This window comes from Thermobia domestica, chromosome 3, assembly GCF_964235325.1.
Source record: "Thermobia domestica chromosome 3, izTheDome1.hap1.1, whole genome shotgun sequence".
NCBI lineage: Eukaryota > Metazoa > Arthropoda > Insecta > Zygentoma > Lepismatidae > Thermobia > Thermobia domestica.
Window position 1 is genome coordinate 124,663,396 of NC_137456.1, and position 72,089 is coordinate 124,735,484.

General features: G+C 34.6%; 1 protein-coding gene across 2 annotated transcripts; it reads left to right on the forward strand.

The window, feature by feature from the left end:
• Positions 1 to 222: 222 nt before the first annotated feature.
• LOC145680706 (transmembrane protein 272-like) lies at positions 223 to 60,215 on the forward strand. 2 transcript variants are annotated; one of them, XM_081751624.1, is made up of 7 exons: positions 271 to 372; positions 15,615 to 15,767; positions 23,367 to 23,541; positions 26,125 to 26,235; positions 39,336 to 39,458; positions 43,625 to 43,765; positions 50,240 to 60,215. In XM_081751624.1, the coding sequence occupies exons 2-7, from the start codon at positions 15,744 to 15,746 to the stop codon at positions 50,422 to 50,424; spliced, it is 759 nt and encodes a 252-aa protein (XP_081607750.1). In that variant the 5' UTR covers positions 271 to 372; positions 15,615 to 15,743; the 3' UTR covers positions 50,425 to 60,215. The 2 variants fall into 2 exon arrangements, with proteins under 2 accessions (XP_081607749.1, XP_081607750.1); XM_081751623.1 differs by lacking the exon at positions 15,615 to 15,767 and having other exon boundaries at positions 223 to 372.
• Positions 60,216 to 72,089: the final 11,874 nt, after the last annotated feature.

Genomic DNA, 72,089 nt, shown 5'->3' on the forward strand with positions numbered 1-72,089 from the left:
CATTATTTACCAAATTGCTTGCTTTTCCTATCTTTTTTGTAGTTTCATTCATTGGATTTTTTTTTATAAATATAGGCCTACATATGTTTCTTTTAATCTAATGTTTGTAATCCAAAAATTAATACGTCACTGTTTTCGCTTTGTACTTAGGTTCTTAGGCCATGACGTTTAGAAAATAAAACTGCGATCACCATGCCGACGAGAAGGATGTGACGTCACACTATTTCAGTCTATTGGAATGGCGGGAAGCGATGTGTTTCTGTTTCTTGAAATGTCTGCCCTCTAGCAGAAGAATGTGATGTTTACCACAACCCAATAACAATGAAAATGGCAGCAGAAGAAACGGCGTATGAGAACCTATATAGCCAACAGGTATGTTTTGTTATTGCAAAATTTTGAATGTTTCTATTGTATATTAAATGAAAGTGAAATTTTAGTGGTCTGACATGCATTATTAGCTGTTTTATAACAAAGAAAGAATAAACTATTTAGGCCACAATTATTGAGTTTTATTAATTCTGAAGGAAAATGTCATACAATTATAAAAATCTAGTTACGCCCATTTACGAATATAAAGCTTTTCTCGCTTTTTGATACTCATAATCACAGTTTGTATCAAATGACATGGGTTTCTATAAACTGTAGCTTTAAGGAATGACAATGTTAGTAGTATTTACACGATTATTGTGTTCACATTACCATGAAAGTAAAAACAGGTAATGCACGGTGTTGCTGCAATAATCATTCGTCATTTCTGAATTAGGATATGTGTGATTAAATAAATTTTGATCCATATTGTGTTGTAATGAAAACAAAATGGATATCCTTTGGTAATTGATACGGCTGATATTTAATATCCCCCAATCTTGCACATATAAGATTTACAGTGTGTTATTTACTTTACAAAATATAGCTGAGCTAGGGACAACTAGCGAAGGGAGTTAGAAGCCTCCAGGGCCATTGTACTTGTACCTTTATCATAATTTAGACAAAAATAAGGTACTCGGTTCTGGAACAATGAAACGAGTTAGGGGAGATTCTAACTGCCATCCATTAATACTACTTTATTATTATTATTATTATTATTATTATTTTTTTTTTTTTTTTTTGTTGAAAAGATGATGTTCCTTTTTTTCATCATGGTTATTTCGTAGGTCAGGTTTAGGGACACCACTCGAAATGATTGATGAAATATAATTCTTTTCCTGATTTCATTCTTAATGCGTCCGAAAGGTTTACCGTACTCTGGGCGACATAACAATACTCCACATTGCATAGATGAAATTCAAGGAACCCACGAGAAGCAATTATTGTGCTATCCTATTTTATAGAGGCATATACTTATAGGATTAAGTTCCAAAGTTGGGCGTCCGTTTCCAGCAAAATTTTTAAAATTTACAGTAAAGATATGGATAGTTTGATCATTTGTGTGCTTGATAATATATAAGAGTCTCGAAAAATCTATTTATTTGTTATATATAAGCGACTATAAACATGGGACTATTCGGCGAGCGGAGGAAACTACTTGGCGGAAGGTAACCGAACAGTTGCATTGTGGGAAAGAAACGAGCATTTATGTTATCAACATAGCGAATGTACAAGGGCAATGATCCTTCAGTTTTAACATTTGTGAAGCAATACGTTGATAACGAGCAAAATCTTTTAAAAGTTTGTGAAGAGCACGGATTAATGAACCTAATAACAAATTGCAGAAAGTGTGCAAAGGAGATAACAGCGAAATAACGTGGCGAAAGCGGACGCCCAACTTCGGAATAAATGCCTACTTATATTATTGAAATGTGGATTCCTGTAGCAGTAAATTCATATTTATTGTCTTAGTGGGTGCAGATTCATGCAAATTCATATTAATGGGTGCAGATTCACTTAAGGGGGCTGAGTATAAAACCTGAAAAACTTAAATACACTAACTTGTGCTAATGATAACTAAAAAGCGCCAACCGAGGCAGGGCAGGCGCGTGAGGGATCGTGGATATGCTCGTAAACTATATATGGCAACTCAACTAACGTACCTTCTGCTGTAATTTTAACTCCCCCATAAAATAGGATAGCACCTTAATTGCTGATGAATTCTAATTCTTTCACGATTTTCGTGCAAGTAGTGTGTCCACACATATGTCATAAAAACTAGAGCAAAAAATAAATAATTAAATAAAAAAAAAAGATGGGTGACGACTAAATAGCTCAAATGCTATCTAATCGAGTTAGGGTAGAGCAAAGCTGGTGGGTCATACGCGGTGGTGCATCCGTAGGGAGCAAACACGTGAGTTACGAGTGGGTATGTATGTAAGCGAGGGCAGTAAAAACACTTTTTTTTTTCGCAGTGATACGAGTTCCTTTATCACTACTGGTGGTTTCACATTATTAACCTTACAGTTTGAAATAAAATACAACTCTTGTATACCGCGCAGAGATACTACGCCATTAGAAAATAATATATAATATAATTCTTTTTCGTGTTGAAACAAATTTTCCGGCTTGTTGAGTGCTAGTAGGCAAGAAGATAAAAGTAAAGAAAAAGTCTCAAACCCAAGACGTTAGCTAGAGGACCCCAGTGCGAAAATTCATCAGAAAGATACCGTATATATATTTCTCGGGGTCATTATAGCTATCAGAAATCATATTCAAACAACATTTAAGAAAATGAAATTCTCAGAACAAAGCAAGTTTTATTTTAATTGTGTAACAGTTTCGCCACAATTATTGTTTTCAATTAAAACTTGCCTTGTTCAGGGATTTGTACTTCTTTTGTTAAGTTATTAAGTAAAGCAAAGCTAACATCAACCAGCTAGGTATCATTTTAAGAGTGTGACTAATGTCCTTATTACAGAAAAGAGAGAGAGAAAGAAAAATGATAATTGACGATAAATTATTTTTGTCTTTTGTTTTATATCTACTGCAGTTGACAACATGGAAGAGGGCAAATTGTTAGTATAATGTACTAAACGTTTGAATATTACGCTAAATGTCTTTTACTTAATAATACTCTAAATGTTTATGGGACAATAATTTAGAAGTACACTATTTTATGCGATTATTAAATTAGCGATTCTGTTCTAGTTTTGTAATGTAAAATTTTGCAGCCCATGCTGATTTGCTGAATCTTGCTGACTTTTTTAATTTTGGCTAGGGATAGGAAAATTAAGTCTCGAGCAATTGTGACGAAAATAATTGTCATATATACGTGATATAGCGACGAGTTTCTTGAACACAAAAAGGGTTGCAGATGGCTCTTTTTCCCAATCTTTTATATTAAAAAACCAAGCCATAGTCAAACGTTACATCCGAACAATGCCAGAATAGACGTGATAGCAAGAAAGTGAGTCGAACTGTACGGAAAAGTGCGGAGTATAGTGATTTTTTTCACTTGTTTAATCTAGATTAGTGATGGGCAAGAATTTTAGATCGTAGGTAGGATGGCTTGGAGAAGTTAATTCTGAATATAAAACGTATATCCGCTTTCCCGATCCTGTTGTGGTTTTCGTTCTTTCGTTTTTTTTTTTTTTTTTTTTATTTATTTTCTTTCTTTTTCTGCTTGTTTTCAATTTTTGGTTTTATCGATGATGGCAAAATCCTTGTTGCTTACCAGAATTGAAGTAAGGTTACCTTTAAGTAAGTTTTAAGTAATCCAGAGTTCAACGCACTTCTATGATAATATTTGGCATCCTGTTATATATATATATATATATATATATATATATATATATATATATATATATATATATATAATGCCCAAAACCAACCAATTGCTGTAATGATGGTGTGGGAGGTAATAAGAGTATCCCTGGAAAACGAACGGACACGATGTTGTCCACCACAAATTTACTTGGCCGGGAGTCGAACCAGGGATCCCACACATCAGAGGCAAACGCTGTACCACTAAGCCACCATGACCCAGAACTCACAGTCGTCTTACTAGATACAGGAGAATTCTGGCAAAGTAACTTTAGAAGTGTAACTACGGTACAGAGCATGTGATCAAGCTATGATCTATATGCTATGCTGAATTAGCAGTATTTTTTCCTGAGTTACGTGTCTGTCAGAAGAAATGGAAAACTACTGAGCGAATGGTTTATTCGATGTAGATACGAAGCAAAATTATTCCACGAAAAAGAAAATGGTCGTAAGAATAAACTTCGTGTTGGTGGTGGTTTGAGCGGAAACTAATGAGACGCCTTTTGGAAATTAATTCATAATTAGGTATACGAGCTTTGGAGATAGTCTTCCGTAATATACAGGGTGATTTTTTAAAACTCGCGGATTTCATTTGGGTCTAGAATTTCTAACTGAATTCCGAATTTCATGCGGTTTGTGGCAAATTATGAAAGAAGGATGGGAGATATATGGAACTATGTTCACTGGTTTAAATTCATTCGAAGTAATATCAACCACACTTCAAGAAAAACAGCAAATATTCGCCAGTGTACTTTATAATTGGAATGAGGTTTTGAATGTTTGAAGCGAAATTGCAGAATACAAATTAAGTGTTAGTGGTAACACCCATAAATCATATGTTCAATAGCTATAGCCGGTTTCTTGCGACAAACGACAGGGAGATTTCTTGAGCGACCTAATGAGTCGATAACTGACATCTTCCACAACACTCGCCTGTGGGATCCGACGCTTCCCTGTGTCACTCAGAAGCGATAGTGTTTCTTCCAGTTTATTCACTAGCAACCATATTGTGTTCCTGTCTGGGGCAAAACATGATTCAAATTTGTTTCTAAATGCCCTTTGCATAGCAACAACTGATATCGTTCTGCAAAAACTTTTAACGATAAACTCATGTTGCTTCAAAGAGCACACTATTCTCACTCACACGGTAGCACAGAACTTTACAGCGCAATTGCTAATACAATGGCCCGGTTTTATTTTATTTTATTTATTTATTTATTTTTTTATTTTTATTTTTTTTTTTTTTTTTTTTTTGATGAGGTTGCCATCCACAAAGAGAACTCAAATCTCCATATCGCACCGCACTTCATTCCAATTGTAAGGTACACTGGTGAATATTTGCTGTTTTTCTTGAGGCGTGGCCGATATTACTCCGAATGAATTGAAACCGGTAAACATAGTTCCATAAATCTCCCATCCTTCCTTGATCATTTGCCAGAAACCGCATGAAAATCGGACTTCAGTTAGAAATTCTAGACCCAAGTGAAATCCGTGAGCTTTAAAAAAGATCAACTTTTTTTTTTTTTATTTATTTTCAAAAGAAAATATGTGATTTACTTAAATTTAGCGTATTTCTGTGGAATAATAGTCCTGAATAGGGGTTCGGTTCACTGTACATTTTTAACTTTTAAGATGTTCAAAGTAAATAATTGTGATATTTATTTTTTTAACAAATGGGTTAGATATCGAGGACTATCATCCGACAAATCATTTTAATAGCATCAAGCTGAAGAGACGAATATTCAACATCTCTTGTAACGAATTTTATTTCGCTTTCTTCCTTTCCTCAGAATTTGGCCTAGGTTGAATATTCTCCTGGGTACTGAAGGTACTCCAGGCCATCCAACCGTAACTTAAATTGTATTTGCACTACAAAAAAAAAAAAAAAAAAAAAAAAAAAAAAACTTAAGTTAAAATATAAAAGGGAAATAAAATAACATCTGCAATAATGAAGAAAGGAAGATTTTTAAAAAAAATAAATAAATAAAATTAAACTATACTTCGAATCAGGATCTTTTCTCCTGTTGAGACCACTGCGAGAAGCACAGTAACTGTTGATAATATCCATAACGTTTAATTCTTTCGTTCTGAAGACCACTTGCCAATATTGTTAATCCAACTTATAACTAAGGGATATTCAGATCTCATAACACAATGACGACTACTTCGGACAATACAAACTAAATTTATTGTTAGAACAGAAAGAAAAAAAAAATAAAACTACAATGACAGAGCTCTCCTTCCCGCACGGAGAGGAAAAAGACTGAAATACATTGCAAGTGGAAAGAAAAAAAAAGTATAATTAGGTTGAAAGTTTAGTTCCAGATTATGTTCTTAATTCCAAATTTTGTCTTCACCAAACCTGCCTTTACAACCATATCTACGCGAACAGAACATTTATTTTAATGCACCTCTTAAGTTTCCAAATAAAATTTAGTTCAGGTTATAGTTAGTTTCATACAATATAAACTCTGTTTCGTCAATCCGATTCTTAGTGCAAGTACATTTTTGCATTTTGGAGATTTAGAATTACATAGTACAAAATTACAAGTTCTGTTTATATCGGGTTGACCAAAAAAAGAATAAATTGTTATGTTGCCTGAATTCAATTTCGTCACAATTTAGTATTAAATTTTACAATTGTTCTTAAGCACTATTACATCATTCGAAAGGAAGGGGGGGGGGGTAACATTTCTTTCGCCTGCTGACATACATCAGGAATACAAAATAACTATTACAAAGGTTTACGGCATACTTATTAACTCGGTTCACAAACTGAATACAATTTTCACCCAACAGCTTTCCTAATGGCTGAACACCCTATGAAAGTGGCAGCGGTGGAGATAGAGAATGGCCGGGCCTACATAAACACACTGAAGAAATAAAATATTATCTGTCTTCGAGCGGGCAACCTGTCTATCTCAGGCGCAACACGTCTCTAAATACACACTTTCTTCATATATTTAACTATTTCTTTGCCCATGGCTCATTAAATCGCAACTTCTCTAGTGTCACTTTTGTGTAGCACAAATTTTTAACTACTGATCGTATCTGCCAAATATTTCTTTAAGTTACAGGGTGAGCGGACAAGCTTCAGGTAATTCCATTATCACAAGCATTTATGTTAACAACATGCCAGCAGGATAGAGAGAGAAAGCAGTGAACGTTCTAAACATCACCCCCGGTTTATCATTCCATACTTAAAGTTTACTAGAAGGGTCCTATTAACCACAAACAACAGAGCCAATTTCAGATTTTGGTACACAATAGTTAACAATACTAAAACTAACCTAACCAACTAACGAACAAGGAAATCAATTCACACAAAACGAAAGAGATTTGAACGAAGATTTGATATGGAGAGGTGCTAAGCTAAGCGTAGATTTTTGATATTTGAAGTTCCAACCGAGACAAGTGGAAGTGGAAGTGAAGGGAGAGCAAGGACGAATTCTATCACCCAGGCGACTGGGGACCCATGCTTGACCGGAAAGATTTACTTTAAACAATCATGTTTCTAGATTCCATTACTCTAAAGAAACTCATATAATGTTATTTTTATCATTGTAGAAACAATTTACAATAAGCAGGCGTATATATTAATTTATCTTTGCTCCCCCCTTTTTATCTGATATATAAAAAATAAATTTTCGAAAACCGAGAATTTAGTTCATAGTTCCAATTTTTAAGGTTTGTCACGGTTTATAAAACATCAGGCAATTCGTCCGAAACTAAATTTAGACGGCAGCAGTCACTTCCCCTACGCCTGGAATCTTCCGAGTCGCATGACCCTTCCGGATTTACAATTTATCTTCTAGATTTACTCCAGCCGCATTATAAATAAAAAAAAAAAAACATTGATGTTACCTTGTAATCCTGGAAACTAACGTTCAAACCTTATCCACTGCGAACTAATCCATTATGGGTGAAGCACGTGCATCATCATCAGGGAAGAAGAATTCTGTCGTAGTTCGGATTATGACGGTCTCACTTCATAGTTGTCCTTTAGTCCTTCACCCCACCTTCCTAACTGTATTTTTCACTAATAACTCACATATTAAACGCAGTGGGTTTCTTCTATTTTCAAGGTTTCAGTCCACCGTAGCTACCTGGGATGTTAACACGCCATAATCAACCCGAAAAAGGACGCTATCCCCTCCTGGCGAGGATAGCTTCACTTCGCCCCCCTTATTTTTCAATTGGTAGGTTTAAATACCGGAAGATGTTGGAAATTTTAACATACTTATCCACCTATTAAATGTGGTAAAATAATTACGATTATAATAAAAATATCTACATTATAACTACTTACTTGAAATAGTTTAAAATTAAATTTTACAAAAAAAAGCTTGATATCCTTTGTTTTTCATTTTGGTTTTTCTCACTTGGTGGCAGCACATTCACGCACAGCGAGGACTATAAACGAACACTTGATGTGGCTTTGGATCGAACTCGAAGGGCGCCATTTTGGGTCCTCAGATCCCAACGATCTCATACTAATATAAACAATTATACATGAGCGGAAAAGGGACCGTCTCACTCTAATTTAGTTTCACATCCATGAGTGCTTTGAAACTAGGCCTATTTATCTTACATGAAATCTTTAATGTCCTTGCATATGCCCTTTTGTATGAAGTAGACAAGTCATCATGAATTGTGGAATGAGAATGTGCGAGAAGATGTAAGAACCACAAGGAAACCCACAATTACGATTCAGCATTATTGCATGTTCCTTTTTAATAATTGTTTCAGAAAAGTGAACAGTATGGAAGCAAGTCACAGTACAGATTGTGGTTGTTCATATGACATATTACCTGTTGTTCAAATATATGTTCGTACAAATTGACAATAGATCGTCATTCGTATTGTCCTTACAGTTTTTCTACTAGGTATGTTTGCACAAAGAGATATCGTGGAAATGTTAGTTCCTGATAGACCGGAGGCAGGTGAATAGCACAGTTTAGTGTGTCGAAAGTGCACAAGGTGATGCTATTAGAAATCATTGTGACATATAGTAGAGTACAGTGATGCAGGTGCCTTGTTTGAGGAAATTCCAACTAAGTTCTAGTTTCTAATTTGTAATTTGGTTTTAAAATGGATCGCACCGTTTCTTTATACGAGTATTTTGTTTTAATGTTTCCTTCCTGACTAGGGATTCTGAGGCAAATTATAAATGTAAATTGGCCCTTATACACTGATCTATTCTTTGAAGTATTGATTTTTGTCCTCAAATTTCCGTTTTCGTATCAGAATGATAGTTGTGTTTGTCCAAAATGCAAAATATCATCATTCTAATTCGGATCACTGTTCTAAAATTGTACGTATATAATATTTATTTAGATCATCTCTCAACATATCTTGATGTTTCAGCCATCACAAACGTGATACCGGTACTTCATTTTATTTCAATTCAAATACGGTGTCAGTCTTAGAGTTTATAGGGCCGAATAGTGTTTTCATAAAATAATCTTTTGGTATTTTAAATTGTCTTCGGGTCAGGTTTTGACGTTCAATTAGTGCACAAAGTTCCAGATACAGCACTTGATGATTTTTCATATTGGAGTATAAAAAGGTTTTAAAAAATGAACTATGGCAAATTACGCATAAAGGAGTAAATTTGTGCGTAAATTACGAATGAAGATATGTTCCAGAAATGAGAAAAGGACCCAGTTCAAATTATTAGAAACCCTAGCTAAATTGGAAGACTAAGTTTTCTGATCTAAGTTTAGGATTTACTATGGAATATTTGCAAATTACTTTCTCAATCACTTTTGTAGAATTACTTTTAACGAATATAAGCATAATGTTGGCCATATGTAAGCATTTTAATAATAATAATAGTAATAATGAATCATACTGAATGATAAATCAACATAAATACCTAAGATAATTGCAACAAATAAGGCTAAATTATATAGTAAATTGAGGAAAACTTGTTCTTTTCCTTCTTAGCAATTTATCAGTAGGCGCGAATTAAATTACGTTCAAAGGATGAAAAATTACATGACTGGAACGGGTATCGAACACGAGTCTCTGGCTTACCGTATTGGAACGTTAACCAGTAAACCACCGCATCACCTATGCACCCTTTCATTGCTGAGAGCGGTGCTGTGCCACAACTTCCATTGTGTTTGGAGAATGAAGTGTCAACAGCGTTTGTTCCCAAAAGGTCCAGGAATTATGTTTTGTAGTTGGCAAACCTGGCGGACAAGACGGAGCTTCGGGCGAAGAAGTTGGTGGGGGATTTAAGCTTGAAAACGAGACCGGTTCAGTCGCTTGCGGGCAGTTGTTGACGCGGGGTCATGCTCCGTGCAGAGTACCTGCTGCACTCTTGTCGAGCAAAAAACGGACCAGTTTTTGGAGCAGCGTTATGCAATCAAATTTTGTTTGTAACTGGGGCGGAGACGCTCGAAATTCTTCGGAAAGCCTACGGTGACGGGCCGATGAAAAGATGTCAAACTTTCATGTGGCACAAGCGGTTTCGGAAAGGTCGGGAATCCGTCAACGACGACGACCGCTCGAGATACCCGTCGACGTCGATAATTAGATCTTGCACCATGACAACGCGTCAACCCACACCGCGTTCATTATATCCAAGTTGCTGACCAGAATGAGTGTGGCAAAGCTGTCCCAGCCGCCGTACAGCCCCGATTTGACACCAGCGGATTTCTTTTTGTTCCCAAGGATCAAATGAACCCTCAAAGGAACTCGGCATGGGACGATGGAGGCGGTAAAAGCAGCCGCGACGACCTCACTGAAGGAGATTCACGTTGACGACTTTCAGTACCATTCAGTGAGTGGGTGAAGCGTTGGAACGGTGCATCGAAGCAGGGGGAGAATACTTTGAAAAGTCCTGAAAAGATTGTAAACTGATATTGAATAAATTATTTAAAAAAAAATCATTCCGGAAACTTTTGGGACAAACCCTGTATATTACCGAATATCTGTGACGATTGACGTATACATTATGACATAAAATGATAGAAATATTGAATTCTAATGTGTAGAGGAATTGGTGAGACAAAAACAACTTATTTCTTCCATGTTTAGGATTATCACTATCCAGTTTGAAATAATTAAATTGGAATTATGCTGTAGGTTGCAATTAAATCGTCACAATTTGTTAATACAGAAATACACAAACATTAATGCTCAAATCTAAATATGATTACGGCCCTTGTCCTATTGTGAAATAAATAAATTGAAACAATACACTTGGAATTAAATCTTCACAATAATTTTAAACGCAAATTGTTTGCACGGTAGCGACCTCTATTAGCGTGAGTGTTAACTATTAGGAATTATCGTGACGTATTGAGATGTTTTTCGTTTATAAATAGGAAATAGTATCTAAATGAAATGTTAAAAGTGGGTTGTCCAAGCTCAACAAGAGATGAAAAAGACAGACACCTCATTCTCCAGACCATTTCTCTTTCTGAATCATCTGTACGTCATATAGTTATTCAGGAACACTAGCAAATAAATTAAGTTGATATAGTGCCTGAGAAATACATAGGTAACAGTTCGCAGCCAGAACTTTTAATATTTATCAGGCTCATCCGCACCGTATCAACATTACCGTGAGCAGGGACACTACCCCTTCTGTTGACCACTGCAGTCTGTCTTTGCCGCAATATATACATAATTCGCTGTAGTTGAACACAGTTCACAGCTACGGTGATAGTGTGAGCATTAGATACTAGCTCTAGTGCACAACGTCGCTATCTGTCCACCAAACGCAGATTATTGACTTGTTTAGGGTTTTGATGTGTATGACGCCAATACTAGCGTAAGTCAGTGATCTGACTCCTTGGGATATTTTGTACATCGTCTGTTTCTCAAAGCACATTAAAAATGTGCACAAAAGGATTTGTGTTGTGACGGTACGTTTACGAGGAACATATGCTGAGATGTTAAAGTTCATGACATACCCGTTCAGGTAGTTTCTATACTGTAAAGATAAGATAAAATGCAACCAAATAGTTTCCTCGCTCATCATAAATCTTCAACTTGTGGAACCGCTTACAAGTTCCTAGCAACTCTATCTGAATCTATTTCAGACACTGCTTTCAGCCCATTATCTTTGGTCGTTAGAGGTCGTCTTGCGTGAGATTCATCTTCAAGAAACTCCTGCTTGGATAGAAATTTTCCGGATCACTTCTGGATTGTTCATACACTCATTGAATTCACTCCAAAATCCTTCATATGTTCAACTGCTATAGCTTTTATTGTGCCCAAGAGGCTCGAATAACAACTTTCCACATTCATGTTACAAGAGAATTTGACTGCTACAAATACAATACATTCGTTAGGCAAGTAGCATAGTCAGCAAATTCGTTAAGAGGTGGGCTTTTGATGGGGATGTAAGTTGACACCTCAAACCACTCACCTGGTAATATTCCATATCAATCCATCCTCCTGTATTTCGAATGAAACACTAGGTCACTCATAAGTCAAGTTTATTTAGGTTTTAACCCAAAATTGTATAATAACAAGCTAAAAGTTGGTTGAGATGTTCAGAATATTGTCCCAAAACAACATACTGAAAATCAAACATAATCCGGTCTGGAGAAACCGAGATATGCATCATTAAGATGGCTCCCCACAGAGTTTATCTCTTTTCTTAAAACGTCGTGACTTTTTGACATTTCAAAATAGAAACTTCGTTCTTGCTTCATTTGACAAAGAATACATTAAAAATTGATATTTATAACGACTACTTGTCATATTTTGTCACAGTCTTCAAATATGGCGATTTCAAGTCAAGCTAGTGTGTTTTCAATGTATGTTTTAAGATTTAACTATGCATAACTTTGAAACGAAATATTATACTGGAAAACTTTCAGAAGTAATCGTTATTTGCCGCTTCAAAAGCTTCCCAAGGAGCCCAAAATACTTTTATATGTATCTGAAATTTAATGAAGCTAGTTAATTTTAAGTATAGCTGGCCATGATCGATTACTTTTAAATATGAGCGTGTTACAATCACTGATGATGCTGTAAATGGTAGTTGTGTTGCTAGCAATAGCTATTATATTCGGGATATTTTCTGCTATATGTGTACCACAAATTGATGTGAAACATATGGCTTAGGAAATTTCATTAAGACGCAGATGTATGCCATCATCTTTAGCAGGGTTGGCAAAAACCATGGTTTTTATTGAAAAAACCAAAAAACCAGTTTTTTTTTTTTTAATTTAAATAATTTACTCTATGTATTTAAATTAGAAATTAGTTTGCTTCGCCTTGGTGTTATTATGCAACAACAAAGTTATGCTGGAAGGGGTCACATAAGCGTAAAGCGGAATCCAAACCGCTTCTCGGCTTACATCCAAGAGAAATTGTCCATTTGGACACGAAACCGGGGCTAATTGGTCACAAATGTGATTGCCAACTCACTCACGAAGGACTCTTGATAAAAATACGTTGTACTGATCTTTACATAGGCCTGTTTGTTAATATAATTGTCAAGAGTAATTTCAGAAGGACTAAAAGACAAACAGTTACACAAGTAAAAACATTATACAGAATTATATATATATATATAAATCGGGAAACTCCCGCCTTAGCCATTGGGAAAGTCCTGATATTTAAATGTATTTGTGTGTAAAATTTGAAGGTCAACGTATCATAACCACTACGCTAAAACTGAGGTGTTAAATTAAAAATTGGGTATGTAGATATTCAATAAAATTAAAACAAATTGAAATCCAAGCTGATGTTGGAAGCTACGTAGGCAGTTGATAAATTTTGCCAATTTCTATCAATATGTTTAAGCAACCTTGGCTTCTTTATAAAACAACAGGCATTAATTCAAGTAGAAATATATAATTTGGTTTCATTTCGTATGTTTAGGCTTAAATTCCTTATGAAATACCAACGTTATCACGGAGAAGACTTTCGCTTAAAGAGACACCTCGAATTGCTACTTGGTTTACACTTGAAAGATGGGTTCGACCGAGAATTGAACACGGGACCCCTTGATTAAAAGGTGAAAAGTAGATAAACGTAATGCGGATGGTTTGATAGGTGGAAACGTCACCATGAAGTTCACACGATTTAAACATTTTTCGTTTTTTTTTTTTGTTTTGTTTTGTTTTGTTTTGTTTGTTTGTTTGTTTAAACCAGTTGGGTTTTTTTTTTGGAAAAACCAGCTGGTTTAAACCAGCCAACCCTGATCTTTAGAAAACTTGATATTTCAATACTGGAAATATTTCTCTATTTAAAAATTCTGTTAATTTCACTGGACTAAATATTGCATTTTCTTTTTGTTGTGAAAGCAATATGTATATGATTGTCTTGTTTATCTGATTACAAAGTATTGAGTAAAACAAGTTAATATTCAGTCTTGAAAATTACCTCACGAGGACTACAAATAATAATTGTAAAATGAAATGTAATTAACTTAATGAACAACGTATATCAGAAGATGTAACTCATTTTACTGAAACAGTTGAGGCTGCGGAGAAAAGTGTAGATTAATCAAATTTTCTCCCCCCCCCCTCTCTCTCTCTCGCTCTCTCTCATATCATTGCCTATAGTTTAAGCTCCTCCATATCATCATCCTGACTAGAATGCGCGAACAGTTTCCACAACCATGACCTCACAAAAACTTAACATGCTTCACTTCTTTAGCACTTGGAATTTCGTTCGCAGCTAGACACACTATCACAAAAAATAATGTGCGAGATATTTTTAGTTGTAGGATCATTGTCTTTCGGAACAGACCAGCAATCCATCAGCATCCATCCCTAATCCGTTGGTAATAAATTCATAGTGTTTCACTGCTGAGACCGGTGAAAAACTCGATTAAAATGTTCCTATTCTATGGTTCATGTTTGTGCAAATGAAGATAAGTCAATTAAAATGAATTGAAAATGATAACACCCCATATTATGCCTTTTGGGCTAAAAGAGACGGAAGATGCTCGAGTATTTGCTATTTTTTCGTGAGAGAGCTACATTTTTTTTCCCTTCTAAACGATGAAGAAATTGTATCGCACGAAGTTATAATAGAAGAGAAGTTATTGATATAGATTAGAAAGTACTTCGAGGTCAGCTTGAAGTTCTTAATGCTGTAAACTTTGAGAAAATTTTCTTTTCTCAGGTATTAGGACCCAAACTTAGATATTTGCGTCAGCTTGCGAAGCCAAGAGGATTAACAAATCAGTATCCTCTCCCACAAGAACAGATGATTGTACTCTTGTTCCCGTTGCTGTTACTGATGTTGAAACTGTCAAGAAATATGAACCTGAAACTGGAAGTAGAATGATACCTATTGATTGAAGATGATCAGTTAAAAGTTCTATAAATATTCTTTTGTTGGAGACGTTTTCTAAAAGCAGTTCTCGGGATACAGTCAATGGTCTGAGATCGTCGATTATTGGCTCTCTCGCTGATTCCTTATTCGTTCGCCTTTCGTACCTGGTCCTGAGTAGCCATCAAAAACTATATTGTCCGATGTTACTGAAATTTACATACTGGAAATATATATCTGATGAAAGTTAAGCGGGCGCACCCACATTACACGACACAACAGAAAACACTTTGATTATATATGTGGGATCTGATGGTAATGTGTTCTTGCAAGAGGCATTCTCCTCCAAAACTGCAACCAATGATGATGTCTTGCCTTTCCATATTGAAATGAAATCTTTAAGTTTTACGTCTCACGTTTATGCTGGCTAGGCTAAAGGAGCGGTGATGATGAGAAATGAAGGAAATGGTGGAATGAAGAAAGTGAGAGGAAACGGAAGAACCCGATAAAACCCATGCACATGGTGTTCGTCCTTGCACATTGAAACACCAATTTGTACTTCAAGTATTTCATCAGTTCCTCCTCGTTTCGCACGACACAACAGGAGATACGATGAAAAACTTGATTTGGGTTAACTCTTTCTTTAAATTTTATAATTTCCGTTACAGTTTCAAGTGACAGAACCTTGTCTCTTGGCTTAAGATGGACATCACTGAAGTGTCGGCCAACAGTTGATTTGTTCGCAGCTACAAGTTGATCTTGGGCTTTTTCGCAGTTTACAGTCATCACCCGTAGCAATGGACATCAGAAGATTTGACAAGGTATTAAATGGATTGTGCTAGTGTAATCAGATTATCCTTTCCCGAAGTTCCTTATTGTCCGTTGCTTTCTGAGATTCTCTCAGTAATACGTATTGTTTGGACGTTATAATGAAAACACCGCTAAAGTTTTCGACGGCGTCTATAACATGTGATGACACAGACGTTACACACTCAGAGCGAATACATTTTTGGTGTTTCCTTGTTGGCATGCTAATCCATCTTCAGTCTTAATTTACACATTAGCACTTGCTCGATTGTCATGACCATATTTCTGACCAAAATTTCTTGGTTCTTCTAATTGAAAATAATTATGATTACGAATGTGTCAAATTCTTCAGACGTCATGCTTGTTCCTAGTTTCAGTTTTTGTTGTAAGTAAATTTGGACAGAATTCGCATAATTGAAGTGGCCCGAAGCATGCAAGAAAGAGGTCATATAATAAATGTTATAACGGTAAAAATTGTAATCACCTGCACGTTCTGCTCTAATGAAGGCACGCGCTAACCATTTCATAGTATTGCGCACATAGTTTGCCGGTTCGATTTGAGGCAGATACATTGTGTAATATTTCGTGTTATGGAATGAAATCGTCCAGGTTTACGTCCCACGACAGCTGTGTAAGGGAAGTAGGCGGTCATAAGTATCGATGAAAGCTACACAATATTCATAATTACCACAGTTGACACACGCACACACACACAAAAAAAACAATATAAAGGTCGTGTTGTAAAAAGGACTTGAACCATTATATGTCCCTGGGGATGAATGACCGAGTGCTTAACTGGGGAAAAAAATAATAAATGAAGAACTAGAGTAATTTGTGGTATTGCAACGTGTTTCATATTCTCGATAAGTAAATTAAGTTGACATGTATATTTTTTTAAGGTGGTAGTTACGTGCTTGCGTTGTAGTGAAAAGTCACCCACATATGTACCTGGACCCCTGGCTGTTATAATTCCATTACTTGGGGTCCAGGTATTTATGTGGGTAGTATAATGTGTATGATATTGTCTATGTTGTACGTAATATTTTCAGTGTTCCATTGATTCCTTGAACGCACAGTGCTATAAGTTTAGTACATCGAGTGCCCATGAATTCCTAAGTAAGGTTGTATCATTTTTTCTTTCTTTCTTCATGTAGACAGCATGATGTTAATTTTAATTTTTATTTTTTATTGTTGTTTGTTCTGTTTTAGAAGACAGTAAAACCTAATGGGCCTTATGCAGAGTAGTTCTGACGCTTGATTAGTGCCATACTAAAGAGTTCCCCCAACATATGTTTCCAGCAGTAGTCAGGCCTTTAGTATGACGCTAGTCATACGTCAAAACAACTCTGCATAAGGCGGAGTATGTGCAGAAATGATTACATGCAAGAAAGAGTACAATGTGTAAGTCGGGTTATCGAAACCAAAGTAGATATTTAATCACAAAGAAACTAGAGAACGATATGTGGCAAGTTCCTTCTGCATTAAATCGACTTGTAAGTGCTATAGTAATTTATGGAAACAGGAGCCTTTCTACATAAACCAAGGAGTGGAAGACCTAGAACAGCTGATGAAGCCGTTGAGTATGTTCGTCAGAGCTATTGTTGTAACCCAACTTAGTTCTTCAGTACTGCGTCTGTTTAACTACATCTTTGAGATCAATAATTCACGAAGTTCTGAAGAAAAATCCACAGAATTTTGCACATAAAACACAATTAATATATGTAATTTATTCAGATGATAAAGCTGCAATGAAAACTATTTTTTGTTAAAATTTTTCAAATAAATTAATAAACAAATAAATATAAAATGAATGTAGTTGATTGATTACTTTCCTACCCGCATTTGCTTTACTGCAAGATTGTGGAAATCGAATAACTTCCACATGATTAGCGAAATAAAACGTTACAGGTCAACAGTCAATATGTGGTTTGGAATTTTGAATAATAAAGTTGTTTACGAAAAAAAAAAAAAAAAAAAAAAGGAATTGCTGATATGAATATCTCATGGAATACATGGTCCCGCAACTCGGAAGAACTCCAGCAACTGGTCATCTTGAAGCACAAAGGGGCAATGCGTCATTGGGGGTTGCATGATCGCTAATTTTTAAATTTCCAGAAATTTGAATAAGGCGAGGTAGCGTGATTCATTCCACTCATCCTTCAAATCCATTGACTTATTGGTGGGTGGGTGTCGAAACTTATCACGTATCCCACTAAAGCAAGGAAAATAAATAACACTAAGCAAAATATGATAGGAACTATTGAGACTAAGGATTTCTATATTTATAGGAGAAAACTACATTATTAAGGGTTAAAATTAAATAAAATTGATGGCTATTTTAAGAAGGGCATGAACAGGAATTGAATATCGGCTAAATGTATTTTGCACAGAGAAATCAGATAACGAGTAGGCAAGAATTGCTAAATTTCTTTATTTTATACAAATTTTTCAACATTTTTTGCTTCATTATCGTTAAAAAGAGGAAAGACTTTACTCACCTGATGCATCCAGTTCTTATGTTAATCTGATATTTTTTTCAATTACCTTTAATCTTAATTAAAAAATCTTCGAACTTGAGACTGTCACTGTAAATTCAAAAAGGACCATAAAATGGAATTATATATCAACTTCTGTTCATAAGACATAGTTATTGTTACAACTAACTACAGTACCATGTTCTGTATGCTGTTTTCTTGTATCCTAGTTGTCATATCACATGCTCGAGTGATAATTTGTTGGTAGAATCCTATGTACAATTTCAATGCAATATCATTGGTGCAAAGTATTTTTAATTTCATTAATAAAGATCTTGATTTCTCTTATTAACTTTAGTATCTATATTCAGATTTGCAAAACTTTTCCACAAACCAAAGTTCTATCATAACTAGATACGGTGTTTATTCTAAATGTTACATTTTTGTTCATGGGCACAAATGTGTCAGTCTCCAGAAACACATGCATCGGTGTTGATAAAAATTTGACTACTGGAAACATATCTTTGTTAATAAAGTTATTACCATTGTTCAAATTCAGCCCAGAATTATTTGTTCTTATAAAATAGATTCATATACGTTTCTTTCCACAATCGGAGAGGTTTTATCTTTAATCTTACATTGTGATGTTTTTAAGTGTTTAAATAATCTTGAGACAGTTGAGTTACCATCCTATGCATCCTTAACATTGTTCCTTGATCCTGATCCCTATATTCCTTTTGGTCACACCAATATAGAACTTACCACAATCACTTCTAACTCGTAGACACCAGAGTGGACCACATTAACCATAAAATAATTCCTATAACGAGTAAGTAACTTTTCAATACTTTTGAATGTTTCGAATGAAACCTTAAAACTATATTTGTTAGATGGGTTCTTGACAGGGTTTGCCCAAGTGGGCCCAGTCCTGGTTTTTTCGGGTTGGACCCACCTGAAAAAACCCACTTTAAAACCCACCTGGGTTTTTGACCCTTTTGTTAGTATATTATTGGTACAACTAAGGTGATCACATTGAAAGTGATTTTTTTTATCAGATCTTGGACTTTTCTTGGACGAATTAGATGCTTTCATGTTAAAGTATACAACAACATTCAGCGGTAGACCTATATAAAGTTCTGAATGCACTGAAAGAATAAAAAGCTTACCTTACCTTGAGATAATTATAGAACAAATTAATGTATGGATTGTGTTTACGGCCTATTTGAAGTAAAATATGCAATTTTATATTTTAGAAAATACTTTCCGTGAATAGTGTGCTCGCGACTCGGCGACGCCGGCGGACGTTATGCCTCATACATTTGACGAGTTTAAGGCCATAGGTCTGTACCAGCAGTAAATATGTAAATACATTTGTATTATTTCATATATTTGATGGCAACACAAGTATTCTGACGTAAAATTTTGTTTTCCAACAACGGTAGTGTAGTCCCGTCATTAGTTGCTACACTTCAAATAAGCATTCTGTAGAATCAACACCAGCAATAGCGTAAAAATTCTTGTCAAATTTAAGAAGATTAATGCTCCGAGTTCCGAAGACTATGTAACGCTACTATTTCAAGTGTTAATTGAAACTTCCGTACTAGTGGAAGTGTCGATGTACAGTAAAGAAAGCTGCATTTTCGGGGAAAACTCGTCGTGATAGAAGTGCTCGGGAAATTCAGGCAATTGAATGCACAAAGCATCGGAAATAGACACTTCAACAATAAAACTATTTATTTTAAGCTGAAAGATACTTAATTTCATTTAAGACATTTTGAAACATTTACTTTATAAATATTAGCTGTCTCTGTTAATTGTTTTAAAGGGTCTTTCCTAGTAAGATAGTGAAATCAGCCCTTAATCCAAATTGGGTTGCTATTGACCCAAAAGGTTACCCTTGACCTAAAACTATCTCAAAAAAATTTTTGATCCCCTACCCCCTCCCCTTACCGAAATATCGTATCATACATGCTCAAAATTGAATATTTTTTAATTTTGGTGGGGGTGGTCCAAAAATTTTGAAAATCTCACAGATTGTAGATACTAACTAGATGCAAATGTGCATTTTTTTTTCAAAACTATCGATTCGTATTTTCTTTATTTTTTGCGTGTTGAAAATTTCAAAAAATTGTAGAAAAATTTGGCGGGGGGGGGGGCACGTTCCTAATTTTTTGGTTAAAAAATTGTTATAAGCTTAGGTACAACATATATTTTTTTCGGGGCCTGAAAGTGATGGCAACATTGTCAAAAAAAAAAAAAAAATAAAATAAAAAATAATAATAATAATTATAAAACTTAAAACAAACGTGTTTTTCGCACGGATTTTACACCATTTTAGGGCCCTTCAAACAATCCTTTGCCAAAGTTCACAATTTTCATTTCTCTTGCGTCCCTTCCGCTTCTGTCGTTTTTCGGCTGTTTCGATTGTGCCGATCTTACCAGGAAAGACCCTTTATTTTCGGGAACAAGAAACGTCTTGCTAGTGCTAGGAAAATTCCCGTAATTGGACGCGCAAAGTATCGGAAGTGAACTTCAAAAACAAAAGCATTTATTTTACTCTGTGAAATATTTGCCATGAATGATATCTTTGTTTTAAATTAATATATTTGGTATTCATATTTGGCGAACGTTACTAAGGCTCCTGGGATGACTTGATCTACACTTGTTCGTTTGTCTGCCTGTACCACACACACATTACAGGGTACAACTTTCGGTCTTTTAAGTTTAAATTTTCAGGGTACAAGCACGAGACACACTAAATTTTCTGTACAGATTTTGACGGCATACCAACGTGAAATTTCAAAATGGCGGTTTTTTTTTGTTTTTTTTTTCAAAATAACAGGTATCCACACTACAAGGCGCAATTTTGGGTCTTTTGAATAGAAATTTTCAGAGTAGAAGCACGAGACGCTCTAAATTAGCTGTATATATATTTTGGCGGCGATCCAACGTAAAATTTCAAAATGGCAACCATTTTTCAACTAGTGGGTATCCACGCTACAGGGTGCAATTTTCGGACTTTTAAGTTTAAATTTTGAGGATAGAAGCAAGACGTTCTATGCAGTTTCTTCTTAGCCAATGTTCCAACCAGTTTCTCATCCTCTTCTCAATAATATCTAAAATTGTTCTTTTCTCTTCCACCATTTCTAAGACCCTTTCATTCGTTTTCCTTTCGGCCAGGTTAATACTCTCCATTCTTCTCCACATCCACATTTCGAAAGCTTTCAGTCGATCCAAACCTCAGATTTCATAAAAATTATCTGATCTATTATGGATGTAGTAATCCCAAGCATTTGGTTTCTTGTGTAACTTCAAAATAGATAATGTAAATTTAATACTAGTGTTGGTGAAGAATTATAACTTAGTATTCTACAGGATGTTTATAATATAACGGACGATAACACATTAAAAATATATCAGAAGCGCCACATTTCTTAACTCGAAGAGGTTTTGATCAAAATAAAAGCAACAGCAGTTGTCGAAACATTATCAACTAACATAAGAATTGGATGCATTAGTTAAGTTTTTATGTTACAAAAGTCTTTAAATGCACACTTTCACTAATTGTTTCTGATTTCAATTGTTTTATAATTATTTAAAATTACATAATGACTGTTTAGATATCCTGTATATTCTCCAAATGTACTAGATCGCACTACTTATATAGGGTGTTCGGTTAAATTTGATAGGCCTACCTTGTATGGTGCACATAAATATGTATTTTCGGGATGTGTTTGCAAAACTCGAAGTATGTTTATACTCTGTCGTTTGAGATACACCAGTGATGTCAAAAGGAACTGCAATAGACGAGTGGAAGACACCGGAATATTAGAAGAAAGTTACCTACATCATGATAATTCGTGCTGGATATCCTAACTTTAATCAAGACAGCTGCTCCTTGCTAAAAGGGGCACGAGAGATGCAACGAAGGCTACGAAGCCGTAGCTGGTAGAAACACATAGACAACATTCCTATTGTCACCGAACACCAGAATTCATCCAGCAGTTGCAGAAGAAAGTGATGAAAGCCTCAGGCAATAAAATGCGAGCTCTAGCGGGGGAAATAGGTGTTGCAGCGTCAACTATGAAGCTGGCTGTAAATGAGGATCTGTAAAAGGCGTAAACGCCAACTCAGACAGAAAAGGCTCGAGCAAACCGGGTGACAAGGCAAAGAAACTTCGTAACAAAGTGAAATATCCAGTTGGACCAGACCACAATCCCCAGAACAATAGATGGCTTCCTACAATCCATCAAACATTCCTCGTGTCATGTACACTAAATTTGTCCAAAATGTGATAGTGTTTGATGTATCTCAGTGACAGTGATGTGAAGCCGAACACCGTGATCAAGCCTATGGTGGAGAGGATGGCTGCAGGAATATCTTACGATGGCAGCAAGATTCAACTCTCTGCCTAAACTTTTACGTTTTCACTGGTCTCAACTTGTGGCCCCTTAACTCCACTGATTGAAGTCCTTTGAATTATGAGTGAGACGTGGTTAAGCAAGTAACCAACCACACTACCTGTAACACCAAGGCTCAACTGGTATACGAGATTCGGGCGGCCTTTAAGGCTCTTCCTCGGGAAACTGTGCATGCTCCATGTGCCAGATTCCAGAATCGTCAAATTTATCTCTAATACCCTGTACATTAATTCTTCACCAATAGGTAGGCTTGCTGGGCATATAATACGCTGTGCTGCCACATAACGATGAAAAACAAACAAACAAACAAACAAAAAAAAAAGGCAATTTAGGCGTTAAGCGTTAAATAGCTGAAGTTATGATATTTTTTTCGCGGGTTCTGTTCGTCCGGAAATGATGAAAAGTATGGAATGTACTTGATGCTTTATTTTTATACATTATATGTAAAGTTCATTCATGTCTTTAAACATGTAATCCTTTCATTGGCTGGCTGTACCATTTCCAGGGTACTCATTGACTTTTGAGCCACGTACTACGTGAATTATCTTGTCTATTGAAACGGAAATCACCGTGTGTGACTGTGAATCACTGCTCATATTGTGAAATGAATTAAATATAATGGTGATTCTGTTTGTGCTATTTTAGAATTCATTGTAGTATTTACTTAATTATTCATTTCGATTTTTAACATTTCCTTTTAAATGCTCTTCTATTAAAGGATTCCGATGAAAGCTCAGATACTGCACAACCTCCATCACAAACACCGTCACAGATACCATTTGAACCAAGTTTTCCACCGCCGTCGTATCAGGATATTCCAGGTACTGTTCCTGTAAGTGCTGGAACTGATAGAGGTCCTCCGCCATCGTATGAGGAAGCCATTGATCCAAATGGTAAGCTGAATATTGGTGATGCTGTTGTTATTCGGATATGTATGTCTTTTTAGTACAATATTTATATGTACTAATGAAATCTTTAGTTGCACATGTTACTACCGTAAAAATACAAACTGCAAAAATTCGTACTATTGTCTTGATGATATAGACTGCAGTTGTAAATAATTATGGTAAACATTTGGATGTTTTACTCTTTTTCCGACATGTGTGCAGAATAATTAGCAGTCTCAGAAGATTGATGACAACATTTACTTGTATTAATAATCGTGTGTGAGAGAAAGAAAGAGTTTAGAAGAGTAATATACTCGCCGTTTTTTAAATTTTTACGAGACCAAGATGAATGTCACAGTTTTTACTTTATAGCTGTCTGGAACGTTAAAACTACTGTTCAATTATCTTTTCATCTGTTTACACTTAATACCGAAACTCTCTTCACTGTCAACCACTTCTTCCAACTCTAACACGTCGCGTCAGATTAGACACCTAGTATCTGAAATATGAACCTCATAGTGACACAAGTCGATACGGCAACTGAACACAGCTGTGTTCTTAGTCAGTATTATATCTTAATGTCTCTGGTGTCGATACTTTGGATAAGCGAAACGATTTAACCTTTGATTGAATGGGACATGTTTGACGGAATCCGGATGGTAGGTATGGATATTTCCAAAAATGAGATTGCAACAGTATTTTCAAGGGTAACATTTTCTTACGTGCATCACCAATGGGTGAAACAGCAGAAATTTTCCAGCAGTAAGGTGCTTTCTGGACGTGCAAAGAAGGTGGAAGCTCTTTAGATGTTTAGCTCTTTAGCTCTTTAGAGAGAAGGTAGAATTCTGCAGGCAAACAAGAGAGCTACAAAAGTGCAATGCTGGCAACCTGACATCCATCTCAGAAGAGACGATTCGTTGGAATTTAGTACTAATGGGTTATTCTAGCTGACGTCCTTTTGAACACCCATGTTAAAACAAAGAAGCAAGAAACATCACCACACTTTTCCAAGGACCACTGAGACTGGATTATCGAGCAGTGAAAGAGAGTAGTATGATTCGATGAATTTCGTTTCACTTTGCTTCATCCGGATAGAAGGATCAGTGTGTGGCGTGAACAGCACGAGTTCATTAATCTCCAAGGTCACAAGTGCCAGGGAATTGAAATTTGTTAATGATGCATACCAAGCATAAGGAATATACTTCCTATTTATTTGTGTAGTCAGTCATCCCATCAAATGATGTAGATTCATCGCCACTTTTTTCTTTGTCCTGTGAAGCACGAACTTGAACACTTTTTAAACTCACGAACAACACATTCTCTCGAATCTCTACAAATCCACTGGAAATAGAAGAAAATCCACTGGCGTGGCAGCACCGAGTCTACACGATGAGGAAAATTTACTTGATGATTCTACTGATTTTCTGGAGCTTTTTAATATTGCAGGACTCTATTTGACTGACCGTGTTAAGATCACCGATTCTAAGCCGAGAGCCAACTTTTGAAGCATGAAAAAAGTTTGAAAAAGATCTACTTATAATCGGGTAAGTACATTAATTAATCAGCCACCTATGAGTGAATAGTACGGTTCTAGTGGGCACATTTTTCTGTTATTCCATCATTATTTTGAACCTACTACTATTCACGTAAATGTAATTTCGTTATTATTCATAGATTATATATGAAGAGAACTTGTTTAATTCAAAAGTGAATTACCTTGTTCCTCCATATTTGTTCCTTTAGTTCCACATTTCCTTCCTTGCGGGGAACATCGACAGGAAGTTTTTTTTCTGCGTTGCTTTATTCTCACCTTTACTTCTCCTATTAATAGTTTTAGTTTTCTTGTAAAGAACAATTTACACAGCGTATTCTGTAACTTAATTTTGGTTTTCGATTACCCTATTTATTGTCACTATTTAAAAGTTCACTCACTATTTTTATGAAAAGGCTGTTGTTCAAATTTACAGTTTATATGGAATTCCACATGTATACTTAAGTGTTGAGTAATTTAATGATATCACAATGTGTTCCGTGCGCTCGATAATAATTATAATATTTCCTCTAGTTGCTCTTCTTTGTTTACATATTCATCCGCGAAGGGGATTTTGGTAAGTATTTGAAGAACACAGGATCATCCGAAAGCACTATTAAATTTATGGAATAACACATTTTTTTCACCCATGTGTCAAAAATAGTTTTCTGAACGCTGTCAGTGACATTAATAACGTAATATTTGCTAACACATTTCTGTAAATAAGGAAGTGCAAGGATTAACAAGTAATACTACAAATTCAATAATGTTTTCAGATGGTCCTGCGTTCTTCAAATATTTCAACGAAACCCTCTTTGAGGATGAATATGGAACGGAAGAAAAGCAGCTGGAGGGAATGTTGCTTAAGAAAGCTCCAGAGAGAGCCGAAATGATACAATAAACTATAGTTATTCATTTATTGGTACAAGGAGAGTGCCTGCTTTTTACTTAAGAAGAGAAGTACTTTAGTAAGAATTTAATCTTAAAAATTCTTTGGTTACACTTTTATTAATCTTTGAGATTAGTGAGTATTATTTCCCTTTCTTTCTGTATTGCAGCTCCTCCCCCTTCGTACGATTCTCTATTCGGACGTGTTAGAGAAGCACATAAAGCATCGAAAGGTGTATTTGACTTTGTTAAGAATGTCGTGATATTATTTCTTGGCACAAGTAAGTATTATTCTTGTAACTCATTTGATTTTGTTGGTTAATTATATTAAATAACAATTGTGTAGAATAAACTACTATCTATTTCGTAAAGATAGGCCCCTGACTTCGCGGTGCTGCCCAGGCGTTCACTCAAAACTTATATTGCAGTGTCGTACCTCGTTAGAATTTTTGGAATGTTGTCTTTTCAATACTGAAAACAAAAATTTCCTTTGTACTGTGTAGTGAGAAAAAAATAGGAATTAGTGAAAAAGTGCGTATTTTATCGTACTTTTTTTTTTGGTAGACTGATATTTATACGACTATATCTCGGAAAGGAGATCACGTGAAATAATTTCCTGGGTAGGTGCATCTATTACCTGTAACTTCTGAAAATTTCATTACTCAACACAGTAAAAAGTGAGACTTCATTATCTCTGAATTGCTGCGGTGTATTATCAATCTGAAAAAAACTTTTAGAAAGATCTAAAAGTACCTTTTTCAACCAAACTGTTTCGATTTGTTTTAAATGATAAACAATGGAAAATATGACATTATGATTTTCTCTGCACTGCGCCCATCGATATCGCAGTTTATTCGGAGTACTACGTTGCCACATTTTCCTCGCGCGTATACACTCGTAGCTCGACGGGTATTTAAACTTGCCACGTACATTGTTCGGCACTTTTTAGAGATATTCTTAAAATTTCATATCTCCATAGATTTTTAACCAATTTCTTAGAAATTAACAGGATACACAGTAAACTTACCAATTGTTAAAAATTAGAAAAACGAACTGTTTACCTTGTTTGGATTTGCATGTGACGGTCCTCGAAAATTTGTTGCTTTTTGTCAGTTTTTTCACTTACTGCACGCAGTACAAAATACACTTGCACAGAAACAAATACACTCAGAAATTTATGATATGATATAATCTTAGTTGATATATAATATTGAGTTTACACTTCATAGAAAATCTGTTTGCAGATCTAAAAGTCTCAGTGCTTCTCTCTTTAGTGTCGTACATTTCGAAGCACTTTCCCACGCAAAGTCCAACTTCATGTATCAGACAATAAACGCTAATATTTTATTAAGAACTTCCTTTCACTTTGCGGGTGCTACACACTTTGCACCTCCTTTGTCCTACTCTATTAGGATTTGCGGATATTGGGCCCTTGCTACCAGCATTCCATGGTGAATACTGGGATAGTCCCTGTAGTTCAGTGCTTGCTGAGTGCAGCAGTTTTTCTGCTACGTTCACATAAAAAGTTCGAAGTGCCATTTGTTTTCCTGCTTTCTTCCTGTACAGTATGTGAGTATTGACATGTGATAAGTCAAACAGCAGAAAAAAACAGCTTCTTCCACGATTTGACAGACATACTAATAGCTCTTACGTAGTTGATTTGTAAAAATTGCGTAAAGCTGGCTTCCGTACAAAGCACATGTGAATAATCTGTGTAAAAGAATTCTTGTTTTCAGTTGAAGTAACACGCTTTCACTTACAAAACAAGGATTTTTGTTTCAGTAATTTTTCTACTTCTCAATCTGCTGTTTTGCGTATTGATTCATTTCTTTTTCTACTATTCCCGGCGGGAGCTCATGTGGTTTGAATTCCACGTTAATTAGTAGGTCCACGTCTCATATAGCCTCGCTGCTGAACGGGACGTTAAATTCGAAATCAACTCAACTTTTTTTTTTTTTTTTTTTTTTTACTATAAAACTTCATTGGTAAAAATAGCTGAAACACTTTATATGGAGAATATTCTGTAGATAGCTTAGCATTTTGATTAATTCCCGATACACCACTAAACAAGGGTTTTTCATTTACTTGAAAATATCGATCCAAGCTACATCAGAATCTATCTTCTAATAGGAACGGCGCGTTTCTTTTTCTTCTTTCCCGGCGAAGCCTTAGGTTCACTTGAAACAGAGTTACTATCTTGTTCACTCCCGGATACACCACTGAGCACAGAATAATCCATGGCATTACTATTCGTTACTATCTAACTCATAACCATCCGAGTCAGAATCATTCATCAGTTCTGCAACTTCATTATCGCTCAAAATTTTGTCACTCCTTTCTGTAATACTGCCGCTCGTAGAAGAAATATCCATATTTTTTTTCCAATAAAAAAGCACGAGAAATACTCAGGAAAATATATGCACGTTCGCCCGTCTGACTCCAATGAATACATATGATGTGAGTGCATGTGGAAGTTTTTGACGCCTACGAACTGAAGGAAAGTGCTGAAAACGTAATCAGTGCGACGTGATTAGACGCAAAAACAGCTTTCGTCACCTACACATTGCTTTTTTGAAAGAAACAAAGGACCCATGTTTCTCTATTACATTCAGCAAGGGAATTGATCACAGAACAACTTGGGTGAACCCGTGATTGCCAAGGCTACATTTCTTTTCTTTCCTTTAACATGTTCGTAAGTGTGTATATTGATAGATCATGAGGTAGAAATAGAGCCATTGTTGATGTGTCCAGGAAGATAAAAGGAGCAGCAATGAGTCAACAAGTGACGAAAGTGAATGAAGTAAGTAGATTAAGAGATGAGTTTTTGGATGTGTTACTTCAACGTTTTATTTCGATTACATTGAAATACTTACATTCATTATTATTTTTAAGATATGAAAGGTTATGAGATCTTAAATACTTTTTTCCTATCACATTCTTACGAAGTAGGCTCTGCGCTGCAAGCTTCCTGAACGCGACAACACAGCACAACAGTGTTACCGCACTTCCAGTTACTGTATGCTTTTTCTTCATATAAGCGCGGGGAACTTAAAGGCTGGGCTGCAACATGGCTCTCCGCTTAACGCACAGGATGTGTTCGAATAAACATTCATTTTTAAGAAATAAATACTCTGCCAACAAAACCCTTTTTCGTTAGAAGTTTCAAATATTTGGAACACTAGTTTCAAATTTTCGAACTGTGTTTTGTATGTTTCTCTACATATCACGGTAAAGGAGATCAGAGCGTCATACATTTATTTTAATTACACAAAACAGGGTTGGCATAAACCATGGTTTTTATTGAAAAAACAAAAAAAAAAAACTTTTTTTTTGATTAAACCAGTTTTTTTTTTTTTTTGGTTTAAACTTTTTTTTTTGTTTAAATAATTTGCTTTATGTATTTGTATCACATATGGAGAGAAATAAGTTTGTTTCGCCTTGGTGTTATTATGCAACAATCGGGTTATGCAGCACATAAGCTTAAAGTGGAATCCAAACCGCTTCTCGGCTTACATTCGAGAGGAATTGTCCTCTATTTGAACTCGAAACAGGGACCAATTGGCCATAAATGAGATACGTCTGCCGACTCACTCACGAAGGACTCCTGATAAAAAATACGTTTTACCGATCTTTACATACTTGTTAATATAACTGTCAAGAGTCATTTCAAAAGGACAAAAAGATAAACAGTTGCACAAGTGAAACCATTCTACAGAATTATATGGACATTTTCAAAATAGTGCAGAGTACAGAACTATTTCAGTCCAAGTTAGTTCATTACGGCTTTTAGTAGTACAAGTTAAAGAAATACAACAACTTAATTTTCATATCAGTAAGAAAAGTGAATAAAGATAAGAATTGTTTGTGCCCACTTTGGCTCTGACCCATTTGTACACAAATAGATACCGGTACCAAAAATACTTCCGATTTTAATAAATGCCTCTCGAGGGGTTTGTATGACCCCCCCTCCAAAGTACGGCATTTCGATGTATTTTATCAATAGTAAACATTAAAATGAAACAATATTTAGAGTTTTTCTTTGATTGCAATTGCATAACAATAATAATAAACTATAAAAAATCACAAAAGAAACATTCATAAACTTATAAAAGAAAATGCTTTTGTAGTATAATCTCTTCGAGTAATGAATGGGGAATTTAGATCTGAATATAATACGAATAATATACGGGAATGAATCGTGATAGCCCACAAGTGTGTGTTCATCAAGATTTTACGGACACTTACACTTTTCCAAACATTTTTCGTTTTTTGGTTTAAACCAGTTTTTTTTTTTTTTTTTTTTTTTTTTTTTAACCAGCTGGTTTAAACCACCTTGGCCTACGAAAATGATTTACATATTTTCTGTGTGAGTGAACATTGGAGTACAGGCATTGTACTCCAATACAACAATATAGATGGTTTTTCTATGGCAAATAGTTACAGTAGGAGTATATACATACATGGTGGGGTCGCTATCTATGTTAATAGCCAAATAGAATATCGTCAATTAGATATAACTTTTCTTAATACTGAACGTGAATTTGAATCAACTGCAATTTTTCTGGATCAATACAAGTTAATAATTGTATCTGTTTATAGAACTCCTGATAGTAATCCATATATTTTTTTTAGAAAAATTGGAGAAGTTGTTGGCATTTCTCAGCAACTGGCATAATTATGAGATAGTAATAGGGGGCGATGTAAATGCACATTTTGATGTGACTACTGACAAACGAACTGTCCATGAGTTACTTAATCTACTCAGACAACATAATCTTCAAGTGGTTAACCGTAAACCGACTAGAGGCACAGCATGCTTAGATAATGCATTTACCAATGTAAAAACGGAATATTTAACCAGTAATGTATGACAATTTCCGTTCTCAGATCAGGATGCCCTGCTAGTCAATCTAAGTACAACAAAAGTAGAATCCTGCAATTTTAGTTTTCCCACCACCAAACTTATAGCAACTAGGCCCATCACAGAAACTAATTTGCAAAGTTTCATTCAACTCTTATCGTGTATAAACTGGGAAGTAAACATTAAGTATGATAATTTAAATGCCAACGATACATTTGATCTTTTTTAACTAAGTTTCTAAATATTTTTGAAAAGTGTGTGCCTAAAAGGATGGTCCAATATAATTCATCAAAGAAAACCAAGTTAGGTAAAAGAACGTGGTATACCCCAGAACTCTCTGCTATAAAAACTAAAGTAATGCAGTATTATAATATATATAAGAATAAAATGACTAGTGAATCCAGTGATATTTATGTCTCAAAGGAGTAAATATAAATCTGCAATAAAGGTAGCGAAAGCAACATACAATGAAAATTACATTGAATTATCATCAAATAAATGCAAAACTGCATGGAAGATAATCAACAAGGTAAGCAATAGTAATAATAATAACAACCATAATGTTACGCTGTCGCCTGATACTCTTAACACGTATTTTGTTACTTCCGTAGAGGAAATCAAGAAAAACAATGCAGATACTAATGTAAATATGTATCAGTATTTAAGTCAACATAGTCCATTTAATAGCTCTTTTGTTATTAACCATGTTAGCCCTGATGATGTCATAAAAGTAGTAAAAAAAAAAAAGAAAAAAGAAAGAAAACTTCTGACAGTAAGGATATATTTGACATATCGAACAACCTTATAAAAGCTATCATTAATCACATTGCGCAACCCCTTGCAATATGCTTCAATAAATGCTTCTCTCAAGGTATTTTTCCTAAATCGCTTATAATAGCAAAAGTTATTTCTATATACAAAACGGGAGATCGATCGTGTTCGTCTAATTACCGTCCAATATCTCTTATTCCAGTTTTTTCTAAAATTATGGAAACTATTGTTAAAAATCAGCTATATAAATATATGACTGAGCAAAACATAATTCTAGAAGCTCAATTTGGATTCAGAGCTGGGAAATCCACAATTGATGCAGTAGAATCACTAACGAAAAAAATATATGAAGTTTTTGAAAATAAGGGTTTTGCTCTAGCTACATTCTGCGATTTAAGTAAAGCATTTGATTGTGTAGATCATAAAATTCTATGTGATAAGTTAGCGTATTACGGATTCCATAGTAGCAGTTTAAACTTTGTAAAATCCTATTTAAATGAACGTAAACAGATAGTCAGTGTTAACAACATGCATTCAAACATCTTAGAAGTGAAATATGGAGTACCGCAGGGTTCTGTTCTGGATCCGGTACTATTTTTAATAATGATAAATGATTTGCCTCTAAATACTAATACGAAATCAATTCTATACGCGGATGACACTACCCTACTTAACATAAATACAAGCTTTGAAGAAGTGCATATAGAAGCTCAAGCTGCATTAAGAGAGGCAGCGACCTGGTTTAAAAGAAATGGTTTTGTGCTAAATCAAGATAAAACAAAAAAAAAAAAAAAGTAACCTTTAGTTTCAATCACTGCAATGATAGAGGTAACTATGATGTATCTGAGGTTAAATTTCTTGGTATACATATAGACAGCCAACTAACCTGGGAACAACATGTCAAATATGTATGTACAAAGCTCTCCCGAGTGCTCTTTCTGTTAAGAAAATTGAAAGATTCAGTTTCCTATGAGTATCTGAGGAATTCATATTTTGCATTTTTTCACAGCATAATTGGATATGGGATTTTGCTTTGGGGTAACAGTAGCCAAGCACATGATGTTCTAGTTTTGCAAAAGAAAGCTATCAGGATTATTGTTGGAACACATGATAAAGAACACTGTAAACCACTATTTATCAGGCTTAAGATAATGACAGTAGTTAATGTATATATTTATCAAGTCTACTTTACACTAAGCAAAACCTCGCAAATATGACACTCAGAGATGAAGTACATACATATAATACTAGATTGTGTAAGAAAATTGATATACTCTTCACTAGATTATCGAAGATCAAAAATAGTTATTTAGTTATAGGACCAAAGCCGTTTAATAAACTAACATCCTCCGTACAACAGCTGCCATTTAAGGTCTATAAGAAAAAGTTATATGATTGGTTAGTAACGAATCCATTTTACTCGATTCAAGAGTTTAGTGAATGTCAAGACATTGTGTCCTAATTTGCAGTGGCACTTTATTTTAAATATTATTAGGTTGTTCATTATAAAATTAACCAATAACTAATTGTCTGTATGCAATGATTATTTTTTTATATATCTGTATCTATATGTATATCGCATACGGACGTTGTCTATTGCTTGTAAAGCTCAATGACAATAAAATATTCTATTCTATTCTATTCTATATTTCGTCAACTATAAATCACATATAAGATTACATATACACACGGGACCCTACGCAACTTACTATTTGGTTCAATATTCGTGAAGTGCTTCATATTTAACATGCAATACCTTGCAAACGGTGCAAACTACGGTAAAACTCACTACACCAATGAATTTCCGAGAAAAATGTACATGAATTTGATGTATCATTTCCATCTATTTCCATTCGAAAAACCAAAAGTTGAATCCAATATGGCGGATCCAAGATGGCGTATGGAGTGGGCAACACATGTCAGAGAGGCAGTACTTCATCCAATTTGTTTTGCATATGTCCACATTCATTCCAGTTATATCTCAAGAAACTAAAAGCAATTTGGTGTCCGTGCGTTATAGTAGTGTATGATTGAATTCCGGATATGTGAAGGCTCATAAATATGCAAATTACCGGTATGAGCCACTAAAATTAGTACAATACACATTGGGCCGAGGAGAACTTTGCATTTGAATCAATTTTACACGAATCCCGAGGGAACACTTCGCGAATGTATCTTGTAAGCTTAATTGTCGATGTTGTTAGACTTTCGTTCATAACTTACTTTGATGTCTACTTGTCTTGCCTTTAAATTCTGAAGGTAACTAACAACTAAGCATACTTAAAACGGAGGAATCTTGAGGTTAAATATCAGTTTCTAGAGCCCTAAATGGCTTGTGTCCTTGTGTTTGTTGCGGTGAACCGAGGTTCTGTTTATGTGAGGGTACAAGTACATGTGTGATTCAGATTACATGTTACACTATAGGTCCACTTCTTTTATACTCTCTGTCTGAAAAGAACATTAAGCCCAAACAAACAATTGTTTTTGGAGAATACTACGTTATTTGAAAAGCATGTTTGTGCAGATGTGTTACGTCATTTCTAGGTTCTTTGCCAGCCCCTTGAAATAAATCAAGCCTCTCTAAATTCTCAACAAGCAACGTTCATTTATTGTATTTATTAAAATACTCTTATGATAATCAGAATTCATTAGAGATGCAAGGGCTCGGAAAGAAACGGCTTTTTTTTTAAAAAAACTGTTTTTTGCTTCACTTTTTTGCTTGGGAAATTTTGGTCTTTTTTCAAAATTCTGCTTTAAATTCATAAAGCAGATTTTGTTTCGCTTCTCTATAAAACAAAAAGTCATTTAATTAGTGGTTGATGTCGATAATAATATAAAATCTCGAAAATAAACCATGAATTTCGAAAAGATATTTCAAACAATTTTACTTCTCAACATATTTACATTATGAATTCCAAAGGATTAACCAATGCATATAATAAGATTTTTTTTTAACTTCCTACATACAAAAGTAAGCAGGGTTGGCAAGAACCATGGTTGTTTTTGAAAATGCCAAAAAACCCGTTGTTTGGGGGGAGTTTAAACTTGGGTTTTTTGGTTTAAACCAGGTTTATTGGATTTAGTTATTTTGCTTTATGTATTTATATTACATATTGACAGAAATAAGTTTGTTTCGCCATGGTGTTATTGTGCAACAACGGAGTTATGCTGGAAGAGGTCACATAAGCTTAAAGAAGTCCGGTCAGTAAATTTCTTAAATTGGGAAACTCCCGCCCTAGCCATCGGGAAAATCCCGTCATTACTCTAAATGTAGAACAATAACGGAAAAATCTTGTTATTGCTTTGCATGTAAAATTTAAAGGTCAACGTATCATAATCAGTACGCTAAAACTGAGGTATTAAATTACAAATTTAGTATGTAGATATCATTGAAAGTCCAATCCAAGCTAATGTTGGAAGCTACGTAGGCAATCGATAAATTTTGCCAATTTCTGTCAATATATTTAAGCAACCTTGGCTTCTTTATAAAAACAATAGCCATTCAGGCATGCAGAAATATACAATTTGGTTTCGTTTCGTATGTTCAGGCTTAACATCCTTATGTAATGCCTAGGTTATCAAGGAGAAGACTTTCGCTTAAAGTGACATCCGAACCGCTACTTTGTTTACGCATAAAAGAAGGGTTGTGGTTCGACTGAGAATTGAACACGGGACACCTTGATTAAAAGGTGAAAAGGAAATAAAACTAATGCAGATGGTTTGATGTGTGAAAACGTCACTATGAAGTTCACACGATTCGCATTTATCGTTCTTTTTATTTATTTATTTATTTATTTATTTTTTTTTAGTTTAAACCAGTTGTTTATTAAAAAGGAAAAAGAAGAAAACAGCTGATGTAAACCAGCCAAACCTAAAAGTAAATACTTCTTTTAAAAAATACAGAAATAACTAGCAAAATTCTATGTAGTATTTTTACTTCAAAATATTCCATACCCTCTTTTTGGAACAAAATAAAATTAAACTAAAACATAAGAGAAATAAGATTTATATGATACACTTAAAGGCTGCATATCTAGAGCTTTTGGTTCTGTATATTCTTGAAATTCTACAGTTTTATATAACCACCAACACGGTTTACTCAGTCAAGTTCTCTGAATTTTTAACAAAAGGGATTCAACATATGAAAGGTGTGAGTCAAGAACATGGTAACCCACAATATTACTATTTTAAGAAATTAGAGATTTTCTGCTGCACAATCCATTTTGAAAGTTGGAAAGCTGATTTTTCACATAAGACTATACATGAAGGATTAAACGAAGCGGTATGCGTTGCTGTCTATCTGGTGCTGCAAAACTCAGCAATTGAAAATTTCTTGGTTACCATGTTCTTGGCTCACACCCTTCATATCATTACGGAACTCTCCTTCCTCCCCGCCCCACCACCACCACCACCAAAAAAAGAAAAAAGGACTACGGAATACATTTAAGTTAAGATAAATACAACTGCACAACAAACATGACTGAGTGGAGTATTTGCGCTTCTATCGGGAAGTCGGGATTCAACCCAGCATTCGGCCATTCTGACAAAGCTTTTCTTAATTCCATCTGTGAAGTAGAAATAGTGCGTGTACTGTGAGTTCGCGGATTTCCTTGCTTCTTGTTTTTAAATCGATATTATTACTAATTACCAGCAGTGACGGTTTTGCGAAGGTTAGGGGCGGTCTTTCGGACTGAAGCCTGTTCCCCCAAATTACGGAATGTCTAAAACAAATGAAATATCTATTAGTTATGCCTTTACTCATAAACTTTAAGCTCCCGTCAAATAAAAATTACGAATGTTTAGAAAAACTAAACGTTAGTAAGAAAAAACCCTCTCAAAATACTTTTCTAAATCCGCCACTGATTCTCAGTATAAAATGATCTTCAAGGTTGTATCTGGAAGATTATCGCTAAATATATAAACGAAACGAAATATTTAATATGCCTGTACTCATAAACTTCAAGCTCCTCCCAAATAAAATTAGGACATTTTAGAAAACGAAACAATCAGAGAAAACCCTCCCAAAGTACTTTTCTAAATCCACTACTGATTATTTATATAAATTAGTATTCAAGGTGGTATCCGGAAAATTACTGCTAAATCGTTCCACAGCTACAGTATAACAGAAATGTGGAATTACGGTTTGACGGATATCTTGAAAAACGTACGCTTTGACGGATATATAGAAAAACATAAGTTTAACTTTTGCGCTAGAAGCTAGAGTACTAAGCTCTTAGAAATGAAACACGGATGACAAACTAAAATGATCTAGTGAAGAAAAAAATGTCGATAACTCAAAAGTTAAAATAAAGTTAAATAGCCTCTAAAATTGCCCTCAAATACTACATTCTTCATGTTAGCTTTAATTCGTAAAACATGTGCTCCATCCATCTTGATGGTGAATTTCAGAGCGAAATATGGCATTTAGGTCATGGAATTCTTATCTACTATAGAATACACTATAAGAAAGTTATTTAGATAGAAAAATCATGAAAATGAAGAAAGCCAAAATTTCCAAAATTCTCGTTTTTTTCCCTTTTTATGTGAAAAAAACCATCGATTCAAAAAAGCCGGCTTTTTTGCATCTCTAGAATTCATTATTTATAGAATGAATACTGAATACCTATTGTTAGAATTACCACTGTATAGCACCAAGTTTTCTGTCACTATTTCTGAATTGCGAGTCATGAAAACATTATAGTTTCTCAAATGCATTTCAATGATCTAAGAAAAGCTTTACATGTCAGAATCTCGAAGTACATTGTTTGACTAAGATTATTTTCATATGACTTCTGAGATCTTTTGTAGTGAATCAAATAAAAATTTACCGATCTTGAACACAGACATAGATACTTTACCAAAGTTCTTTGTCACTCATCTTTGTGATACTAATAATAATATACCTATTACGTTTGGGTGAATATTGTTTCATATTGCATATATCTTCAACGATCGGTATTCTTTCAGGAGGTAAGAAGTGAATCGTAGAGCAAATTATTGCTATGCTGAGGACGCTGAATATCAGATGCAGTTTAATGTTCACATGCAAAGATGAAAGTGCATTTTACACATACAATGCAGCAATTAATAATAAAATGAATATCGGATTATGTAACTGTGTGTGGATCGGTGGCTAAGTTGTAGACCGTTCGGTCGGACCTCTGGTGCGTGGGGTCCTTGATTCGATTGCACCTCGCGCCAAGTGAACTTTGTTGTGGAGAACACTGTGTACTGGTTTATTCTCAGGGTTGTTAGATTTCCTCCCACTCCCACCATTTCAGTCATTCTCATCATCACCGTCTCCTTTAGCCTACACGGTATAACCGTGGGAACTAAACTTGAAATGTTTTATTTTATTTTCTATCAGATTGTTTAAGAAATTATTGAGGCTTCGGAGATCAAAATTGAGAGTTAATTTATTGTGATTTGAAAATAACATTAGGAAACCACATAATGTGCCATTTTGTTCGATTACCTTCTGTCATTTTTCCAGCGGCACCATAATTCTATTTTTATAAAACTGTTGTTGCTGGTCAAAATTTTGTGATATGTGGTTTTTAAAGGCCTTTTTTCAAACTAATTTACCACTATTTAAGTAGTTCTGCAAAGACCGAAACAAATGATAATTTGACGATGCCAGGTCCGAGCTGTATTGAGGATTCATTAAAACTCCTTGCCAAGTTCTGTCAATTTCTGACGGGTCGTCAAGATGTATGTGGTCTGACATTGTCAGCTTGATATACGACAATCTTTTTGTTGACAAGTTCCGACCAGTTTCTTCTGAATTGCTAGGGGCACTTCCGCTAATTGTCGACAGGATAGACCCGAGTCTATGATTCTGCCCAGCGGCAGCAGTTCGTGATACACGATTCCCTTCCAGTCGCATAGCCATAAACTGTCGAACTTCTTGCTTCGATCAGAATTTCACACATTTTTATTGTATCCACTTTTTATCACTCAAGATCAACCGCTTCAGAAATGACTCGAGTAAATATTTTTGAATCAGACTATATGGCGCACAGACGTCAAACTTCATTTTGTAGCCAGCTTTTTCAAAATGGTTTAACACTGTTTGGTGATGAATGTTTAGGTTATTGGCAATGTGATGACTACTTATATGCTGAACTTGCTCGATATGCTTACCACAATATCATCGATTTTTTCTGTGATTGATCCCCCACTGCGAGAAACATGTTGAATATCGAGATTACCAGAACAAAAGTGACTAAACCATTTTTTGTCTGTTGCTTTTGACAATGTACCTTGCACATAAACAACACAAATTCCTTCACGGGCCTGCATAGCATTTGCACTTTTATCAAAATAAAATTGTAAATGTAGCGAGCGCTGTTTCGATAGTTCATTCAACTTATGGTACAATACCAGGCGTCTGATTAAAACGATCACAACACTTTTTTGCATATCTACTAGTTTCAACCCTGAAATTTGGCCCACTAAGCCATCTTGTGCACAAAAGGCTAACTACTTTTTAGGTTATCTGACATAACTTTGGATTTATAATCTAGAAAATCAATAACAGGTAAAGTTCATCACATAGTAGTTATGAAATTTATAGTGAAAGTTAAATTTATATTAGTTACTGTAAACGAAATTCAGAAGTGCATGGTGATTCGCGCGGTGTAGGATATGTTTTTCTCTTATTCATTTGTACTACTTACACATTTTTAAAGACCTGCGTAGGTACTTTCTAAGAACTTCATTAAATTTCCATTTACTTACCTTTTTCAGTTGGTTGTACAGTTATACTTGGAGTTACCATAGTTATACCAGTGTGTATGGTAGTCATCGGATCAGTGTACTTTAATGACTGTAGGGGAGGCGAATATATTCCTGTTTACCTTGTTGTTGGAGGTAAGATACTTTTACATGTAGAACATAATTTCATGTATTTGTTGTTTGTCATGAATAGGTCAAGCATGACATGCTTCCAGTGAATCTATATTATAAAATTGAATGAGACTACGTTTGTGACTCCTAATCTCTTGAACCACCCGATCGATCTCGATCAAATTTTTGACGTAGATGTGGTTCTGGCCTGGGAGTGATTTTAGCTATTCACTTTGACGGTAGAACTTAAGGGTGGGGGAGGAGGGGAAGATAGAAAAAATAAATAAAACTTAATAATTATTGAACCAAACGACCAATCTCGATCAAATTTTCGACATGGGTGAGGTTTGGAATTGGGATGGATTTTATCATTTCACTTTGAAGGAACAACGTAGGGTAGGGGGATATATATATATATATATATATATATATATATATATATATATATATATATATATATATATATATATAAATAAATCAATAAAAATAAAAGTGACTAAGTTTGTCACTTAATAAGTCTTGAACCACCCGACCTATCTCAACCAAATTTTCCACATAGATGAGGTTTGGGACTGGAAAGTTTTTTATAATTTCCCTTAACGATAGATCCCACAAGAGGGGGAGGGGAGGGATATATGAACTGTACCGACAAACTGTTAGAGCTGATTCCTCACAACAAAATAAGAGGAAAAGTTCATATAGACCTATGGCGAAAAGTTCATTGTTTCAGAGCTAGGGCTGTCCAAAGTGGCGAAAACGCCAAATTTCAACAGGTCCTATTTCGAATTCGAGAAACTGTGGATGGTGGTCCTTATCAGTGTAAAGGAAGCTACGTTTTGTGACACTCAAAATTATTTAGTTGAGTGTTGAAGATACTGTTTATTTCAATTTGTGAATGTCCATAGCATATTTTCTTATTTTTCAAAATATTGTTATACCATGACAGTGTTAAAATTTTACAAATGCTTGGTAGCACTTACAAGATTCAATTTATAAAGTTAGCCATTGTTTTCGACACAATGTTTGTTTTTATTTATTTATTTAAAGTTTAACGTATCTTTTGCTGTACATGAGGTGTAGACCTACAGTTTAATTAGAACCTCATTTTAGCACACTGCTCTACAGCCCTATGTGGGCTTCGGTCTCTCCAACTGTAACCTACATTCGTCTCATTCCTTCAATTTGTTACTCCATCCTTTTATCTTCATTCGCTTCAGATCTTCCATTACATCGTCAGTCAATCGTAACTTGGGTCTTCCTCTTCCTCATCAGCATACATCCTTTCATGCAGGACTTCCTTCGGCAGTCTTTTATCCGACATTCTCTCTACAGGATTGAAACAATTTAAATGCTGACCTTACTAAATTTACTGTATCTTTGTTTCTCAATATATCATTTGTTTCCTCTTTAGCTTTGCTTCTCCATTTATCATCATTTTTCACGGGTCCATAGATTTCTCTTATAATTATTCTTTCGAATATTCAGAACACATCCTCATTTCGCTTAGTAATGGTCCATATTTTCACATCATACGTTATACGTCTTAATTTTTGTAATTACTAATTAATTTGCTCTTCAGGAACTGCGTTGTTACGATGTTATTCCTTATTTCCTGCTTGTACTTTCTTATTTTGTATTATTCATTTTGTTTTGATTATTCAGTGTAAAGCCTAGATGTCTGAAGCTGTTCACACCCTCGAGGATCTGACTTTCTATTTCCAATTTCATTACACTTCTTTTCTTCTCATTTGCAGATATTACAATTTACGAGGAACGTTTTTAAAGTAAGATCTGGTTGGCAATAAGTAACTTAAGTGCAAGCGTTCGTAATTTTTTACATGCACAGTGTCTCCCGGCATTTTTTGAGAATAAATAGACATTAGAGAATAAATAGATACGGCAGAAATTCATCGCCACATCTGTGAGGCGTATGGTTCAAATGCAATGAGTGATGGCAAAGTTCGTGAGTGGGTGAGACTGGTTAAGGAAGGGCGGGAGATTGTTCATGATAAACCATGATCGGGCCAGCCCTTTATAATCACTAACGATCTTGTGCGTGTGGCAGAGATCAAGATTCATAGAAACAGACGATTCACCATTTCCACGCTGTCAGAGAATTTTTCGCAAGCTTCACGATCTGTTCTCTACAAATTTGTGTAGGATGAATTGGTCTCTCAGGAGGAAAACTTTCATGGCATGAGTCTACAGAAACTTGTCTCCTGATACGACAAATGTTTTATCATCAGCGGAAGTTAAGTTGAAGCGTAACTGATATATATATATATATATATATATATATATATAACCTCCTAAGAATGTAATACACTTGAAATGTTTATTATTATTATTATTAAACAGACCTTACTTTAAAAATGTTCCTCGCATTTAGTTCTACCGTATTAACTTTTAATTTCATTTACTCCATCTTTTGTTCCAATCCGGCATAGATCTGTTTTAGTTCTCTTCCAGTTTTGGCTATAGTTGTAATGTCTTTTACGTAAGCTAATAACTGGCTTTACTCGTGTGTCTTATTTTATTTATGGTTCTGTGTAAAACTATATTGGAAAGTGTTTTTGAGAGCTTATCGCCTTGCTCCACTATTACATGAAATGGGTCAGTTATATTATCTCCTATTTTCACCCTATCCTTTTTCCATTGTCTTTCCATTTTCTATTAGTCTCCCTAATTTCCTAGGTATACCAAATTCCTTCAATGTATCGTTTAGTGACATTGTATTGACACTAGTCGATTGACACATCAAAAATAGTCTTGAAATCGATAAGTAGCATAAGTAAGGTAACATTATGCTCATAGTGTTTCTCTGTTATTTATCTTATTGTAAATAATTATCCGTTGTGCTTCTGTTAGCTCTAAATCCAGCTTGATGTTCACCGATAATCTTAGACTATCTCTTGATTTTCGTATATTACTGTAGACAAAACTTTGTATGTTATATTCAGAAGCTTGGTTCCCGTGGTGTTTGTGCAATCTAACTTGTAATCTCTCTTATGATGTGGAAATATCAGGTGTGGCTAGAAACCTAACACACGCACACACACACAAACACACACCAAAAAAAACGAAATAAGTAAATAATGGGGATGGAAAGGGTGGCTGTGAGAGATGGAGAGAGGCCATTAAATAGTCTTAAATTACAAATAAATAAACTGGTTACCTTGCACGTTTGCAATGTAGTGCATAACTATATAAAAAATGGTGAAAACTTACAATACACTTCAAATAAAAGTTATTTTTCATGAGTCATACTAAGAAAAATGAAGCGATAGAGTCAAGGAAAAGAACCAGGAAATTTATTTATATAAGTTTGGTAGATACGCGCATTCAAATTTCATTGCTCTCCAGATATCGAACTCTGAACCAAGTGCGCCAAAGGCGCGTCTGGTAATCACTAGACTAGCGAGGAGGGTTTTTGGTGCTTTGAATAATCCAAAGGAAATAACTATCAATTAAGAAGATTTATAGTGAAGTCATTAAAGCTTTGGGAACTAGGAAAACGACTATGAGAAGTCTGATACTCTTAAGAAGTCTAACTGAGGATCTCAAAGACGTGTCCTTCCCTTTCCAGAATGATCTCTCCAAGCTATCTTGGATCATTACCCGTATATTACCACCCTAGAAATGGATCTTAATCGTTTAATATCATCTTGATGGTCCACGATTGGATGGTTTATATGTTTAGGATATACATGTATCATAAAATTATTCTATCCAAAAGTGATGAACGTTCCAGAAGATAGTCACCAAGATAAGAAGAATTGGTAACTTATCCTTTCATCTTTATCTAATTATTCAAGGTTTTTACTCGAGACATGGAACTACAATTTAACGTGAAAATTAGTTCAAATTTTAATGCTTTCCCACTGAGAGTCGAACCCAGAGCAACGAGCACGCGCTAGCCACTAGACCAGTGGAAAGGACTTCAAACTTCTTGTAGCGCAACGTCTTTCTTTCGTTTCTCTTTTTGTAAAAGTACTATGTATTAAGGTAAATAAATAGCTTTGAATATAAAACGGATAACCTCCAAAGACGTTTTAATGAATGCCATTGGAATTAATTATTGTAATGGAAGTGTCTCTAGAAAACAGTTACCTTTGTTATAGTACATACGCACAATAATTCTTTTTGTTTGCTGAATTTCTACTATACACTAGATTTCTGATAATTTGCAGGTGGATTTGGTGTTGTGAAGCAGCTTCTCCATTTATCGACGCGGGTACGACAGCGGGAAGAAGAGCAAGAAGAAGAAAGAATTAGACAAACCCCAACACAAACACTCATAAATTGTTTTATGCTTGGATGGTTTATTATTGGTAAATATATTTTAATTTACATTATCTGATTCGAGCGTGTGAAAAATAAAGTTATTACGTTGTTTTGTTATAAGACACACAGCACAAGAAAATATTTATATATCTATTATCTTAATTATCGTAAGGAAGAGAAACGTTATTCGATTCAATATTATTTGCTTCACCTACCTACCTACCTACTTAACGAACTATCTAAGTATAACTTCCCGTATGTTTAGGACGGGAGCTAAATAGTTCAGCGCATTGTATTTATAGATGGTGACCTAAAAACGGAAACATGTAGTTAGCAACACGTAAGAGGTGAGCAGTGATAACACTGAGGATGCATCTGCAATACCTGGTTGTTGTTAGTGATGTATTAAATGATCGTCTGTAGTACGTCAGGTGGAATAGAACGGAAGCGTTGTTGAAGCTAGTAGATGGTGATGATGCGAAATGGGATATTTCTCAAGGAGGATGCAAGATTTGTTAGTGCAAATGTATCTAAGGCGACCGTATGTTAAGTGTGTCGCTAGTAACAATGCTCATAGTAACCTGCAGAACTCATGGCAAAACAACATAAGTGAAGAGTAATAGTGAACGGAAAAGAAGCCTCAGTGGCAGGAATCGCCAAGCATCGAAGAGGAGTCTCACCAAGGACCGTAGAGTATCCAATTAAAGTACTGTGAAACTCAATCAACACTTGGAACAACCTATTGCGACAATCGCAGTCCGACGCAAGTTGCATAAGCTGAACATCTGCAATAGAATTGCAAACTCTGGTAACGGCTAACAACGCTGTAGAGCGACGAAAAAGATGCCGAGAACATGTTTATGTATGGCGAAGTCTCAAAGCAGATTATGGTCCAAACTTCCTCCGTACCGCGAAATAAAGAGGTGTGATTAAAAAAAAAAAAAAAAAAAAAATGGTTTTGCTATTGAGCTCATGAACAGCGAGCTCATGAAGGTTTTAGCATGAAGAAAGTGAGTTCAAAATTAGTGCCAAGGAACCTGACATTGGAACAAAAGGAAACTCGAATGGACATTTGTGCTGACATTTTGACGAACTTTAAAAAAGACTGCATTCTTAGAGATAGAGAGAGTGATAAGCTGTAACAATTCATGGTTTTACACTACAATCCTGAAACCAAACGCGAGTCAATACATTGGAAGAATGCTTATTTTCCACGTCACAAGAAAGTTCGAATGAGCAAATCGAAATTCAAAGCAGCGATGATTGTTTTGTTCGACATTGTGGGATGTGTACGAGGGTTAGAAAGAAATAAGTGGCAACACATAAATCTTTCGTGAACCATTTATTGTATAATCATGAGACTTCTACAGAACTTCAACGTAACCTCCTGCAGCATGTTGCATCCGCTGCCAGATGTGGGAAGTCGCAGGATAGCAGCAGTAGTGCCCTCTGTGTTCATGTAGCGCCCTATAGTTCGAAGTATGGCATCTCTGGTGCGGAAACGCATCCCTCGCAGTGGTTCTTTCATCTTAGGGAACAGATGAAAGTCACGTGGACTCATGTCCAGTGAATAGAGTGGGTGCTCTAGAACCTCTCACTCCATCATGCAAACAGGTTCCTCACAGCAACTGCGTTGTGACAACAGGCGTTGTCATGCAAAACAATGGGTGGATCCCTTATGAAGTTGGGTCGTTTCCTGCGCTGTGCAGGACGCAGATGTTCCAGAAACCTGCGGTAGTACACTGCATTTACGGTCTGGTTCGGAGGAACTGCATGCCGTAATATGACACCACTCTCATCGTATGTCGCTATCAGCATCACCTTCATATTTCCCAGTTCCTGACGCAGCTTCTGGGGTCGGGGAGATGATGAGTGGTGCCATTAATTTTACTGGCGCTTAAGTTCTGGCTCATAAGAGCCCATGTTCTGTCCAGTGTGATGATTCTGTCCAGGAATACGCGACCTACCCATGTGCCAAATGATCACTGACGAGGTGGTATCTCTGTCATTTGTGAACGTCTGTAAGGCGGCATTCACCGGGATGCGATTTTTCGGTAACCAAGGACATTGTGTAACACATTCAACACTCTAGTGTGGTATGTTCCTACCTCGTTAGCCAGTTCCCTACCTGTCCACCTCCTGTGTCTACATGCAGCAAAGATAGAATCAATTCAATGACTCAGTTTTTGGCCCCATGTCGACCTCCACCTGGTCTCTGTTGCACATTATTACGTCCTTCACGAAATGCTGCAACCCAACGTGCCACAGTCCGATGCGGTAATGCGTCATAACCGCTTGCTTCATGTAGTTCAGAGTGACATTCTCTGATATTTTTTCCACGTGCCGCTTCGATCTTTATCCATGCACGTTGTTCTGACTTTCCACGTGCCGCCCGAACAGCGACATCTTCTTTAAAGCGGTGTGATTTGACAACTTACATTCAACACACTTCACTGTAACCGACCAGGTATCGGGTCGCTGTTCGGGCGTCATTTATTTGTAACCAACCAGGTATCGGTTCGCTGTTCGGGCTGCCATTTATTTACAACCAGTTCGAGTCTCTGTTCGGGTAGCCATTTATTTATAACCATCAAATATATCAAATCTCTGTTCGTGGTTCTTGTCCTCCGTGGTCCTGCCAGTGGGTATTTGCTAGAGACCTGGACTTACCTGAGTAGGACGTTAAAGGACCTCTCCAAGAAGAGATTACAAATTGTTTCCAAATCGCTCATCGGTCTCAATGATGAGATGAGCATTAGGTGCCGAGAGGTTCGGATGTCTCGTCTCGAAAACCTCACGGACGATCAGACGGTCATCCAGACCATAACGCACACAAATATCATTCACACATATACACTGTACACTGGGTTAAAAGACACTATACTTATTTATTAGAATACTATTAAAAGAAGAACGAAGAGAAATGATCACAACACTTCACACTACATATATATATATATATATATATATATATATATATATATATATATATATATATATATATATAATTATTTCCAATATCACAATCACACTTTGCCTTTTCAATGCACTGTAGCCCTTTATCACTTTGATATACTGTATATATATATATATATATATATAGAAGATTATGATTCAGATTTCACTGTAAATGCTTTTCTCACACCATTGACGCACTTGGGGGAAGAGCACTGGGGGAAAAGTTACCGGGATAATCCCAAGTAGCAATCTAGTTGCTGCTCCAAACAATCCTGAAGAGTTGAGAAGAGTCTTCAGCAAAATACATTTCCAAAGTGGAATGCTAATGTTGGAGGGCGCGTTTATAACATACGCACAAGGTATGTGAACCTGGGACTTCACTAGTTGGGGCTAGCCGTAGGAAAACGTCCTTCACCGGCTAGTAGCTTGTGCCCCTTAACACAAAGTCATACTTAATTCCCGACGCAACGTGCGTGGAGGCTGCACACAATTCCGGAGTCAAACTCCTCGAGCACAAAGGTTCGGGATACGATCTGCAATGGTTTACTGAAGAATGTTGGCAGTTCATTCTAAAAACCACTCAGTTAAATCATGTGTATGCACATGCAAACAGAATACGGAAAAGAATTTATGTTAATTTTAGTCCATGGGCACGATGCACGAGACATTGCGATAATTTGGGCGTGTGAAAGTACAGATATGGAAATGGAAAAGCAATGTGACTGGCGTCACTCTGGTCACTTGAACATCTGGTCAGCTAGTACTTCCATAAATGATTAAAGAAAGCATTCAATTCAGTTCCAAATAATTGCAGAATATATACTGTGCATATTAATAAGTCAGGGAGAAACACTGAAAAGGTTTGTCACTCACTGAAATGTTCTCACCAAAAAGCAATGTTTTAAATATATATATGAAAAAACAATGAGAGACTTCTTTGTCCAGTTGCGTGGGAAGGAAGCAATTCCCACCGAAGAAAGAACTTATTTGCGTCGCAAAATAAAGTATAAATAGAAAATAATAATCACTGTCTTTACGAAATATACAGAGCGTCCACAAAAAATACTTCTATAACCTGGTAGCGGTTATATCACTACGATCACTGTAGCACCTACATTAGCATCGCCACCCGCGTTGTATAGCTCCACCCACCCTTACATGTATTGCCAACAGGAGCTCGAACAAAAATCCCTACGCGAGGATAAAACAATGTTGCCACTTATTTCTTTCCAGCCTTCGTACGTTAATTAAGTACCCGACAATGAAACTGTAAACCAACATTAATTTTAGCGAATAAGAAGAGAACGACCTGATTTGTGGACAAACAAGTCAGATTCTGCACCAAGAGAATGCTCCGGGTCACACAGTACTATCAGTGAAGACATTTTTGGCTAAACATGAGATCCTTTGCGTTAGATCTTCCGCCATATTAGCCGAATCTTGCTTTATCTACTTTTTTTTTTTTTTTCAAGGTGAAGTCAGCTCTGAAAAGAACCAGGTTTGAAATAGTACAAGCTGTGAAAAGAAAAGCGGCGGATATCATGAACATGATTTCCGAAAATGACTGGCAACGCTGTTTTCATTAATGGAACGTTCCAGTGTAGAGATCATGCCGGGGATTACTTTAAAGGGGTTAGTATTCCTATTGTACAAAATGACTAATAAAAGATGTTGTAGCATCAGTCTTTTGCCACACTTCGAATGACTGCAGCTTTGTATGCTGTGGTCCACAACTTCCTGTTATACCATGGCTTCTGTGGTTACACTTACAGGACGCAGTACTGCAAATGAGTGAACATCTTACGTAACCACTTACATCCTATGATGCAGATACACTATGTGATCAAAAGTATCCGGACACCTGGCTGAAAATGACTTACAAGTTCGTGGCGCCCTCCATCGGTACTGCTGGAATTCAGTATGGTGTTGGCCTACCCTTAGCCTTGATGACAGCTTCCACTCTCGCAGGCATACTTTCAATCAGTTGCTGGAAGGTTTCTTGGGAAATGGCAGCCCATTCTTCACGGAGTGCTGAACTGAGGAGAGGTATCGATGTAGGTCGGTAAGGCCTGGCACGAAGTCGGCGTTCCAAAACATCCCAAAGGAGTTCTATAGGATTCAAGTCAGGATTCTGTGCAGGCCAGTCCATTATAGGGATGTTATGGTCGTGTAACCACTCCGCCACAGCCCGTACAGTATGAACGGTTGCTCGATCGTGTTGAAAGATGCAATCGCCATCCCCGAATTGCTCTTCAACAGTGGGAAGCAAGAAGGTGCTTAAAACATCAATGTAGGCATGCGCTGTGAGAATGCCACGCAAAATAACAAAGGGTGCAAGCCCCCTCGAAGAAAAACATGACCACACCATAACACCACCACCTTCGAATTTTACTGTTAGCAGTACATACGCTGACAAATGACGTTCACCGGGCATTCGCCATACCCACACCCTGCCATCGGATCGCCACATTGTGTACCGTGATTCCTCACTCCACACAACGTTTTTCCACTGCTCAAATCGTCCGATGTTTACGCTCCTTACACCAAGCGAGGCGTCGTTTGGCATTTACCTGCGTGATGTGTAGCTTATGAGCAGCCGCTCGACCATGAAATCCAAGTTTTCTCACCTCACGCCTAACTGTCATAGTACTTGGAGTGGATCCTGATGCAGTTTGGAATTCCTATGTGATGGTCTGAATAAATGTCTGTCTGTTACACTTTACGACCCTCTTCAACTGTCGGCGGTCTCTGTCAGTTAACAGACGAGGTCGGCCGGTACGCTTTTGTGCTGTATGTGTCCCTTCACGTTTCCACTTCACTATCACATCAGACACAGTGGACATAGGGATGTTTAGGAGTGTGGAAATCTCGCGTATAATAATCAGAATAAAATCATATTTGCCATTGGAACACATTTGGCTGTCTCGGGTTAAATAAAGCTTGTCGTTTAATTAGTACATTTATAATGAAGCAAAACATTTGGAAACACAATATGTATAATTTGGTTGTATTGATACTTCACCCTGTAGCTACAACGTAAACATTCAGAATCTAATTGATATTTATTTCCAATCGAAGAGATAGGCGTTAACTACCTTTTGTGAAGAATTTACTGCTGAGGCTCTTCAGAGTGTGCGTATAGTTTAACTAAATGACAGAAGTAACTCAGATTACATTAATACAACTTGATAAATTGACTCGCAAACTTGACAAGTTGTTTTTCTGTTCGCAAATTGTGTATCCGTAAATACATAAATAAATATTTCTACTCCGTAAATTAGCAGCCTGCATGTGTTGAACATTTTTTTGGTACGTAGACAAGTATCAGTGTACATGAATAGAAATTCTACAAGAAATTAGCTTTCAAATATCATAGCTTATAAATACATTACCAACTGTTCTGTACGAGGTCGTGGTACCTTTACCACATAATTTGTAAAAAGTTAAATATGTGTAGATTAAATATTCCAGGTATTTTGTGAATGCGTATGTCTGAATATTGCTTTTATTAGTGTAAGAAAATATATTTCGTTAGAATTTTATATATGAATTTTCTTTGACAGGTTCTGTGTGGGTGTATAGAGTATATGAGCCAAGTTATGATCCATCAGATCCGGATTATTGCAACAGAACTTTGTATCTCTTCTCGTTCTGGCTAATAACATCAGTTTACATTGTGATGGGCATAATTACTTTGTGTTTGTGCAGCATAAGCGTGGCGTCTATTGCATTCCAGCGAGATGTATAGTGTTTATGCTAGTAGTGGTGCCCAAGTTATTGTGAAAATAAAAAGCGAATATGTGAAGCCTGAATCACATGTGTTTTATACTCCTTTTATGACTTAACTACTGGATTTATTCCAATAGCCTGTTAATTCCTGGTTTTATAAGCAGAGATTCTGTTGCAGATCTCTCTGTGTTGCCTATAATATATATATATATATTGAACATTTACTATATAGGTAATATTTTTATAGCATTTCATATTTGTAAATTTAATCAACTTACATGCTTATGTGTGAGTGTGCTGTGTGCATATATATATATAATAATATTGTAAATATGTACAAAGTGAATATGTGTAGATGTTCCTTTTTCCAAGAGACTGATGTAATTTTTTTACTGTGTAATTCCATAACTTGTAATTTCGCAGCTTATCTTGTCACGGTTGCAGCTGTAATGGTATCATCATTTTTAAGCTAAGAATAATTCTATATATACAAGAAATATGACAGTGAATTAAAAATGTATTAGTAGAACACAGGAGTCGTATCCATTGGTCAAAGTGTAAATCGACTTTTGTGGACTACTTCGTAATATCTTCTCAGACGATTATACGTAACAAAAAGGGAGATATATTATCTTGACGATATGCGAGATTGTACACAATTAAGCACGTTAAAAGAGAAATTGAATCATAGCATTATGTTTTGCATACACATGACTGACATTTTAAGAAGATTTTGTGTACTTTTTATATATTAGACTTTCTTTCAGCTTGGGTTAATGTGTGGTACAAAGTATTAATGTATAACTTGCCCTAATATCGAGATTATGAAGCGTGTTCAAAAACAGAATACATTCGCCATGATATCATTAAGGGCCCAAGTTACTTGCAGGTATATATACTTAATATATCAGTATATATTTAATTTATTTACTTTTTTAAGAACTATAGGAATGAAGTATTCTTTTGATAGTTTTAGTGTCGAAAGATTGAATAAATTGTATTTTTGTGTGTTTGCAGGTACAGTCGGTGCCAAAATCGATTTTCTCTTAAGAAAATAGAACACTGTTGCTTTACAATAAATAATAGTAATAATGTTTTAAGGATAAAAAATATGTGGACAATATAACATTCTTCAGCATGATGTATTTTGTTTCTGACTGTACGCAGAAAACTTTTTTTCTTAAATGGCCTATCAAAATTTCGAAGTGTACACAACATGTCAACACTGGCGTTGGATCATATTTCATTTCATTGTTTATTGTATTCGCAATTATTAGTTTCATATTACAACCGTTTATTAATGTTTGAACTTAGAAAACTTTTGAATTAACCATTTAATTTTAGAAGCGGATGTACACTCATGTCCAAAATTATTGTCGCATGTCTATAAATATGTTGTTGTAGGAATATAATTTGATAACGAATTCGCTCGGTATTTATTATAATGTTAGTATGTGTATAATCGGCAAAGACATGTATGTGGCAAATTTCATGTCAAAAGAGCAGTAAATAAGAATAATAAAACGAAAATAAAACTTTCTTGTCCATTTAGCAACATTTTGTTTTACTGACTCTACTTTTCGTATTTATAATTCTTTTCCCATGAAATTGACTACAAATATACATTTCCCGATTATACATATAGTACCAGTATTAAAAGTACCCTGCAAAATAAATATCAAATTATATTTTTACAATAAGACAGTTATAGATATGCGACAATCATTTTGGACATGAGTGTACGTATGGAAAGAAAGTTAAACTGTTTCAATTCTATAATAAAATGTACAGTCATATATATGTTAAGCAACTCTAGTAGTAAACAACCAATATGAGTTTTTTTTTTTTTTTTTTTTTTTTTTTAACAAAACAAAGAGAATATACATTTATTATTTAAGGACAAGTGTACAGTGCATTCCTTCTGTATTTAGAGGGGCAGAGAATAATGCATACTTATTCATGGAATAATGTTTAAAAAGTTGTGCAATTTTCAAGAATTTAAGTATCTTTATATATTGTTCAAAGCAAAATCGCAGGAGACCTATTTTTCCAAATTGGACAAACTCCTTATACAAAATTACAAAAAATTACTATAAATCTGAATAATTTTATACTAATTTTAAATATTCACCAATAGACGTATCTGCTGTTTAGGAGTGTAGATTCTCATTGATTTCATTCTTACACTGATACATGTTGTAAAATGCCACAGTAAATATTTATTAACTTGTACACTAGATTTCATAACATATGTCACTGCACTACACTACACTACATTAAACTAGAGACCACAATACATTTTAGGAGATAACATTATTTTGTAGCATTCGTCGTTAATTTCTTACGTTTCCTCTTGATTTGACAATTTCCTGAATTTTATGTTAACGTTTTAGCGGATCATAAATTATCATTTTCCCGCACTTAAAATGTGTCATTAATTCCCGTATAGAGAGTTGTCTTTTTCTTTAATTTCAATAACCTCATCATTAAAAGATGAGTCATGCAACTTGGGAACAAATTAGTTTGCTAAGATGTGAAAATGTTAAAACATGGTGTTGTAAGGTCATGAAGTATAATAGGAATATTCTTCAAGAATTTAGATATTTTCATTCTCCCCCATCCTCTGATTGCTGGTTTGGAGGATTATGCACAAAGCCACTCAGCATTGACAAAGGAAAAAACAGTGCTGTCTGATCATTCTCGCATTCCTGTGAAAAGATGTATACTAAATTACCCGTAATCAGCTCGGAGTAGGCGAATAAGATGAAAGCTATGAAAGTACTGTAACGTATTAAAAATAGATTTCTCTATCGTGGAATATTTTGAAAATATTTCCGTAATATACGCACAGTTTCTACTGAATTCTTCAGGTACTGCTTTCCGTTTCCGAGTTGGATTGATTCCGTATTTTGTAAAAAATAAATAAATAATTTTTTTTTAAAAAAAATTGCATAATCTGTTTTCTTGGCTGAGAGCATAAGAGTTCGTTCACAATGGGCAAGTTTCCGCCATACCCACCGTTCCGCTTTGAACAAGTTTTACGGGATATATATATTTTCTTTCTTTTTTTTAGGTCAGCAATCATCAGAATGGTTTAGCGTAGCTTTCCAATCTTCTCTATCCTGAGCCAGATTTTTCATTTTCATATGCTTTTCTTTCCTATATTTACATTATTTGACCGGTATATTTTAATTGTAGTCTCTGGGTATTTTTACATCTACTATTTCCTTCATATCTAATAGCGTAATTCCTCCATGCTTTGTGTGCAGTCATCCTGTCTCTTCTTTTCGAGATATTATTCAGTACTTTTTTTTCTATCATTTTCAATATTTTTTCATTTGATGCTTTACCTGATTTTGATCATCTTTCTAGAGCACCACATTTCGAAGTCTCCATTCTCCATTTTCTTACTTCTAGAGTTCATACTTCATATCTATGCAACGCAACACTCCATACATACTCTTTTCTGAAATTCGTGTCGATGTTTCTGGTTAGAACCTTCTGTTTTTTCTTCGCATGAGTTATCCTGGATTTTACATCTTGTTTGCACCTATTATCGCTTGTTATTTTACTCCCTAAGTAATAGAAGTTCTTTACCTCTTCCACCATGTGATCTCCTATTTTGATCGTTATTTTTGTTGTTTCCTTTCTTGTGTATCTCATAACTTTTGTTTTCTCACTATCTGCAAACTTAAATGTATGTGTATCTACGCGTGAGCATTTGATAGTCATTTTGTCGAGTGATCGTGCCGTATAAAGGAGAATTGAACAACGAAAAACTGTACAAATGCGACTGATTGCTGGATCAATTATCGACGATTTGATCATTGTAACTTACAGCAAGTTTAAAAGCTCGATCAAAATATCAAATCTTCGTCGTGTATTAAATTAGAATGGACAACAGAATCTTCATATTCATTACATTACTTTTTTTTTTTTTCCGGTGGTTTGGGAGGAGGGGGGTCCGGAAGTGTAGCCTAGGGCGCAAGTGTGTGTTAAACCGGACCTGTCACAAAGTAGATGACTTCCTTATCGTAAATACCAGAAGGAATAAATTTTAAATACTCCAGTTTCCAAAAAAATTAACTAAATTTTGAAATTCAACCGAAAAAATTGTAACTTAATAGTATTCACTGAATATTTGTGAATGAACTCTGCTACATTTTCAAATGCTCGTAGGAATGCACACTTAGTAAAACAAAGGTGCCTTTTTATTTATATATATATATATATATATATATATATATATATATATATATATATATATATATAATTAACAGAAGAATTAACAATTTGGCGAGAAAAGTCGGGTTGCGAGAGAAACATGATTATGATTTCGTAGAAATTACGTATGTCCATGGAATTTCTGTAAGGAGTCGAGGATATTTTTGATCAAAATCTTTTTGAAACTGGTTATATTTGAAGTGAATTAAAATATTAATTTGCAATTTACCGAGATCACACGAGCCAACCATTCGACAGTAAGGGAAGCTCTGTTCATGAATTTGGCCATTAGTGATCATACCTGTTTACTTAACAGCTGGTAATAAAGGTGTTTATAATCGTCCTTCCAGAAAGCAGTGTTCTGTATTATAAAGCGACATTTCATTTTATGTAATGACTGTACATTTTATAATTAAAACATTTCACCAAATAACTCTGTGTGATATATTTTGGGATGTGCTGAGTTACCAGTGGAATCAATTGCTGTACGGAACCTAACTAACTGAAAGGCTCGTTTCTTCATCGCCCAACTTATGGTACTAGTATGCTGGCAAACTAGTCTCTTAGCAGAACAATGCTGTAGTCCAAGAACATTCTACAAAATTTCTCCACTTTTCTCGAATTCACTGAGATGTGTCATACAGCGCTATTTGCTGTAATGTTTCAATTGTGTCACAGTTTACGGTTCGTATTTATTTTTAATCTTGTTATAGAAGAAACGTGATTATTATTTTGATATTGAAATGTTGAATGCCAATTAAGTTATTATTTTGTGAAGTAATCTGTTTGAATGTTGTTCTATACTCTTTGAGTTTGTGTAAAATGATTCTGATGCGCATAATAACTTTATATCTGTGTTGTTTACACCTAGATTAATACTATGTAGTTAAATGAAAATTTAATAATTACCAAGTACTGTCCCTGTTATCATAAGACTCTTTTGTAGTAATTTCTTGATATTTCAGTAATAATGCGAAATGGAAACCGAAAATTCAGAATATATATTTGTACGTTAAGATGTTTTTTTTTTAATGTACTGTTATCAATATAGCCAAGTCCCGATTATTCGTGCTAATCACCGGATAGAACGACAAGAATAAAGAAGAAACATTATCAGAAATGTTCGTTGATATGCCGCAATAATGGTTTAGCATAAGAAAATCCTGAACATATGCGGTCGTAAAAATGTTGATTTATAGTATAAACAAACTACCGGGGACAAGTATTGTATTTTGCGATTTATTACAATATGTCAAAATACAATATCATTTATATTCTCTGTCATGTTTGTAATTAAATACAATACTGCTAATGGATGCTGTAAGATACATATTACTAAATTAAAATTAATTACTAACCTTGTGTCCCAAAAGAATGTTGTATTGTATTGAATGATTTCAATCCTCTGTGGGGTTTTCGTCAGTTACTCTTCTCCCGCTGCTATGCTTAATCTTGATTATTAATACAGTAGCATAAATATTGTTATTATTTATACAATTAAATGCTTATAATTCTTTTTTCAAGACTGGAAGCCTTTAAGTGAAAATGTGCGAAGTTCTAAAAAATGAATACCTTTTTCTTCATATTCATAATTACTGTGGTACAAAAATGTCCCCACATGAATAATTAAGATCAAGCATAACAGCGAAAGAAGTTACTGATAAAAACCCCATAGAAGGTTCAAATCTTTTAATATGATGCAACATTCTTTTGGGATACAAGGTTAATAATTAATTTTAATTTAAATAGCACTACGTTGAAATTACGGTAGATTAAGCTTTCATAAGTTCTCGAGTTCGGTTTGCTTATCTAGTATATTTATACTACAGTTGTGCGAGCTCAGTTCACATGATTCGAAATTTCTTGTTGTAATTTTCTGGGCACCTTCATCGAAGTAAAATATAATAAAATACCGTGCATGAATAACCAGCAAACCGAATAGTCTGTGCACGAATATCGAGAGTTTGCTGTATTTATTTTGATATCCTGAACAGGCTGTTTTTACTTGATGTATATCGTCATAATTACCTTGGAAATTAAGGTTTAAAGAAAACTTAGGTATGGTTTTATTTACCAGACCTTGCAGTTGTGGTGGTAGTTTTCTTTCGCATTAGGATTGAAACAAACAGGTAGGTTTACAAGAAAGTTGGGTCTTTTATAAAATATTCGCACTTTTGTATGTGATTTAAATAATCCAGTATTTGATATCGATTATATTTTTAATTTTAGATTTAGATTTTAAATACTACAATTATTATGTACTTTCTATAATTTATACGAGATGCTCACATGAATAGCACATTCTCTAAGTAGGAAGTCATAATTATTTTTTGAAGATGAATATTTGCTACGTACACGGCGCACAATGTGTAATATCACGTAGACTGTTTTCTAACTATAAAGATTTTCATCTCTTTGTATTAGTACGCTGTATAATTAGTTCAGTAGTCAAAGATGGACGTGATCATTTTCCGTAAATTACGATTTGATTTAGATATATATGTAATTACTGTTAGAACTTGCGGTCCCTACAAGTCCAAATATTCGACCTTACAATGTTACTTATCGTAGAAAATTGAACTGTCCTGATCTAGACTTCGCTCGTAGGTTTTCTGATATTAATTAATCATGACGTCGTGTATATGACAATTAATTAATCATGACGTCGTGTATATAACAAAAGGGCATAACTGATAAAAGTGTGTTTTATTTTATTATTTTTATCTTTTTTTTTAAAAAAGAGAGCATATGAATGGCTCTTTATTCCATATAAGCTAATGTTTCATTAGAAAAACCTATTAATTACAAATAATATATATATCACTTTTTGAAATATGGATTCATGTCTTTGAGTCTCTGAAATATCTCAGTTTTGGCGATTTCATTTCATCGTCTACAATTGATGTGGGCAAACTAAATCCATTACATAGACGTTTGCATTATATCGTTGGTTGAATATTTATGTCAAGGTAAATTTTAATTAAAAATGCTATGAACATTTTCGTTGTTGCCACAATATTTATTCTATCTGACCAGATTTCGATAATGTAAAAAGTTCCTTGTTGTTTATTTTAATAAACTTCTATAATTTAATAGTAAGCTTTATAATTATTAAAGTCCATATGATAATTATTAAAGTGAACAAAAGCAGGAAATTCAAATTGAATGGGACTTGCCCAACTGTCCTTTTAATATTTCTTCGTAAAGTTGAATTTCAAATATTCTTTTATTTATGTTTTGACATGGAGGATTCATGAAAATTAAAGTGATTCGCTTCTTAGAAAAGTCCTCCGAATTTTCAAAGGGATATACATTATGTGTTGTCTTCTGTTTTTCTTTCTTTTATATGTGTTGGCTATATGACGAAGATCCGTGACAGGGATCGAGAAATTTATTTTTACAGAGTAAATTGGAGGCTAGTTATATAAGTCGTCATATAATTATTGAACTTTAGTCCTGCTAAACGAGATTTTCTGTCAATAAATATTATGAGTACAAAGAAAGTGTTCGCGGTGTTCTTAAGTAAGTGGTATCTGTCGATGATACACGGTGTTGTAATGTCTGTGATGTTCCAGCATAACCATTTACAACAGTTCAGCACCTTGAACAATAATAAGAATTAACAGTATGATATTTAGAGTATTGATTATCACATTAGTTGGATATGCGATTTCTTATATAGCGAGACACTTTAAATACTTCAATTCTAGCATTATACATGAGTTTATGTCCTCATAATAATTTCTTATGAGTATATAAATAATATGTTGAAACATAATTTTAATACAAATATTCATTCCAGGAAATCTACCTAAAATAAAAATAAAAATGTTACTGATAAATATGGAGAATGTTTGTTGATCAACATGCAGAATATTGACATAATAGACAAAATAATAGAGATACTTCTGGAAGTAGGAATTTGGTGTATTAATGCGGTGTTGGGCTATCTTTAGCTTGAATTCTGGTGGGAATAGACACATACGAGTCTTGAATTGTGATTAATGAAATTTGAAGCTATTTCAACTCAAGTAGAGACAATAACGGTTGAAATCGGCGCAGAACTACTCATAGATGTTAGGTAATACTGATATGTGGAGACTGAGTGGACCAGAAAAGTTACAGAACCTCTTCTATATGTTGAATACCATCATATAGAGCCCCAGAGCTGCCAATCCATGCTTAACAATCGGATGAAGACAGATCACATCGTATGTGTGACGTGATGTTCACCATGCAATTATGCATTCAGTAGTGGGAAATAAGATAATGGTCGACTCATCCGATCAAGTGGCTCGTTTTCAGAACTCTGTAAATTCCATGCTTCGGTCATTGTACTGCTCGTTCTCTTCTAAGCATTTTGGCCTATCTCTAGTGACTTGGTAATAGTAGGTAATAGTAACATGTCCATATATACACATTCTATGAAATTTCTGTTGCACATTGTTTTGATAATGGTTTAATTTTTCAGCCGATGTTTTCTTCTATGACATCACTATTCGCTTCAATACCTTGTTATTCTTCTGCAGCTTAGTTTATCTGCTGCTATTGCCTTAGCAGACCATGTTTTACTGTGCACTATTTATACTGTCAAGACGCGAACTAGACTGCACCAACAGCTAAATCTCTTTGTAACTTAGTAAGATCTTACATCCGATTCACTCAGTTCAGCACAACTTCCAACGTTGGTAGTAGTAGTCCACTATTCTCACTATCTGCAATAAACAAGAGAAGGTTGAATGACACATTGTTTCAGGTCAATTTGTCAGGCGTTTCCTCTATTTTGTTCGCTATAAATATAAACACTTGGCAATACTGAATTTTGTATATATAATTTCTTAGTTATTTTTTGAGAATGGGTTAATTTTAATATGTAATTTCAATCGCCACACATTAGCTATATTTTGCAATATCTTACGTCTAAAACAAATAACAGAAAATATGAAATGTTTGATCTTACTTCTTTGATATAGATGCAAATACACAAATAATGTGTATTTAGTTTTAACCAGTTATCCATAGAATGACAAGTCTAGTGTTGTTATGTTTTTATTTATTTGTTTACTTATTTGTTTGCAGTGACTATATACTCGAATTTCCAAGTCTTTGCTGCAATCTTTATTGTATGTTCTCACACAATTACTAGTTTGTAAAGGACATATTAAGAAATCGTATAATTTAATGTTGCTGTTGTGTCTCATTATTCTGCTACCTGTACTTGTGCAGAATAAGAATTAAAAAATATTTAAGATAAATAATATAAAAGAATAGTGGAATATGGTAAAAAAAAAATAAAGGAAAATCGTAGTAACAGAAAGTAATATTCATGTGCTTGAGGAAATAGTGATAGCAACACATAAAATGTAAATTCAAGCCTAAAAAACTAATATGTTAAAAAAAGCTGTACATGACATGTACATTAATTAGTAAGCCAACATTGTTCATATAGGCGCAAGAACTTGTACCTTTCGAGCCACACTAATGTTTTCTCTGCATAGGTTCAGCTCTTAGTTCTTCGGTGCTGCTTCAATATATTTTGTATTACATCTCAAAGAAAATGATATAGTGCGTATTATTGCATTGCTAGATTGTTTTCGTAAATATAGAAATATAAATATGTTCAGAATAGATCTGTTCTCAAAACTCAAGCAGATTAAGGGAATGCAGTAATAAATGGTATTCTCTTAGACAGATTATCATTCGAGAAGATATTTATCAGAAGCATATAATAAAAAGAAGTCTTATTAAACATGAACTGTATATCTGATTGTTTGATTTTTTCATTCTACTTCATCTTACCTTTTTCGTTACAAAAGGAAGAAGACATTAACATCCGTGGATATTTCATAAATGCGTGCAGGATCTCACTAGATAAAGAAGAAATATATGTTCTTTTTATACCCCATTTGCAGTTTTAAAGATCAAGTTACTTAAGTACATTAAACAAAAATTGTGGAGTGTTTACTTTATTTTTTAACATGGAGTTACATCACTAGCTCGGATTTTCCATACTACATTGTTAATTTGATTTTGGAGATATTTACATCGAATTTCACCTGATCCTTATTCAAGGTGCATTCTGAATATATTTATTTTAATGTAACACAACGGAAAAATCTGGTCACTAGACTGGCGAAAATCGAAGCTCACCTTTCGCTTGCCAAGCAATTGCTGTATCAGTTACACTATCAAACTTATGACTTGTTTCTGTGTGTTTTGGTGCTTTATTCCTCAAATCTCTGCTGGAACTTTAGAAAAATAGTCCGACAGCGTGGACATTTCAGTTGAAGAACCCTTGGTGTGCTCTATATATAAAATTATTTAATTTACATTGAAACCCACCTCTGAGGACGCGGGGCTCAGTAGTAGAGCGCTCATCTCGGATGTGTGTGTGTGGGGGGGGTGTTCTCTGGTTCGATCCCAGCTTCCGCCAAGGTAGGCTTTGTGGTGGACAGATATCATGTGCATGTACTTTTTTCGCGGTTCTACCACTTCTTTCTACCAGAAAAATCTGCCTCATCATCACCTTAGCCTCGGTGCATAATTGTGGGACGTTAAGCCCAAGAAAGGAAGAAGACCACCTCTCACCGTCACATTTTGTTTAACTCGTTAAGTCGTACTATTCTCTACGTGTATCAGGGTGAATCTAACTTTTTCATATAAAAAGTGACCTTTTACATAGTATGTGTGTTATGTTACATTTTTCCCAACGCAGCAAATCACATACCAGTGAACAACAAAAGAGCTAAAAGTTAGAAGGCTGGTAATCAGCAACAAATACAGATAGTCCTTAATAATTCATTAGATTGTGCTTCATGTGGAATAGAGAGGATTGATCTTATTGAACGAAGCATGGCAAATATTAAGGATAAACGATATTGTAGTAAAGTAGGATTAGTTCTGCTTTACTTCAAATTAGCCAGTTAATGCAATAAGTGTGGCTGGAAATCACTCCCAGGGAAAACCAGAATTTGTGAAGTCAACATAGCTAAAGTATTCAATATAACTAAGCTATTCAAATATATGACACATGAAAGTTCTCCAAATAAAATAGGGTTATTTATAAGCAGTAAAGTACATACCCTTAAATCTTTGTGTACATAAGTTAATAATTCTAAGAAAGTATAGAGGGGTGAGCTCAAAATCCTTGTATTTCATAATAATAAGCTGTGATTTCAGACGCTACGGATACTGGTTAGATTGTGTACATTATTCTCTTTTCTTTCCTTTTCTTTTCAGTGCTTTTCATGTGATTCTTTCGATAATGTTAATGTAATTTGTGTTTCTTTTCAAATGCAGTTGCACTTATACTCAGAAGCTTTAGGTAGGTCCATTATTAGTCTTAAATATTTGAAGTGTGAATGTTAAGCACAAATGCAATTCATGTGAACTGAATGTTATTTACCATTCTAGTGTGATATGTTTCTTTCATACAAACTGTGATGGTATGATTGTCGAATTAAGTACCAGTAGACAGTGAACAACGATGGAATAGTTTGGTCGCTGGACTGTAGTGGCCTCGAATCTTGTACTTCTGTTTCTGGGTGGTAGTTCTAATTGAAATACGAGCAATATAGCAGTTCTATTGTTTGAACTGAATAATAAAAATAAATAAATAAATGTTAGTAGTAGCTTCTGTTACCTTTACTTTTCGTCTTTCATGTTCATTTTCAGTCAGACTTGATGATCTATCGACACTCATGTACATTCATAGTCTTATGTCGTCGTTCAAAATTTATGGCGCCTCAGTATCTATAAAAAAGTCATCATATGATTTGATTCCCATTAGAAGTTCGAATAGACGCTCACTTTACTATGCAATCCCTTTACTATGTTGTCAACTTGAAAGATATTGAATCAATTAAAACGTTTCATTATTTTTTATAATAATGTCAGCTGATCTACTGTAGAAAAAAATATTCAGAATTACGTATGTTTATTGTAACAACTATTCATTTGCACATGTAATTGCGCTTTTTATATTTTCATAGTGATTTACTTAAGTCTGTTGTCTTAATTGGAATTAATCAAAACAAGATAATCATTGGAGACAATCAGTAGTCCCTTTTCTAGACCTTGGTGCACAAATAGCAGAACAATTAGTTCCTTTTTAACCTTTTGATCAACTATAAAACTGAGTGCAAAATATATTTATAATTGTAATATTGTATTCAGTCTATTTTTTTAGAACAGTTTATTCAGGCACATTTTATAATATTTTCTTCAGTAGCGGTGTGTTTTAAGATAATACTCGTATCTAATTCCCAGTTCTCGTTTCGTTTTCATAGAAAAGTGCAATATGGCTAGAACTAAGAGAAGTACACTTTCCAGTCTTCCTGTCTGTTAGTAATTGCTGTGAATATTGGAATAATTTATTAATTTAGAATAGTATCGGATATAATTTAGTTCTAAATTCATATCAACGTTTTATAACGCTTGTTTTAATAATGCTTTGCTACATACTATTTGCGCTTACTTGCGAAATGATTAGAAAATTTCAAACAAGTCAGCGATACTCTGTCTTAGGTCTCAATGGAAAATTTCTGCTTTTTAAAAATAATAATGATAATAATAATATGGGTTTATTTTATATTTAAAAGTATTTTTTAATCATTGCGAATTCAAGTTAAAATAAATTATTAAAATCAATTTATTTTATTTTAAAATATTTTGATGAAACTTGAAAACAAAAGTGTAGATTATTTACATTGAAGTTTAAATTTTTGAACTAGAATGAAATCGGATGTGACTTAATTCTGTGTCGAGGGTAGAGTCTCCCTCGAGGCTGTGAGGAAGATGACAATGTTCAATTTAAGATGTGTCATTTCAGTTGCAAACTCGAAGATTTTCGAAGTTATAGTTCAGTGTAAGACTGGCCAATATTTTTTTAAAAACCATTTTAACCTGAGTTTTGTTCCTATTAAATGACAGTTTGCATGTTTGATTTGAATTTAACATTTCCATGTATGCACTGAGTCATGTATTGTATTGTATGGGATCTATAGTTTAACAGATCCCCTTCACATGGAATTTTCCTACTACAGATAATCCCACTGGAAATCATATTATACATGAATTTTTGTATCAGAAGATTGATAAGAGATCAGTATTACTTCCCTGTTTGTATTACATGGAAAATACACCTGACTCAAAACATTTTAAAAGTTGTGTGGTGGATGTAATTAAAGAAAACTTCTAAATGGGAGAAGTATATAATTATGCGAAGTTACACACGTCGTTGTTTACTTCTGTTATCACCGCAATGCGTGTTATGAGTGTTTTCATTGATTTTATGTATGCAGTTAAACACATTGTTGTTCGACCATTGATTATTGACATGTCCACTTCATTCCGCAGGTCAATTTTCCTGTGACTGCATTTTATGAGGTTTGTTAAATATAATAAGTCATTTTGGTCCTGGTCTGAGAAAATGTTTACATCGCTTCAAAATTTCTGTGTTTATACCTGTTAATGTATTTGGTGGAGCTACGGAACATATTAGGAGAAGGAACTAGGCTCAACTATAATAATGAATGTCTATTGGAAAATACTGTTCTTATAAGTTTATTATTTATTTACCAGTATAAAAAAGAAAATTTCGAAATGATTTGTAGTAATGGTAATGCAGTACCATGACCATTCACTTGCTCCTTTTTATGTAACATGAGAAATGTAGCCCAATTTAAATTTTACTTCCATTATAAATGAAGCACTGATTGTCGGAAGCAGTTTATACAGTTGTTTCGTGGAGTATTTCGTACCCCCAAAATTATTTTACGTAGTTATTCTTAGTGCGATTTATTACTATTCATTATATCCTGCTAAATTTTATGTTGAATATCTGTTTAAATTTATATAGTAGATTCTGTTTTATATAATCTGCACATAATTTATGTATTTCATACTATTGATAAGTGTTATAAAATATTTTTTTAAACAATAGTATAAGTTTTATTATACAATTAAAGCAATATCTACTCCAATATATTAAATGTGTGGATTTTTGTATTGTGAACATCATGTTAACATAAATATTTATAAACCCCTATTTAATGTGTGCTTGTCAAACGCTTTAGAGAAAAAAAGTATTGTCAAAGGTATACTTATAGCTGATTGCTTAGCACAAGTTTGTACTTGAAATAAATTGTGTAATACGCTTAAACTGGAATTCAATGCTTTGAATTTTCAGTACGAGAGACTGAAATGACTGTCTCTATTTATGTCATGAATCGAAAGAAAAAATGAAAGGAGTGAGGGAAGATTTCATGTCGAGTTTTACACGTATGTGGCATATGAAGATTATCTCAGTCACATCATAATATTAATTAATCCTTTCATCAACTTAGGTGATTCATTTCCAAAAATGAGGTTTTTTAATGAAACTTATACTGCAGTTTTTATATGATTGTTTAAACCCAATATCTTTAGTGGAATTTGATCATTAACACTGTTCAGCTTTTTTTTTCTTTTCTTTTTTTTTTTTTCAGTACAAAAAGATTGATTGATTTTCAAAAATAGTATTTAATATACAAGTTGTATTTGCCCAAAATTTCTACGGGATCCTTACAAATGAGCAGATTAAAGTGTGTGTATATATTTGAAACACGGATTTCGTGGAATACGTTGTCTTGAGATGAACATAAAGACTTGATGATTAGGAGGACTAAAATCTATATGGAAGTTATTTCTGTATATACTTCAAACTTTTTACAATGAAGCAATGATTACAACAAGAAGCAATACCATATTAAAACTGTAATCAGTGAAAACAATGTTAAAGAAGAAGTTACCCTTCATTAAACACTGTATTTATTATATAATGTATTTACAAATGGAATATTTTTAAGTGTGTGAAAACAAAAGTTAACATTTCTTCATTGTATATGAACTATAGATCTTGCCCAGAATAGCAAATAACTTGACGCTAATGCTTACTTTTCATTGAAAACATGAAGTTCTTTTCAGTTTTGGACATATTTTAGTAATTACAGCACAATGTATTTTATTCTCTCTTTAACGGTTGGTGTTCATTGTTTGTAGTTTTATTTTACACGAATTTTAAATATGAAATACTGTGTATTCTTGTTATGACTTTCTATAAAAAATGATATTTTTAAATAATGTAAAATTTCTAAACTTGCATGTGTTACATTTAATGAAAACAAAAAAGTACTGTTTTCCTATTGGAAACCATTCTAGTCATCACTTTGTAAGTTAAGGAGGAGTACAATCTTTGTAATTTTGCTCCAGATGTGTTTCGTGTTACATAATAAAACGAATTTAATGGGATTCAATGTTCTCAATTTTTATTTCATTGAATAAAGTACAATGTAATTTAAATAATCAGATTATTAACTAGTTCTGGGTTTAAGTGTCTGGAGAGCTACCTATGATTGTGTAAAATCATTTGATTCTTATTCGTGGTTCAAAATTGTGGATTATCAAGAACCGCGAGTGAAAAGAGTAATTCGAGTGGTCCAGAATGCCGAAGATTTACACATGCAACATAATATGAACACGGAACATACTAAAATCATACAGAGAAAAGAATACACTACACACAAAAATTTCCATAAAACGTACAGATCACCAACATAAAAAAAAAAAAAAAAAAAAAAAAAAAAAAAAAAAAAAAGCCGACTTTCTATGAAATGCCTTTTTCATTCTTATTCACATATAATAATTCACAATTCCAGTTGTTCACACTATTAGCACTTCGAAGGGCGAAATGGGGTAGCAGCACTCACGTATTATCTCCTTGCGACCATGCAGAAATTACTGTTGTAGATAATAATTCTCACACAGTGAATAACACCATAATTATCATTTAGATTATAATTTCTATATGAAGAGTTGGCGTGACTCATGCGATGAGTTTGGGCGCGCACTCAGTATACATTAAATAGTAAAGAAAACCAGGCAAGATGGATTGTTAGGAATATAGACGAGCACTGAAAACAAAGACAGTAGTTTCTCAAGAGTGGTTAGTGCGTTGTTCTTCAAACTAGGAAAGTCTCGAAGTATTGACAACAGCTCGCTCATACTACTCTTAATTGAGGAAATAAAAATTCATATGTGGAAATTAGGCTCCAAGTAAAATGGCAACTTTGATCTAAGAACTGCATTTCATGAGATGGTCGTCCATTGGCATTTCTCATAACACCTCGAAATGTTTCCAACTCATTATGTGGAAATTAAAAGAAAGAAAAAAAAACTAGAAGTTCATAGATGACATACATATGAAATAATCCAGATCAAATAATTTTTAATTAACAATATTACTGTCTTGCGTCTATCTGTCTTTAGGACACCCGGTGTAGGGAAAAACAGGATTGCAAATGAAATAGGTTCTTTATTCTGTTGGCTGCGACGAATTAGAGAGATATGGTTTCTCATCATTGTTCACCAACTCACAGAAAGAGTTTTAGTGTTATTTATAAAGAAGAAAAGCATTAACTTACGCCTTTCGAACATAAAAGGAAAAAATGTATTAAAAATAATTTTTCCCTAAGTTGCTTTGTATGATCGGGGACAAAAGTACATATGGAATCGGGGAGATGTTATTTCTGGTGTCCGACATGAGAAATAATCTGCTTAATAGAATGCTGAGCGAGATTGAGAACATTGGTCGTAAAATATTTCAAAGTTTTCAAAAGCAAAATACCAAAAAATATTTTTATTTTAAAATTGAGTTTAACCGGCAACTCTGCTCTGTAATATTATGAGTTGACAGTGGTAATACTGTCTAGTTGAAAACATAATTGTTTTCCATTGAAATTTAAAGTAACATATTGATCACAGAGAAATTTACTAGGAATTCCTTCGCACTAATACGACATCAGATCGCGAACAGTCACTGATATTGTTTCACTGGTGAGAGAAAGTATATAGAGAAGTGTGGGAATTAAATATACGTTTTTTACCTGTAGCATAAAAATATACGATATATATTTAGTCTTACTTGCTGTTCGGAAATCCATTCTTTGGTTGAACTTTTTGGATCCTTGTGATCCATGTTAGATGTGTTGTTCTCTTCAGAAAATCTGTTCCCTCGGTGGAAGTTCAATATTTGTGAAATGATTCCAGTACCCTCTTGAAATGAAGGAAACGGGATATATGTGTAGAATAATTGCACTGTGTGGATTTGTTTTGCCAGAAACACTAAGAAAATCTTATTCTCATTTCACTGTTAAATTTTATTCACTATATATAAAAAAAAGTTTTTATCAGGGAACTTAGGTATTTTTATCCAGTCTTTATACTTAATATTTATATTTTGAAATAATACACTAAATATGATATTAATAATACTATAATTAATTGGTATATTGAAAGATTTTCGTGAGTGTGTGTATTCAGTCATTTGTTATTTATTTTTGCTTAATATTGAAAATAATATATTCAAATAAGACGAAAACACACACACACACACACACATATATATATATATATATATATATATATATATATGACTTTTTTCTTTCAAAAGTTTGTCTCTATAATTCGGTCACAATTATTTTATTTACTTATTTATTCAACTTTTGTCTCAAAATATTTTCGTTCAAAAATGATACAATATATATTTGAATATAGAAAAAAAAAATACACAAGAAAAGCTAAGTAATTGAAGTACTAAAATAGTGCTGGGGAGGCAAGATGGCGTTCTGTTTATAAAACATTGGAGCGTTGTGCTCTTTAATTATTTCAATTTTACTTTCGTAAACAATTTTATTTCTAGACACAATTTAGTTTATTAAAACTTTATATTATTTTATAAGTCCTGCGCCTCTGCCTTCCCTTTTCTTTTAACGAGATAGTGTTAAATCAGAACTACTTGGAACAGGCTAGTTCGTCTATGTTTGGAATGGGCCATCTTATACAATTATAATTTTATCAAAACGTTTCAAAACAAAACTAGTGAAGCAGTCAACTGGGCCTTAGTGCTATGACTTTTTATAAAATCCCCCGTAAGGGAGATGAATAGAATAGAATAGAATAGAAAAATAGTGCCTGATATTGGAAACATGGAAATTTTATTTATGTATGTTAATGCACATTAGGCTCATAAAATGATCTCTGTGAATGAGAATACAAAGTAATTTTGAGTAAACTTAACTAGCAAATCTGCTTACATTAAAAAATGATCATTACCAAAAAACTTACCGGTAACAATGGTCAAATCATAATTGTTTTCTCAACATGTTACTGGTGGATCCCGAAAATTGAACCGATTTATGCATATGGAAATGTCTCAACTCGTATATAGACTCCTATCAACGGATGTTCATTACTCACTTCTAATTAACCATTTCCGGTTTCAACGTTTGTCACCATAGAACGAAAACGGTAACATAGCAAGAAGCTGCTTTTTTGCAAACGATTGAGCGCCTTATAACACAACACATGATGACTATCAGCAATATTCTACGGAAACCGGAAATGGAAATGGAGTTTACTACCACTTTTGGGTTCAAAAGTGATTTCCATAGAGCAAAAAAGGGTTAGAGATATCGGGAGTTTTTTTGTTTTTTTTTTTTAATCGGTTCAGCGTCCTGAGAGCAGACTCTATCTTCGTTAACTTGTATTCAAACTGGAAATGGTTTCTATGTTACGTGACAATAGGTACAGCGGTTAAAAAAATTGTTATGTAAATAGACATGATAAATATAGGAAGGAGTTCCAAGAGCATGAAAAGGTTATCATCCTGTCTTTTTTTTTTTTTTTTTCTCCGTGTTTAAGCAATAGCGAAAAATGCGGATATGCAGTTTTGTTTCCTTATTAAGTTTGGATTGGGACATGCATGAAGGGTGAGGAAAGAAGATAATAGAAAAGGTGAATTAGTGGTGATGGCATATTAATTATAAAAGGGAAAGGCCAGCTGGACTAGAAAAATCAACCCTATTTTTTTTCACTTTTACCAAAAAAAAAAAATCATAAAGTGAGACGGGAACTTTCGTGGAAAGTACACAATTACACTAATGTTCAAACCAAAACCAGAACATTAGTGGAATTGTGCGATGTAGTATGTATCAAGTACTATTAGTGTATGTGTACGTCAAGGAAGGGTATGACCAATATATTTAGATAATAAGCGCAATCTTCATGTGGGTGTGATCTTGAACTAGAAATCTACCCTGGTAATAGCCAATGTGGATAATTTGGAACTATTGATATTAATGTGGTGTTATCAGTGAAGTGTATGATAATTACTTGAAAGTTGAGCTTACATTAACAAGGGTGTGATTAATCAAAAGCTGGGCGGTTCCCCGAGGTTATTATTATGTGATGAAGTGAAAAAGAAAGAAAAAAACAAAACAAAAAACAAAGGTAATATGCTGTGTTCGAAAGGAAGGAAACGTAATGAGTAGGGCATCTGCTCAGGGAAAATTACTTGTGGATTCCTTGTTTGTTTTTTCTAATTAATCAATAGGAAGTCATGGATATTTCTGTTGACAGAAGTCCAAATTAGGAAACAAAATATGAAGCTGGATTCTTCACTACGAAATACTTCCTGAATTGAAACAAACGAGGGAAAAGGCGGAACTGGAGGTGTGTCTCTCCAAGATTGTGGAAACGTTAAATGGATCAACATGAAAGCCGGAAAGAACCTTGTAAAATAAAAAGAAGGATTCATTATAAAATAAAAAGTAAAAAAACGATCAATACAGGTTCTGCACAGCCATGCGGGGAGTTGTGGTGCAGTAGTGCCGTTGTTCAGAAGTTCGGAGCGGAGAGATTACGGTAAAAAAAAAAAAAAAATGTATTTTCGACAATCAAGCGGCCAGACTCATTGAGACTTTTCGGTTTCTCGTTTAGCAGTGACAGAAATTACAAGCCTCGTACAATATCCAGTGAGAAAGCTGATGTGCTGCCTGTCCCCTTTATATGCATTCCTCATCCAATATTTGACCTCAATTCCTTTACTCGTTTCAAAATTAACATGGCATTTCTAGACATTTTCTACGTTCTATCTTCGCACTTTACCTTCATTTATCTCTCACCCTGTATACAGTCTGCCAGTAAACATTTTCATTTTCTCTATTTCTTTCGGTGCTGAATCCAGTACTAGCAATCATTTTCAGCAATTGAATTCACGAAATCGGAATGGTCCCTTGTAAGATACATTTTATGCTGATTATTTTACTAATATATATCTACAGACCGCCGATTACAGTATCATTGTTTGCTTTGTTACCTAATGCAAATGTCATATGTATTCTTGTTCACATTGCTTCCTCGGGTTATACGGTTGTTTTTTCTCAGGCGTGGGTTCATCTAGGCTATATATTATTTTCTCCTTTTGATGTTTAGCACTTAAACCTTCGATCTCATAAAAACAGATTGGATACAGGTCTTTGTTTTCCATTCCTTTGGGTTGGTGCGATTGAAATGTCCACTTTTACGTTTGGTGGTAAACCATTCTATGTATGGAACTAATTAATGGGCCGAGGACACCCGTACAAATTTCACTTTTAAAACGTTCAGAAAACAGGTTAAGATGCGCAGTAACTTAGGAAGCAGTGTGTTGTTGACAATTGTTGCTTGAAAGTGTGCCATGGAGAGCAAGCAATTGCTAGTCCGTTCCATTCACGAGTCCAAACTGGGACGAGATTTTGGTCATTTGGTAGACAGTAAGAGGATGTGAACGCACTATAAATCATTAGTTTGTAAAATTTAGTGTCGGTGACAGCACTCATAAATTAGCTCCTTGGCCACCGAACAACAGCATGTCCTGATAAACTCCTCAGGAACATCGGGGCAGTAAACCCTCGTACGAAAACTGTTCTTGCAATCACAGACAAACTAGACTTGTAGTATATCACTGTTCAGCGGATCTGTGCAATCGGTAAAGTGATACAAGGGCGCCACATTAGTCGTACTGATCAATAAGGATCGCCGTTTGAAGGTGAGCGATTTTCTGAGTGTAAAGAATAACGGAAAAATTCTTGCATCCGATTGTCACACCTGATTTAAAAAAAAAAAAAAAAAAGTGTATCGGCTAAGACAGTCAAGAACGGTCAGGGGATTAACTGATCATGATCAACGAACAGGACGTTCCCCAAAACCACCATTCTACTTAAGGTGTTGATACTGCGACAAAATGTTACAGTGTAAAAGGTCACGTTAAATTGTATCCAGCAAAGTTGACCAACTGTGGTCCTTTTGAAGATCTCATAAATTTCATTTTATTTGTGGTTAACGCTTGCGCCGCCCCTGTTCAACATCAACTGGTACGTAACTAGAGTTTGGGGATAAAATAACTATAAAGATTTTTCACTCGACCTTGATTCAACACTTCATTATCGAGTTAGTCTTTTCCAGTATAGTTCAGTCAAATTTTCAGCGGGCTACAACTATGAATTGACGCATTGGTTCACCCATGATCATTCATTCATAAGCTAATTTCACATCTTCGTATAGAGAATCATTTCTCATGGACTTTCGTGTTATCTTCGATTA

Coding starts and splice junctions, on each gene's coding strand:
- LOC145680706 (XM_081751623.1), top strand. CDS start 322: ATGAAAATGGCAGCAGAAGAAACGGCGTATGAGAACCTATATAGCCAA. Junction 23,542..26,124: donor GGAAGCCATTGATCCAAATG/GTAAGCTGAATA, acceptor TCTGTATTGCAG/CTCCTCCCCCTTCGTACGAT. Junction 43,766..50,239: donor GCTTGGATGGTTTATTATTG/GTAAATATATTT, acceptor TTTCTTTGACAG/GTTCTGTGTGGGTGTATAGA.